We start from the raw sequence: 59,495 nt of genomic DNA on the forward strand, positions 1-59,495 counted from the left end.
CTATTGAGTGACACAATCAACACCACATTGAACAACATCAAAACTTGTATATGACTGTCACTACAAACACATTAACTAATACTCCATTAAATTTCATCCAAATAAGTCACTGTTTTCTGCCTATAACACCAACTTTTTGTTTCTTTTATAAGACACCTAAGTTCAAACCTTCGCCATTTCGATATACTTTTCAAATTCAAAAATCTGGTCGCAATTTCTCTTAGGCAACCCCTCAAGATCATTTTACCGCTGAAATGACGTGATTTCAATAAACTGTCTAGGAGAAGTGTTTCAAAATACATGACGTGCAAAAATCTGAAATTCTCACATAACTCAAATTCTTTTAATATTTACTACATAGTTTAAATGTAAACTTGTTCAGATTCATACACAACATATGCCCACCAAATCTGGGCCATTTCCGTAAATGTATGTGTCAACCACAACAGACAACGCGCTCGGTGGCGCTATAGAGTCCCTGAGCCACACCCTAGGCCAGAGCTTTGTCTCTGAGTAGTGTTACCAATTCCACACATAGCTGCCAAATTTCAAGAGTTATCTCATTGGCTGCCAGCCATTTTCATTGCAGAGCGCTCCATACTGCCAGACGTTTTATAGCATTTTGACTGTTTTTCCAAGATCCACCGAACGACTATGCAAACACTGAAGGTACCAAATGAAAGAGTAGACTCTGGTCTTTCACCAGGAAAAACGGTTTGTTTCTATCGTTTTCCGGTCTTTAGTAATCGTCAGTAGAACATGGGTCAGTTTTGCTAAAAACACCTGTTTTGTTTTTGTGAAAATCAACTTTTTAACGTTAGCGTTTCAGTAGTATGTCAACCACGATTGCACTGTTATCTCGTCAGTCTTGTCAAGGTTGCTAGGGACTCTGATGGTCGCTATAGGCTCTGAACAGGACGGTAGACTTAGCAAGCTAGCACTAGCAAAGTTGTTGTTAGTCTATATAGCAATATCCAATGTAAATGGATCATACCGTTCACGTGTTTTCCATCCTTGATGTAAGAAGTAAGCATATTTATTCCCTGCACCGCGTGCAAACTAGATCCACTGTGGTCGATCTTCAGTGTGTTAGCTTGTTGTATGTCTCTGCATGTGCACTCTGCAGGCAGATACTAATCATCCAAATGGCACTGCTGTCATCTAGCGGTTCGGATCGCTAGTACAGTCTGTTTACAAGCCTGAAACTCTGCCAGATCGTTCCCAAGCCCACCCATGAGCCCTCCCCATTGAAAAATGCAATTGACGTCTATAGACGGGGCGGGGGAGCAAAAACTATAGGGCCTTGCACTTACGGTACAGCCGCTGCTACAGCGGCCGCACCTCGGTGCTCGGGCCCTAATAATCTGAGCAGAAGCAATAGGGCCTTAGCCTGACGACGTCATACTCAATTCTTGTCAGAATATGAGTCTGAATCTGCTCCATTCAGCTGCGATTATGGGCCGTGATTCAACTGATACAGGGCGGGGGGGATAGCTCTGCACTCATTGGATAGCCCAAACCAAACAGAACAAGTTATTGGCTGTCAGTATCTGCGAAATCTAAGACAACGAAATATGTAGCAGGCTATATGGAAAACATCCTCCCTCGTTTTTTAAAAAAAATCCTTCAAACTGCATGCAATGAACAGCTGGGGAAGTGTGTCGTTAACCCAACGAGCAAACAGACATTTTTAAACAAACGGGAACAACATCACCCAAACATGCTGTTTTAACATGGTGAAAGTGAAACTGAAGTTTTCCCACATATCCACGTTGGTCTAAGTGTTCAGAAATAGTTGTGTGAATCCGTGATAAAACCTCCGTTTCAATAGCTAAGATAAACGAAAGGCCAAACTGCATGAACAAATTATGCATTCATAGCCATAGCGTTTCTGTTGCAATCAAAATCAACCTAAGTCAACACGGTCTCACACCCAACTCGTTGAACGAGGACGCATGCAGCCGTGAACCTCACTGCTGTTCATCTGTCAATCATCACGTAAAGCCTGCCCTGACAATGTGATTGGTCCGAACAGCTCTGTATCTCAAATAGTAGCAGCTGAACGGAGCAGTGCCAGACCGAAGTTCCCTGCAGAAAAAGAATGTAGGCGGGGCTAAACTTCGGTCTGGCATCCAGGCTAATAGGGCCTTGCACCTACGGTGCAGCCGCTGCTACAGCGGCCGCATCTCGGTGCTCGGGCCCTAATAACCCAATATCAATTCATGGTATTCATATAAATTGAGCACAATATGTTCAATTAAATTTTCCAGTTATCTCTCTTGGGTGCGTAAAAACTAGGGCTGGGCAACGATTAAAAATTTTAATTTTAATCACATGATTTCCCTGATTAATCATGATTAGTCGGATTATTATACGGAAAACTCAATAATGAATTCAAAAGTAATATATAGCACATTTTTATTTGAAATGTGCTGCCATATGAACAAAAGTGCCATAGCATTTTTTCTGCAAACATTTAACACCAGCATTTTGTTTATACAGTAGCAATTAAATGAATGATTTAGTGTAAATCTCAACTTACACAATGTAATCAAAACAAATACAAATTTAAAGCTTATTGTACACACACATTTTTGGTAAAACCTTTTACAGTGTGTGTAGTCAGATATTTCCATAATACTTGTTGTGATAAGCCTAGCCTGGTATAATGTCAAAATTATGTTTCATTTAGGCCTAGGGGTGGGTGATATGGGCAAAAAATAATATCTCAATATTTTTTTGTGATTTTGACTATAACGATAATTAGTCGATATCCTTTAAAAAATGTCTGAGTTACTTTACAGCTCATTACAGCTCATTATTAGCAACATTACTATTATAATCAATTACCAACCTGTGACTTTTTTTTAACCAAATCAACCAATGCAATGTCACTCTATGACACATTTGTAATTCTGCCCCCACTTGTGTGTGTGGTAATGATGAAGTCTAACCAGCCACATTAGAAGAGATGGATATAGGGCTAACCAATTTCCCAAGGTAAACTCTGATGCTGAAATTCTTTTAAAACTTTTACTGTAAAACTAAGCAGAACAACAGAGTACATTTCAGTTATTTCCTTCAATGTTTTGCTAGAGTGCAGTCACATACTGTAGGCTATCATTCCCAGTTACAAAATAGAAACTAATGCGTTAGCTTATGGCTAATGTCTATGCGAAATCCCATAGAAATGCATAGAAACGGTTAGCATAATTGATAAAATTAGATATTTAGAGCGAACTTCAGTTAATTTACAGCTTGGGCTACATAGGAAGATGTCTTTGTTTACAACTGAATATTAAAATACTCAAGGCTAATGTTTTCTTTCCATACAACAACGTTACTGTGTAGGAAAAAACGACTGTTTAATCAATGCCACTTGAACAAAGTAGCCGCAAAACCAACGCAAAACATTAACATTAGGCGTGCGTGTGACAACGTGCACCGTGAACATGTGACTTGCTCTTGCACTGCTGCAGCCAGTGGCTTCTCTCACTTCTGTTGCACATCTCCTGATTTCGTTAATGTAGGCTATGGAATTTCAATGCGTGATGAGACGTCTGTGACCAGCCTGTGAGCAACAGACTCTTATAGTAGGCTATAAAATAAATAATAAAAACTGCGTTAATACGCGATAAAATAATTATCGAAGTTAATTGATTGATGAGTTAACGTGATATTAACGCGTTAACGTGCCCAGCACTAGTAAAAACCTATAAAGTCAGACTTGTTATTTGAAGGGAAATTTTCAAAGACAGATCATTTGAAAACATGCTCAACCAATGAATAATTCATGAATTACAAAATGATAATCATGGAACGGTTGTTGGGTATGACACAATGCTCATCTCCATTTGTGTCTCCAAAACAGGTGCATTTTCAATTTATCTAGCACTGCTAACTACTATCAATTTGTTCTAACTCAGAGTTTAAGGTCAAAACACACTCACGTGTGACTGCAGAAATGGTAGCAGTGCTGCTTCTGTTCTCATTTGTAAGTACAGTGGCAATGTGAAAGGAGTATTTGGTTCCTGGCTTTAGATCTTTGAAGGTGATTGTGTTGAATTCTGTTGTCTTCTCACTCTTCTCCCCATTAGATCTCAATGTCACATGGTATTTCTTCATCGAATCAGTTGATTTATCCCAACTAAGTGTGATTGATTCACTACTGACATTTGCAACTTTGATATTTTCAGGTGGGACAGGTTCTGCAGTGACATAAACAATTAAAGTCAGACTTGTTATTTGAAGGGAAATTTGCAAAGACAGATAATTTGAAAACATTCTCAACCAATGAATAATTCATGAATTACAAAATGATAATCATGGAACGGTTGTTGGGTATGACACAATGCTCATCTCCATTTGTGTCTCCAAAACAGGTGCATTTTCAATTTATTTAGCACCAACTACTATCAATTTGTTCTAACTCAGAGTTTAAGGTCAAAAGACACTCACGTGTGACTGCAGAAATGGTAGCAGTGCTGCTTCTATTCTCATTTGTAAGTACAGTGGCAATGTGAAAGGAGTATTTGCTTCCTGGCTTTAGATCTTTGAAGGTGATTGTGTTGATCTCCGTCGTCTTTTCCTCACTCTTCTCCCCATTAGATCTCAATGTCACATGGTATTTCTTCATCGAATAAGTTGATTTATCCCAACTAAGTGTAATTGATTCACTACTGACATTTGCAACTTTGATATTTTCAGGTGGGACAGGTTCTGCAGTGACATAAACAATTGACCAACTATGTGTGAAAGAACACAAATAAGGCTGTAGGTTTGATGAAATATCATTTAGGAAAGTTACCTGTATACTCTAACACAGTTACTCCCTCACTGAGGGCTCCATTCTCACCAACAGAGAAGAGGCAGAATGTGTACTCTGTTCCAGGATGCAGGTCCTTCACCTCTACAGAGCTGGAGCCTGTGATATGCAGGCACACTGGTTGACTGCTGCTGGAGTAAGTCACTTTAAATGTGTTTATGTTTTCAGGAGGATCCCAACAAATCTTCACAGAAGTCACAGTAACGGACTTGACTGAAAAACTGACCGGTACAGGAACCGCTGTGGGGAAAATGTTCAGTTCCATGTGTTAGTTCACAAACACGAACATAGAATTCACTTGACATGTCCACAAATTAGACTTTTTTTGCACCAACATAGAATTAGATGGTATTGTTTTCAACATTTTCTCAGCTTGTTAATATGAGTGCCATTACTTTTAAAGCACAACCTGGTTGGTTGGTTAACCATCTGATGCAGCCCACATGCACTAGTAAAAGCATGCCGTTGTGCCGCGCGCCAGAGCCAGTGAGTGCACGCATTGAAACATGAGAGGTATGTATCAACTCGTCTAAGTTAAGGGAACAACATAGTTTAAAATGAAAACACGGTGAAGTGTTCCTTTAACAAATGATGAACAATGTATTTAGCAATGATTTGCAATTGGTTTATAATGGGAAACTTTCATGCTTTACTATTGAGAAATAATGTGTTAGGTCTTTAATTCTTTAGAAATGATGAAGAAACCTTTTATTAATAGCCTGCAAATGCTTAATAAATGATGAATTGTGTGTAGTTTTTCATAGAGGAGATTGCGTATCATCATTGCATGTAACATGCTGTTGCTGCATTTTCACATCGTAATCATCCGGAAGAATGAAATCAGTAAAGTAAATGTAAAGCTACTTACATTTAGCGTTGGTCTTTCGGCTCCTTAGTGACCTATGCACAGTGTCTGATGTGCATGGTGGGTGCGACTGCACTGCTGTGTGTACACATGATTTACAGATAAAATTAATGTAGGAATAATGCTCTACAAATGAACACAGCATTCAATAACAGTTTGAAAATGTTTAATAAACGCTGAACAGTGTGTAGTAGAAGAAAACAGAAACCCTTGCATGGTTGTAGGTGCTTTTAACTGGGCAGATGTAGCGTAGTGGATAAGGGGCTGGTCTAGCATGCAGTGGCCTGAAAATATGGGGGATCGATTCCTAGCTTCCACTGTTGTGTGTATGGCCTTTAATTCAATTGACCTGTGTGAGTCGATCTCAATGAAATGGTCTGCTAAATGAATGAATGTGAATGTAATTTTCAAAACTGATCTGCAAATGTGTAACAAGGCATATAAAGTCCTCACTTTACATGAGCTCACTAAATATCATTAACTAACCACTTGTAACTCCTGAGGTAATCATGAATTATAGTATTAGGAAGTGCTTTATAAAACATGTATCCACATCTTAACTAATCATTTGTGCCTATGAATGTAACACCTGTTAAATAATGGAAACATTACTTCATCAATTAAATCATATTGCATGATTTATTAGGTGTAAGCAATAATTTATGAACATATTTCAGATATAGGCCTATTCACTAAGAACAAACCATTCATAAGTGTGTGTAAATGCCTTATTGATGAAATTAACATAGGAGTAATAATTAACAAATGATGAACAATGTATTTAGCAATGCTCTGCAATTGGTTTATATTGTATTTATTTATATTTAAACTTTCATGCTTTACTATTGAGAAATAATGTGTTAACCCTTTAGGCGCCAGAGGTTTTTTCCAAAAACATTCAATTTTGACACATTAATTTCAAAAGGCTTTAACCCTATGAGCCCGACGGACGCAAAGTGCGTCAAAAAACGCACACATTTTCTTTGTTACATTGCTCCGCTATACATGGGCAACATACGGCCCGCGGGCTTTCCCTGACCGGCCCGCGTAAGGTCCATGAAAAAAACATCAGTCAAGCGCCTAGCATAGAGATAATGCACGCAAATCACCATCGCTGCTTTTATTTTGAAAGTGACTGCTATTTTTACACCCATACGTCTGTGCGTGCATGGATGCATACGACGTAAACACCCTCACCGATGTGCTGGTGAATAAAGTTTTGCGTCGATAAATGCAATTGCTTTTACATCGGCGCAATAACCCTCGGAGTTGTGTCTCCGGTGTCTGCGTCGCCGACCATCGCAGCAGTCAAAATGCTGCGGCTGATTGGTGGCGATAGGAAGTGTTGATTTCAAAACGGTAATGACAGATAGACAGTTTACAATCGGATAACAACGTCATTGTAACCAAAATATGTTTGAGTTTATCTGCAAAGCTTATGCCGGCGAATTAGTAGCCTAGTATATAGCCTAGGCTACTACCCACAGCTTGCTTGAAGCAGCCGGCTGAACACACAGGGGCGAGTTTGACCAATCAGTCTTTTGTATAAAGTTAAAGCAAACACATAGCCTTAATTCTCAAAATTCGTTTGTGAATGTTGATTAACTAGCCTACTATTTTCTGCTCCACATTTTCATAGTCTAATTCTGTAGAGTTCATTTAAATTATGGTCTTTGAAATATTGCTTGAAATAATGGTGGCACAGGGATAAGTTTGTAGGCTACTGACTCCATCACATTTTCATGGCCTAGCATAGAAGCTTTTTTACATTTGTATACTGAAAAACAACAACATGTCAATGTCAAACAATTACTTTATTTTAAATACTGGACATATAGGCTATGATTGCCGTTTTTACTTGGTCTCCCTCACATTTTCATCTCTACTCTTACTAGTAGGCCTAGTAACCAAAACCATACGATTTACTTAATGTTGTACAAGAACAGAATAGAATTGAACAGAACTGAGTTCAGACTTGAGTTTGGCGTTTTGAGTTTGGCGTTTAGGGTCCGGCCCTCCGCAACAGTTCCAGTGTCTCATGTGGCCCCTTGGGTAAATTAGTTGCCCACCCCTGTTCTAGCCTATCCTAGCCCCAAGCACATTGTCTGATGTGGTTGACACATACATTCAAGGAAATTGACCAAATTTGGTGGGCTTGTGTGTTATTGCTACTGCTAGTCAGAGACAGAGCTCTGGCATAGGGTGTGGCTTAGGGACTCTATATCGCCACCTAGCACATTGTCGGTTGTGGTTGACAAGTTCATTCACGAAAAAGGACCAAATTTGGTGGGCATGTGTTTTGCTATAGCTATTCAGAGACAGAGCTCTGGCGGAGGGTGTGGCTTAGGGACTCTATAGCGCCACTTAGTGTGTTACCTATTGTGATAGACAAATACATTCACGAAAATGAATCAAATTTGGTGAGCTTGTGTGTTATTACTGCCGCAAGTCAGAAACAGAGCTCTGGCCTAGGGTGTGGCTTAGGGAGTCTATAGCGCCACCTAACGCATTGTCTGTTGTGGTTGATACATTCACAAAAATGAGCCACATTAGGTGGGCATGTGTGTTATTGCTACTGCTAGTCAGGGATAGAGCTCTGGCCTAGGGTGTGGCTTAGGGACTCTATAGCGCCACCTAGCACTTTGTCTATTATGATTGACACATACATTCTCGACAATTAGGTACTCTTGTGTGTTATTGCTGCCACTAGTCAGAGACAGAGCTCTGGCCTTGGGTGTGGCTTAGGGACTCTATAGCACCACCTAGCTTGTTGTCTGCTGTGGTTGACACATACATTGATGAAAATTAACCAAATTTGGTGGGCATGTGTGTTGCTCATGCACATGCAAACCAACAAGTATGTGTTGCTTTGTTAGATGCCGAAATGTCACCGGTCCGCACCGCAGGTGCTCGGGCCTGCCATCGCCGCTTGCGGCTATATTTATTAATATTTTTGCTGACAGACATACACATCACCAGGACATGAAAACACAAAAAGAACAAACATTGTACCATACTGAATGGTCAGGGAAATAGTAAATCATCATAGGCTACTAATAGCAAGATGATGGGACTGATGATGATGCTGCGAATTTATGTAGCAGGCCTTTTGCCATAGAGATAATGAATCCCTGTTCACCCAGGTGACACTTCTTGTAGTGTTTCATGGTGTGGTACCTCTAATTGCAGGGCACAACACAAAGGCCCACCACACACTGCCTACTAGTGATGCGCGGTTCAGCCCATTACCCGCGGGTCGGGCGGATTTGGGTAGGCCTAGTAGTTTTTTCTAAATATTGCGGGTGGGTCGGGTCAAAAAAGTAAAAATGCACATTTCTCACTTGTTATGGAGTGGCTTTCGTTCTCTTTCTCATTGCGACTATACTGCTGCTACGTTGCCCCAAAGTTTTCCTATGGACACTTCGACCTCCATACTGACATACCCAATAGTGTTAGACAAATTCTCCTTCACAATACTTGTCCTCGCAATTATGGAGAGGCACAATGAAAACGAAAGGGCAAAATGGCTAGCGCGATAACATGGCAGTGCCCCGACCAATACTGTCGTTCTCTACACAAATAACACGTCTGATGAGGGTCTTCTAACTTCCCTATGAACACCTAGACCCATGAAATAATGTTCCTAACACTGACATTGGGCAAAGGATCCACGTTTGTGCTTGTGTAGGACTTATCTCTCACGTTATCCAGCTTCAGCATTGCTAGGCGGAGACGCGTGTGAATAAACAAATCCCCGTTTAGAGGGTTAAGTCTTTAATTCTTTAGAAATGATGAAGAAACCTTTTATTAATAGTTTGCAAATGCTTAATAAATGATGAATTGTGTGTAGTTTTTCATAGAGGAGATTGCGTATCAGCATTGCATGTAACATGCTGTTGCTGCATTTTCACATCGTAATCATCCGGAAGAATGAAATCAGTAAAGTAAATGTAAAGCTACTTACATTTAGCTTTGGTCTTTCGGCTCCTTGGTGACCTATGCACAGTGTCTGATGTGCATGGTGGGTGCGACTGCACTGCTGTGTGTACACATGATTTACAGGTAAAATTAATGTAGGAATAATGCTCTACAAATAAAGAACACAGCATTCAATAACAGTTTGAAAATGTTTAATAAACGCTGAACAGTGTGTAGTAGAAGAAAACAGAAACCCTTGCATGGTTGTAGGTGCTTTTAACTGGGCGGATGTAGCGTAGTGGATAAGGGGCTGGTCTAGCATGCAGTGGCCTGAAAATATGGGGGATCGATTCCTGGCTTCCACTGTTGTGTCTATGGCCTTTAATTCAATTGACCTGTGTGAGTCGATCTCAATGAAATGGTCTGCTAAATGAATGGATGTGAATGTAATTTTCAAAACTGATTTGCAAATGTGTAACAAGGCATATAAAGTCCTCACTTGACATGAGCTCACTAAATATCATTAACTAACCACTTGTAACTCCTGAGGTAATCATGAAGTATTCGGTTGTTAAGTCCGACGTCACGGACCCAGCAGCTATTTTGTGAAAAGACGTTTATTAGCGCAGCCAGACGGGTTTTGCTACTTGTAAACTTTGTCATTACCACCTTCGTTTTAGCGGTTTTAAAACAAAATCGCTAAACTTTAACAAAGTAATCACTGTAGCTATGCAGCCAGATGATACATGAATGGATAACGTCCAGGCTTCCGCGAAAAATATAGATTTGATTACATTGAGGCAACAAGTCCGTATAAGGTGAAAATGTTCTTAAAGGCTAGTCAGAATAGCGGAAAATAATAGTTTATTTGACTGTCTATGGAGAATAACATGTGAGTTTGAAAGCCGTTGGACCCGGAAAACTATTAATTATCCCATTATTACATCATCACTTAATAACCGAATAGTATTAGGAAGTGTTTTATAAAACATGTATCCACATCTTAACTAATCATTTGTGCCTATGAATGTAACAACTGTTAAATAATGGAAACATTACTTCATCAATTAAATCATATTGCATGATCTATTAAGTGTAAGCAATAATTTATTAACATATTTCAGATATAGGCCTATTTACTAAGAACAAACCATTCATAAGTGTGTGTAAATGCCTTATTGATGAAATTAACATAGGAGTAATAATTAACAAATGATGAACAATGTATTTAGCAATGCTCTGCAATTGGTTTATAATGGTAAACTTATTTCATGTATAAATGGTTGCTGCATTATTCATGAAGTATAAAACATGTATTTACAAACACTATATATACTGTTTTGATACCTTGAGGGAAATTCGGTCTCTGCATTTATCCCATTTTGTGAATTGGTGAACACACACAGCACACAGTGAATACACAGTGAGGTGAAGCATACACTAACCCAGAGCAGTGAGCTGCCTGCCCAACAGCGGGACTTGATGAGCGGGAGGGGTTAAGTGCCTTGGACTTCAGCCATGGAGAGGTCGGGGATCCAACCAGCAACCCTCCGGTTACAAGCTGGAAGCCCTAACCAGTAGGCCACGGCTGCCCAAGTAGATAGGCTCATTCACTATAAACTAACTATGTGTACACGTGCTTTACCGTTGAGAAATAATGTGTTATGTCTCTAATTCTTTAGTAATGATGAAGAAACCTTTTATTAATAGTTTGCAAATGCTTAATAAATGATGAATTGTGTGTAGTTTTTCATAGAGGAGATTGCGTATCATCATTGCATGTAACATGCTGTTGCTGCATTTTCACATCGTAATCATCCGGAAGAATGAAATCAGTAAAGTAAATGTAAAGCTACTTACATTTAGCGTTGGTCTTTCGGCTCCTTGGTGACCTATGCACAGTGTCTGATGTGCATGGTGGGTGCGACTGCACTGCTGTGTGTACACATGATTTACAGATAAAATTAATGTAGGAATAATGCTCTACAAATGAAGAACACAGCATTCAATAACAGTTTGAAAATGTTCAATAAACGCTGAACAGTGTGTAGTAGAAGAAAACAGAAACCCTTGCATGGTTGTAGGTGCTTTTAACTGGGCGGATGTAGCATAGTGGATAAGGGGCTGGTCTAGCATGCAGTGGCCTGAAAATATGGGGGATCGATTCCTGGCTTCCACTGTTGTGTCTATGGCCTTTAATTCAATTGACCTGTGTGAGTCGATCTCGATAGAATTGTCTGCTAAATGACTGAATGCGAATGTAATTTTCAAAACTGATTTGCAAATGTGTAACAAGGCATATTAAGTCCTCACTTTACATGAGCTCACTAAATATCATTAACTAACCACTTGTAACTCCTGAGGTAATCATGAAGTATAGTATTAGGAAGTGTTTTATAAAACATGTATCCACATCTTAACTAATCATTTGTGCCTATGAATGTAACAACTGTTAAATAATGGAAACATTACTTCATCAATTAAATCATATTGCATGATTTATTAAGTGTAAGCAATAATTTATTAACATATTTCAGATATAGGCCTATTCACTAAGAACAAACCATTAATAAGTGTGTGTAAATGCCTTATTGATGAAATTAACATAGGAGTAATAATTAACAAATGATGAACAATGTATTTAGCAATACTCTGCAATTGGTTTATAATGGGAAACTTTCATGCTTTACTATTGAGAAATAATGTGTTAAGTCTTTAATTCTTTAGAAATGATGAAAAAACCTTTTATTAATACTTTGCAAATGTTTAATAAATTATGAATTGTGTTTAGTTTTTCATAGAGGAGATTGTATATCATCATTGCATGTAACATGCTGTTGCTGCATTTTCACATCGTAATCATCCGGAAGAATGAAATCAGTAAAGTAAATGTAAGGCTACTTACATTTAGCTTTGGTCTTTCGGCTCCTTGGTGACCTATGCACGGTGTCTGATGTGCATGGTGGGTGCGACTGCACTGCTGTGTGTACACATGATTTACAGATAAAATTAATGTAGGAATAATGCTCTACAAATGAAGAACACAGCATTCAATAACAGTTTGAAAATGTTTAATAAACGCTGAACAGTGTGTAGTAGATGAAAACAGAAACCCTTGCATGGTTGTAGGTGCTTTTAACTGGGCGGATGTAGCGTAGTGGATAAGGGGCTGGTCTAGCATGCAGTGGCCTGAAAATATGGGGGATCGATTCCTGGCTTACACTGTTGTGTCTATGGCCTTTAATTCAATTGACCTGTGTGAGTCGATCTCGATAGAATTGTCTGCTAAATGAATGAATGTGAATGTAATTTTCAAAACTGATTTGCAAATGTGTAACAAGGCATATTAAGTCCTCACTTTACATGAGCTCACTAAATATCATTAACTAACCACTTGTAACTCCTGAGGTAATCATTGAGTATAGTATTAGGAAGTGTTTTATAAAACATGTATCCACATCTTAACTAATCATTTGTGCCTATGAATGTAACAACTGTTAAATAATGGAAACATTACTTCATCAATTAAATCATGTTGCATGATTTATTAAGTGTAAGCAATAATGTATGAACATATTTCAGATATAGGCCTATTTACTAAGAACAAACCATTCATAAGTGTGTGTAAATGCCTTATTGATGAAATTAACATAGGAGTAATAATTAACAAATGATGAACAATGTATCAATGCTCTGCAATTGGTTTATAATGGGAAACTTTCATAACCTGACTTTCGCCAGATCCTGTAGGTCGCTGTCTGCTTAACACAAGGATCTGGGACTTCTCGATAGGGTGTGTATTTCTGAAGGCGGGTCCTTGTAAAACATCCTCGCATGTGATTTGATAAACCACTTGCCTGTTATCTTGAATGACGTGCTCGGCTTCTTCAAGCTCTTGCCAAACCCGGTCGGAAGAAGAGTAAAAACATCCTTGCCACCAATAAATGTCTTCAAAACTATTCTCTGTTAATCTTTTAAAGAATGAATACTCGATAGATCCGACAAAACGGTTGAAATAGCAGAATCAATGTCAGCACAAGACTCCTCGCTGCGTGCCGCCATTGTTATTTGAATCAAACACTCGCTTCGGCGCTCCTGATTGGTTGCTCATTTTTTGAGCAACCGCCAGGGGTTTGGATTGCCCTCGCGTCCAGACCCTTGTGTGGAGCTCAGCGAAACGCCTCTGGTGGAGCATGGCGGAACTACAAGGGTCTGGCGAGAGTCAGGCTAAAACTTTCATGCTTTACTATTGAGAAATAATGTGTTAAAGGTTGGGTACGGAATTAGCAAAACGGACGGCAGAGTTTGAACATATACAACCTCAAGTCCCGCCCTCCATGCACGAGCGACAATTCAAATGCGCAGCGCGAGAGCGAGCCAGGCTAAATGAAATGCCAGCCTGGCGTCTACAGCACTATGAGCTCTAGTCTCCATACAATCACTCACATCAACTTCCCCAATTACATTCTTTATTCACCTCCAAAGGGTTGTAGTACATATGGTTCAGTAGCCATAGGTGTGTATATTTGAACAGAATCTGGTTTGTTCTTACCAGGGCGAATATCTCCTGAAATATCCAAGTTTAGTGCTGCTGGCCCGTTGGTTCGCCTATTCCACCGTAGCTCCAAGTTGTTAAGTTTCGATTTCATGTTTACAGCACTCTTCGTGTCACGGTAAAATGTAATTTTTGCTACATAGCTTATTTATTGCGTGGGTGATTGAGTTTCCGTAGATATCCGCTGCCTTAGTTAGTTTGTATAGAAATGAAGTGACACATACAACAAGAGGGGAACATGGACGTGCAGCAGCAGGCAGTTGGTTTCGTTTCAGCACTGACTCGCGGTCACCAGCTTTCGAAAGGGTCGCGCGCGGTGGGGAGGAGGAAGAGGAGTAAGACGTTAGATTGACGAACGAGCTGTGAAATGATGCTATGGGGTGAGGAATTCTATTGGCTGGAGTTTTTCGAGCCCTGCCCGTTCCGCAGATGATTGACGTGTTTAATTTACATTTCAGTGCTTCCAACTTAGTGGCTATAAGTGGGTTAGGAATAGGATTTCAAGTGATTTTGCAAAAATGGCCAACAAAGCTCATTCCATACCCTACCTTTAAGTCTTTAATTATTTAGAAATGATGAAGAAACCTTTTATTAATAGTTTGCAAATGTTTAATAAATGATGAATTGTGTGTAGTTTTTCATAGAGGAGATTGCGTATCATCATTGCATGTAACATGCTGTTGCTGCATTTTCTAATCGTAATCATCCGGAAGAATGAAATCAATAAAGTAAATGTAAAGCTACTTACATTTAGCTTTGGTCTTTCGGCTCCTTGGTGACCTATGCACAGTGTCTGATGTGCATGGTGGGTGCGACTGCACTGCTGTGTGTACACATGATTTACAGGTAAAATTAATGTAGGAATAATGCTCTACAAATAAAGAACACAGCATTCAATAACAGTTTGAAAATGTTTAATAAACGCTGAACAGTGTGTAGTAGAAGAAAACAGAAACCCTTGCATGGTTGTAGGTGCTTTTAACTGGGCGGATGTAGCGTAGTGGATAAGGGGCTGGTCTAGCATGCAGTGGCCTGAAAATATGGGGGATCGATTCCTGGCTTCCACTGTTGTGTCTATGGCCTTTAATTCAATTGACCTGTGTGAGTCGATCTCGATAGAATTGTCTGCTAAATGAATGAATGCGAATGTAATCTCAACTCATTTGCAAATGTGTAACAAGTGTTTTATAAAACATGTATCCACATCTTAACTAATCATTTGTGCCTATGAATGTAACAACTGTTAAATAATTGAAACATTACTTCATCAATTAAATCATATTGCATGATTTATTAAGTGTAAGCAATAATTTATGAACATATTTCAGATATAGGCCTATTTACTAAGAACAAACCATTCATAAGTGTGCGTAAATGCCTTAATGATGAAAATTAATATAGGAGTAATAATTAACAAATGATGAACAATGTATTTAGCAATGCTCTGCAATTGGTTTATAATGGTAAACTTATTTCATGTATAAATGGTAACTGCATTATTCATGAAGCATAAAACATGTATTTACAAACACATTTTTATATATATACAGTATATATACTGTTTTGATACCTTTAGGGAAATTCGGTCTCTGCATTTATCCCAATTCGTGAATTAGTGAACACACACAGCACACAGTGAATACACAGTGAGGTGAAGCATACACTAACCCAGAGCAGTGAGCTGCCTGCCCAACAGCGGGACAAGAGCAGTGAGGGGTTACAGATGGTACAGGTTGAGGGTGCAGCATTTGTAATTAAAACTTTAACCGCAAGGGGGCAACATAAGACCCCCCTAATAACATGCAGGTTCGGCTCATGCCGGAAAAACAGATAAAACCCGAAGACACCTAGCTGGTGACAAGCGGAGAAAAGAGAAAGGACGCTCAGCATCTCAGATCGCAGTTGCAGAGTTTTCAAATGTTTTACAACCCAGCTGGTATCCGCCGTTTATTCCGACATATACTCCGACATTGACGTCCAATTGTCGTAGTGGAGGCATGTCTCTTTATGGAAAAGGTTCCACCACTCTGACATTTTCTGTTTTCATGGTCGCAGTGGCGGTATTTAACTTTTTTTCAAACAACGTGCCATTCCGACATGAGGTCATTAATAGGCTATTAATGTCATAACGATTAGGCTATCATTAGGCTTACTAGGCATGGCTGTAGGCAGCTATGAGGCCACTGAGATCTGGACCTCATCGATTTTGAGAGCTGGAAATACATGTTTGCTAAATATCGGTATATTGTTGGGCATGTTGCGTTCGCGACTCGGGGAAGTGAAAGCAGTTCTGTAGACATTGCACGTTTTCATGGTGATCATCGGCGCAGCTGTAGCTGATTGTGAAAGCCGATTGGAAATACATAAGGTTAGAGCGAACGTTTCAACTATGTTTGCCATGGTAGACAAAAACACTCAAATAGAAACAATAGCCTAAAAAATAACTGTAGTGCGTAATGGACACGGCTCTATATCCTAAATAATTTTCGAGGTTCGCCATATGGTAATATGACCTATATCCTTACTGACAATAATTTAGATTGAGCACAACTGATGTTGCATGTAGGGATGTAACGATTACCGGTGTGACGGTAAACCATGATAAAAATGTTGACGATAACAATTACCGCGTTAATTTCTATTATCATTATTATCACGGTTGATACTACGGTGTGGTAACCGTGCGTTTAATTTCTCCCAGCTTCATCCGAGCCTGTTTTTGACACAAGCTGATAGGCTACTATGAAACAAAACTTTACCTTACTAATTCTATTGTCTAACTGATGGATTTAACCACATTCGGATAAGGCTACACCTGCTTTTAAAGGGCGCAACATTTTCACCCCAAAACGTGCGCTGTATCATGTAGCCACTCTGCGTCTTTTTATGTAGGCTAGGCCTACACGTACACATTAAATCTATTCCACTAACGTTATCAGGAGAATGCCGTGAAGTTTTATGTTGAACGCTGGGTGTCACTCATTGAATTATTGAATATAACAGATACCAAACTCCAAATCATAAGTTAAGCTATAAGCAGCCAATTTAACATTTCCAACCAAGGAAAAAGTGAGCACAATACACGGTAACCTGCCTACAGTAGGCTATGGAATTTAGTTCATTTAAGCCTACTGTTGTGTTTAATTCAATTTCCGAAAAAAGCCACACAGCCCATTGGCAAACTGTTACATCTTGAGAAAGTTCCATCTGTAACTATCCCGTTAGCTCACGCGTCTATCATTAATGCAGCCTACAGTAGCCTAGTGCTCACCAAAATCATAGAAGTTAACATTGCAAGACACTTATCTTTTCTATGATCCCAGCAATATTTTCTTTGACTTGTTAATTTTTTGAACATTCATTTTATTCAATGAAAACGGATATCCTTGAACTATGCGCGACTACTTTCCTAAACCCGAATGAAGCCGGTTAATATAATTACTTCACGTATCTCTTAAAGTGACAGGCACTCAATTAGACCTACACAACACCCCTGTAATGTCATTAAAGACAAGTGTAATAATTTAAAAATCAATATGAAGTATTCAAATTACTGAATATTTTTAGCTATGTAATTATGCAGATCCTAAAATATTATAGGCCTAAACTATTAGCAATATATATAAAGTTTATGAATTCAGAATATGCAATAGAAACAAGACAAGCCATTTTCTGTGTGTGTGGAGGGTTGAGCAGAGACGAGGATTGCCACTGCTGTAAATGATCGGTATCATGATGAAGGCAGTAAGGGTTTGCCTATATTTTTAATGTAATAAACACTGTCACACTTTTTTTAAACTATTTCAGCTTGTGTAGGCCTACACCTATCAGTGTTTTCTTATTGTACACACATTTTTTAAAATACCGCGATAACACCGAAAACCGTGATAATGTTGGTCACTATAACCGTGGTGTTAAATTTTCATACCGTTACATCCCTAGTTGCATGAAGGCAAAATACAGTCCTAAGCCTATTATATAAAGCCTGGCCAATTACCCTATATTGTAGATGTGCAAAACCAGCATTTGCGTGCGTGCTTGCCGGTGAGGTGTAGCCTACAAAAATGAGCATAACATCTGATTATTAAAATATGGCTATAGGATATAGGCTACTGGTAAGAGAAGAGCTGGTTCCTGACACAGCCAGGCGACGCTCCCAACCCATTCATTCGTTTTGGGCACTAATTAATGGGTTTGCCCTTAGTTTAAATGGAGGCCGGGGAGAGCACGCGGCAGCTATTGTTATGTATGGAGCTGGCTTAACAAAGTTTTGTGCGCTATATATATATATTCCTGCATGCTGCATTACCCTTAGCCTACCTTGTGGATGATTTTTTCTCATTGGAATACAGCAGGACAGGATGCCTTTTATCTAACAAACGCAAAAGCTGAGATTGTTGGAAGAACTAGGCTACTCAACAAACTTGTTTTTCGTTTCTGGGAGATCTCGTTATCGTTTTGGATTGTCGGATTTTTATACTTATTGTTTGGACTTATGGACAATGAACTTTGAGAGGTGGTTGTTAGTACTTTACAAAGCTTTGTGTTAATAAGTGTCGGTCCTCCTTCAGCTCACTGCACGATGCAGTTGTGCACTAGTGGCCACGAACTCATTAACTGTTTACGACACAATACAGTGTGATATTTGTGTTTTTCGTTTCTTAGATTTAATGCATGTTTGACACGTAAACAGGCCTTCTGACCGTTAACGTATGGCCTTCTTTTGCATGGGGTTGCTCGCATCCGCCCGTAAGCTTATAGGCTATTATGTGCGTAATGGCAGTATACTCTTGATTATAATAAGAGGCAAATTGTTACAGGACAACCTAAACTGACTTCCCCAATGCTTCCCCGCAGCACATTTCATTTTAAAAGCATATAATATAGGATGAACAAAGTCTATGGACTTGCTATATTAAATCCAGTAGCCTAATAATTAGGCTATGTGCCACGTCCGATTTGACAAGTGATGTAGTAGGCTACATTTAAAAATCGACAGCCGTCTGTGAGACTATCCATTTCATGAAGAGCAATTGTCTTGTGTGATCATTCCCCCTCCCCCACACTCGTCTAACCACTTCACTAGACATTATAGCCTACATGCGGCATTGAGGACGACTGCCTCCCTCCCCCCTCTCTCGAGCCTGACACTAATTATGTAAATGTAAAAATGTGTGTGTGTGTGTGTGCGCGCGCTGAACCACAAATTCACATATTAACTTTTCTTTTCAGCATACATCGCAAACATAAAAAAAATCGCAAAACTGAGAAAATCTTTCATTTTTTTAATAAAACAATGCCTTTTGTTTTAATGGGTTTCTGAGAGGTTCGTGGAGTGGGTTTTGAGCCCCGGTCGCTGGCGTGCGGTCCAGATACCTCAACCAATTGCGCCACAGCTTGAGTCTGATTATCTTCTCGCTTAGCCTACATTTTAACACTTGCCAACAAATATAAGGGATTCAGTAAGTCGAGTTTATTTATTCGCGGCATGCACTTGAAACGCCGATCAAAAGTTCTGACGTTAGTCATTAATTCACCACATGATAAAATGTTGTCATATAGCTTGACGCACAGTAGCCTACAGTAGTCTATGCCTACTGTATCTCTGAATCAACATGAACATCCATGCGAGATCTATATAAGTTGCTAGAAACTAATATTGCGGAGCTAGGCCTACTAGTCGATGGTTACAATGAATCACCCTCACGGCCCTATCGCATATCCATCTTGTCCATCTCTTTCGTCTCGCTTTGACAATAATAGCCTATTCACGGAAATGCGGTCTTGTAACCGTAATGAATTAATGAATTGATCTAAGGTTGCCTATCGAGTCTTTCAGGTTGAATTGAAGGCTATTTCCTTCTGATAGGCCTATAGGCGATTTTCTTAATCCATTTTCATTAATTTCAACAGTGCTTTATTGAAACGTCGTTTGATTAATTTCGCCAGTCATCACCTTCATTTTAATGATTAAATGAGACGGATTAAACGAGACGGATATGCGGAGCATTTCTCTCCCTCTCCATTGACCAAAACGTTGCTCTCTGCGGGACTGACTGAGTTATAGGCTACGTCGCGTGAGAGAGCTGTGAGGTAGGCTGTAAAACATTCGAAAACTCTGCAACTGCAATCTGACATGCCGAGCGTCATGTCTCTTTTCTCCACTTGTCACCAGCGCGGTGTCTTCGAGCTTTTCCTGTGTTTTCCGGCATGAGCCAAACCTTCATGTTATTAGGGCGGTCTTATGTTGCCCCCTTGCGGTTGCAGTTTTAATTAAAAAATCCCGAACCTTCGGGATTCCCCATGTGCGGCAAAGAAAGGAGCATTCTCAACCCGTACCATCTGTAAGTGTATCTGTGGTGTGCAAGGGGGAATACTGTGGAATTCAAGTCCTGGATTCCCCCTTTTTTCACAGTGTATGTCAAAGTGAAAGTTAAGTGCATTCAATCTCATAAATACTACTGAGAAATTAGATATCATGCATACCTTTTGAAATGTCTGAATCTTCAGTTGAATCTACTTTTTTTTTCTGTGCAGAATCCATCTTCCTTCTACGATTCCCAATGACACTACTGTTTGGGTCATTTGTCTACAAATAGAGATATTTTTTTTACCATTAGGCAAACCTAGGCAACCGCCTGGGGGCCCCAACTAGTAAGGGGCCCCCAATAAATCACTCCCCCTTCAAAAATATACAACAAATACAAAAATGAATAAGTTGAAACATGGTTAAGCGTACATAATCACTGAATGTTTTAATCGTACTTCTAATCCAACAAAAGAACATCAGAATGCCTAGTTCAGTACATGTCTCGGCACCTTCCCTCCCTTTTTTGTGCTACAATGGGTTATTCCATTGACTGGGAAAGAAGAAATATGCAGCTGATAATGTAAAAAAAGACGGAAGTTGTGCTAAAAAAGATTCAGTTATCCTAGCGGTTGCAATAACAGAAAAATGCGAGTGGAAATCAAAAAAATACATCGCCAGAAAAGTGAATAATAAAAATAAAAGTGCCTAAAGTGAATGACCATTTAGCCTACTTTACGGAGACACCACCAGTGGAGGTTTATAATAACGATAATGTAGATGGTGAAAATGAGATCTATCGCTACAGCCTGCTGCTGCCGCATCGATGCAGGCAACCTAGATGATCTTTCTTTCACTTTCACACACACACACACAGATGTCTTGTAGAATGACTCTACACGTATAATCTCTACCCCTCTCCAACACTTTCTTCTCTTTTCCTCCATTTTTGTATATGAAGAACGTATGTGTTGGGCCCCGATGGCTGTGTTCGCCTAGGGCCCCCAAAAAGCTAAATCCGCCCCTGCCCAAAGGAATTGTAGGCATCCAGTACCAGACTCGAGACACAGAACAAACAAAAATACAACAGTGAAGTCTATCCACCAGAATAACTACATTGTAAACCCAAACATTTCTATGAAATAATAAGTATTGATGGTGTTGTACTTAAAACCTGGTATTAACTCAGCAATACACTTTAGAGCTTTCTTAGTTAATCGTGAGCTTTTCATTTAATTAGGGCCCGAGCACCGAAAGTGGTGCGAAGCCCTATTGTTCTTGGATTCTTCTTCTTCTACAACTTAAAAAATAGAAGGAGAAACTTTTTTCCGACAATGTTGCAAGCATTGATTAAGGCTACCTATTCGCTAGATTCAAAGAATTTCTGAAAATTATGCAACTTGCATTGTTTGAACTTGATCTGTGTGTGGTCCAAGGAATCTTGCGGCTCTGCACAAAGTACATCTTTCGTGGTGTCATGCGCAGCGTGACAGGATATCAACCGAGGTATGTTTTGCGTGTTCTCGGGTTCGGTTCCCAAGCGATGAATTTACATAGGTTATGTTAACACATTAATATTGCCATGTTTAGTTATACTCTTTAATGAAAGGCATCACTATTGATAAAGGGTCATGTACAGTAGCCTAGCTTGTTCAGTGACAGTAGGCAGGCTGTCAGTGGGCTATACGATGCAAGGCAAGCCAGCCTATAGCCTAATTCTGTAAAGGCTATAATTAAAACCGCTTCATATAGTCTATTGATTAGGCCTATAGTTCGGATATCAAACCAACTGTATTACACAAATTAAATATGAAATGACATATTGAAAGCCAATATTGCATTTCAGATAATTATATTTCACAAACACTTTGGTAGAACTATATGCTTATGGGAGACAATAGGCTACTAATTTATTTTATGACCACCGAAAAAATATTTCAGAGTGAACCCTTTTAATCTACAAACGTAGGTTATCTTTATTGTTGAATAGCCTATGCCAAAGTTGTTTTGAGTTTAAATAGCCTGCTTATTCACTCGTTTTGTTCAGAGTGAAGACAATCAAAGTCACAATTCAAAGCATCATAATTAGGCTGTTTAGCAATTTACAGTAGCCTATGATTTCGTTATATCCTTTTCTGTAGGCAACTATCTATTTTTTTCACTCGGTGTTCAATTTGATTACTTCCGATGAAAATCCTGTAGATGGCGCTTGTAAATCGAACTGAAATCGTCCAGTTTGCCTTAATTTTTCGACATATATCCTCTTTTCGTCAATCTACGGTTTCGGTCTACTTTTCTACCTCGTGCACGAGCAGACACGAAGCTGATTTAAGCCTTGTTTGAATAAACGAGGCCAAGATGCAGCTAACATAAGTTAAAGGAGAATTCCGGTGTGATATTGACTTAAAGTGTGTTGAAATATGATACCGAGTGTGAGCGATTGTCTCAGAGCTGATCTCGACCTGTCAGCTGTTCTCCGAAACCCGGCGGTAGCTCAGCAATAGTAAACCAGGTTTTTAACGTTTGTGCCTCGGGCATCAAACTGCCGTGCAAATAAATCACTGTTTTACACCATTAATGAGGCTCAAAGTAGCTCCACACTTTATTGGTAGACTTCTGAGGGCCCTGACATTTAAAACGAGACATCGAGAACTTTGAAAAAGCACTGGTTGTTTACTTACATGACAGTTTATTCAGGCAGTCACTTTCGAAAGTTTACCGGTCGCAGCCATCTTGAATTTAGTCACGTGACTGATTCATGACTAGTGCACGCATAGACATAGCGATTACGTGAACCAGTCACGAATCAGTCACGTGACTAGATTCAAGATGGCTGCTACCGCTAAACTTTCGAAAGTGACTGCCTGAATAAACAGTCATGTAAGTAAACAACCAGTGCTTTTTCAAAGTTCTCGATGTCTCGTTTTAAATGTCAGGGCCCTCAGAAGTCTACCAATAAAGTGTGGAGCTACTTTGAGCCTCATTAATGGTGTAAAACAGTGATTTATTTGCACGGCAGTTCGATGCCCGAGGCACAAACGTTAAAAACCTGGTTTACTATTGCTGAGCTACCGCCGGGTTTCGGAGAACAGCTGACAGGTCGAGATCAGCTCTGAGACAATCGCTCACACTCGGTATCATATTTCAACACACTTTAAGTCAATATCACACCGGAATTCTCCTTTAATGGAACGGCTTCAGCCCCAAGTAAAAGTTGACGCTTGTTCAAGCCAGGTTATTTTTGTTAAGCGCCGCCTTTATTAGCGAGCTTGGTGGAATACCCCCCTGGTCTCACGATAAAACTTGTTATTGTTAATGAAGGTGTCTTCTGTTAGCCTATTGTATGAAGAGGCATCTGGCTGTTTCGTTTAGGTTTGTTTTGCTAATGGTTTCATGAGGTCACGGGGCCAGTTTCCACTAAAAGCATAAGCCTACAGTGGGCGTTGGTTGACATTGGCCGCTTTCACGTGAGATTCTCATGAGAATCACACGTGAATCACGTGTATTTTATTTATTTTTCCCAAGTGAAGCTGCAATGTCCCAAACAACCACCAGGTGGCACTTGTGAGCAGGGTTAGGAATGTCGGCATTTACCACTAGCCAAACAGTCCCAAATTGAATTCAATCCCGAAGCAAGCTAAACATCTTTTCTGCTTTTAATAGCCTAGTCTCACGACAAAACTTGTTATTGTTTATGAAGGTGTCTTCTGTTAGCCTATTTTATGAAGAGGCATCTGGCTGTTTCGTTTAGGTTTGTTTTGCTGTCACTAATGGTTTCATGAGGTAGGCCTAACCACTAAAAGCATAAGCCTATGTCCTAAGCACAACTGTGTTCTCGTTTTTGGGTCAATTCATACATTTTATTTCAAATGTGTGGATAGGCCGATGGTACGCTTGTTTTTATGCTGGCAACAAAACAAAATGGTTCACGAATGTTATTCTTGATTCAAAATGCGGGAAACAATTAAAAAATAAAATGTCCCATTTTTGATCGGACTTTCAGTTCACAGAAGAAAGTTTGAATGGCTAGCCAGAAAACATAGCAATGGGTCGCCTACTCCACGACATTGCCAAGAAATGTAAACAGAAGTTGTCCATTTTGATTTGATTCATGATCATTGTTTTGTCAACTTTCAAAAATGTTTTGGTGAAACTTCAAATAAACATTGTGTTCATAGATGGTTTGCATTCCAGTTATTGATGGCCATTTTTAGATCATTTACAAATTGTTTATTAACATGTAAAAGACTAAGATGCAACTTTATAATAGCCATCCAAATTCTTCTCCAAAAAAGATTTGATGCAAGTCATTTCCCATCAATGAATGATATTTACATTTTTAGATATAAAAGACTAAGACCCAACTTTATCATAGCCATCTGAAAAACAGATATTGTAATTGTTTTTCTAACTAGCTGTTAATCCATAGAACATCATTTATAGTTCAATAGTTAATCGACCTATGTAATATGCATAGGTGTTGTGTATATGGCTATGGAAAGGCCTACAATCGACATTATAATCATTAACAATAACTCAATATATCATTATTAATAATATGATATTTGCAATAATAATGTAGCTTACTAATATAAAATAAACTGAAATCAAGTTATCACTAAACAGATATCTTTTAGTATGTTGAATATAAATAAATTGCTTCTTTTTTCATAAGCTGATAATAAAGTATGTGTAAGTTATGTGTTTAGTAATCATTGATTGTTATCTACAAATGATTAATTTATGATTACTAAGTTATTAAATGTTGAATTATAGTTGCAAAATAAAGCATCAATTAACCATTTATAACGGATGGTTATTATAAAGTGCTACCGAAAGTCCCACCACTCCGACATTTTTTTTTTTCATGGTCGCAGTGGCGGTATTTAACTTTTTTTTCAAACAACGTGCCATTCCGACATGAGGTCATTAATAGGCTATTAATGTCATAACTATATCCAATTGTGTAAAATAATAAAGATTCACATTTAAAATGTCATTGTGAAGACTTCTTGATATGGTTACGTGTCTGTTGCGTGCACGACTCGGGGAAGTGAAAGCAGTTATAGACATGGCAAGTTTTCTTCTCTGTCTCATTATTCGCGGAATAAGTGAAGCTAAATTAAGTTATTATTTTGCTGTCACTTCGTCTGTTTTATGGCCTAGAAGGTTGTATTTAGTATCTGTGGATAGCTCTAGCTCTCCTCTTTTATCTGACATGCAAGCCGTATCTTTTTAACCACGGTTTCACGAGTAAATCAAACGAAAGTCGCGGTAGCCGAAGCTATATTATTCTCATTTGTTTGTCACTTCGTCTGTTTCTATAACACAAAAGGATCGATGTGTTTGGCATCAATGGAAAGCTCTGTTTCTCCTCTTTCATTTGATATGCGTGTTATGTCTGTGCGATGCCTGGTCCCGGAGTAATTCAAGCGAGAGCAGTGGCTGCGTGGGTGTACGCAGAGCAATATAGACTGTAAATATGATATAGCCTACTTTCATGTAAATCCATGATTTTATTTTTGTTTTCATACTTGATCGTACAGACACGTGTCTAGTCTCGCTGGAAAGCCCCAGTTCTGAGCTCTTTCATGCAATATAGGTATCATCTCGCTGTGACTAATAATCGCAGAGCAATGTAACAGAGAAGAATGGGTGTGTTTTTTGACGCACTTTGCGTCCGTCGGGCTCATAGCATTCTTTAACAGACCTCTCTGTCCAACTCCTTCACTCTCCGACTCCGACCTGCTCAAACAAACACACGCAAACACACGTACCTAAAACTCCACCCTAAGTTCCCCTTAAAGGGACACTATAACTATTTCAGGAACAGGTAACAGAGCACATCACACAACATAATATCGATGTTAGGTTATGAAATAAACTAAGCCTAGTTTGCCTTTGGACTGTTCAAGAGCTCCATGCTGGTGTGTTATCTATAGGCTATATGATCAGTTTGGAAATTGTCCTTCTGTTTATCAACACTCATGTCTGATTCAATTACCACCTAGGAACCTCCACCTAATTTAGCAACCTACATAGCAGAGTAACCACTATGAATACCTTATGATAAACCTAACAGCTATCTCAATTACCCTTGCAACAATAAATCATCGCAATCACCCTAGTAATGTTAACAAAGACCACTTTCCATTCAATTCAACTTTCCATTTCCACTTTCTCTCCATCCATTTACTTCCAACTATTTATTCCTTCATTAAACTGTCCTCCATCAACATCCATTAATCTACCTATACATCCATTCAACTATTTGTCTATCAACATTCATTAAACTATCTGTCTTATCAACATCCATTAAACTGTCTACCTCTACACAGCCCTTAAACTATGTCTATTAAACTATCTGCCTATCAACATTTATTAAACCATGTCAACCTAGCAACCACCATATATGTCTTAGCAGCACCTAACAATCTATTTATAGATCAGTGGTAAATCCTCATTCGCTCAGTTTTACCCCATCTCTCTTTTTTTATATTATTTGTGTTAACTACAAATTATATTGTACATTTCATTTTTGGCATTTTCATGCACTGGTAATTCCTTGGAATTGCATTTCTAGTTATTATTTCAATCTGATGCTTGTGTTAATGGCAATTTTGAACTATGACAAATAGTTTGTTAGTTCATGCTCGTCTTTTTCGAAGTGCAGAGCCTTGCGAACATTTTCAGAGTGCCAGACTGAATTTACAAACAACCGAAAAAACAAAACAATAAAAGAGTTGTAGTGTTGCAGTCTGTAGGTGACTAGGCTACTAGGGATTTCTGTTGGCATTTCCGAAAGCTCCGAAATATACTATATGGGCTGGGCCACTTAGAGGTTGCTTCCTGGCCGCCTATTGAATGAGTAGAACTGGGCAGTATCAATCACACCGCAGCAATGCTACAGCGGACTGTACTGCCACCTCGTGGCTGTAAGTTGTAATACAGCTGTAATACATTTCACGCAGAGCGTGAATCATGCAACGCGTGAGGGCAGTGGCGGCGCCAGAGATTTGTTTCTGCCGGTGCTATGCGGGAGCTATGCTTTTCACAGAGGGTGCTATGAATTGCTAGGTGGCACACGTATCGGTCAATTAGTTCATGTGTGTTATCTTGGATAACATTGTTTTGAAACTGCAAACATGTCACTTTATGTCAGATTTTGGTGTCTTATGCAGAGAACTGTGTTCAGTGCATGCAAAAAGTGCCATTTTGAATTGCAAAATGTGTGTAAAGCTGAAAATGTGTTTAGACATTTGGAGACTTGAGAGGATGCCTTGCTCTCTGTGTGTCAGTTCAAAGAATTGTGCTATGAATGTAATTTTAGTGTGTTAGCAATTAGAAAAAACTGTAAGGTCGAGCGCTAGTACTACAAGGTGAGACAGCATATTACTCAATGTTGGCAGTAAGCTATGAAAGGTCAAAGTAACAAAAACTAAATATAAAGTAAATTACAAAGTAAAATGTCATGTAAGTCATATCACCAAGTATCAAATTTATATCTATCAACGATTATTAACCCTATGAGCCCGACGGACGCAAAGTGCGTCAAAAAACGCACACATTTTCTTTGTTACATTGCTCCGCTATTATTAGTCACAGCGAGATGAAACTTATATTGCAGGAAAGAACAGAACCGGGACTTTCCAACGATACTAGACACTTGTCTGTACGATCAAGTATGAAAATAAAATAAAATGATGAAGTTAAGTCAAAGTATATCATATTTACAGTCTATATTGCTCTGCGTTCACCGGCGCATCCAGAACTCTCGCTTAAATTACTCGCGGACCACGCATCGTACAGACATGACACGCATATCAAATGAAAGAGGAGAAGCAGAGCTTTGCATTGATACCAAATACATCGATCATTTCGTATGATAAAATCAGACGAAGTTACAAACAAATAATAATGTCATATATCTTTGGCTACCTTTACTCTCGTTTGATTTCCTCGTGAAATCGCGATCAAAACGATTTGGCACGCATGTCAGATGAAAGAGGAGAGCTAGAGCTATCCACAGATACCAAATACAACCTTCTAGGCCATAAAACAGACGAAGTGACAGCAAAATAATAACTTCATTTAGCTCCACTTACCTCTTGTTTTTGTGTGGAATAGCCTATGTTCATAATCCAATGTTATCATGTGTTTCTCTATGACAAGTCACGTTCATAACACGGTTTTGAGATCCTAACACACTCCTGTATGGTATCCAATTCAAGACTCATATTGCATCCAAATTTGTTTGACAAATAAACACTTTTTGCCTTTACTTTGTTCATTGCAATGCAGTAAAACAAATATTATAGAGAATCATCATCTGTGCACGTCATGTGTGCTACCGCAAACAAGTCATGTAAGATCAGCTAGTGTCACAATATGGAGTGCAAAAAGTGCCAAAAAGTAATTTTTTCATCACTAAATAAAAATTGCCATTTATTTCTGGAAGGCACACACCACATATTTCTGTAAATTGCTCAGCCCCAAAGTATACCTCCACCATGGTTCTTATATTGCCGTGTTCAGGACAGTCAGGCCTACATAACCATGTACGTTTGGTCAAGATGTGAGCTTGCTGTGGTGAGATACACATCAAAATGTAAGAATTTGTATAGTACGCTTTTCAACTTTTTATTATTTAAAAATCTAAATCAAATCAATGCAAGTATTTATACATGATATTGTGGCAGATCTGGATAGCCTAGACTGTGCTGAAAAAAACAATATGTAGCATGTGTGAATGGCACTTACAATGACCAGGATAAATGCTTCTAACTAGAGGTAGTGAAAATGCCCTTAAAACAGCTTAGGGCTCATAGGGTTAAATGTAATCTCAAGTTTAAATCAATGTCATTTGAATTTTGAATTACGTTAAACTTTAAATCAATTGAATAAGAAGTTGAATGCGGTACTGTTTGTGTGTGTTTATTTCATTGTCTGTCATCGTGTAAAGATGTGGTGAGCAACCTTGGGTGGGCTGTGCCTGGATGGGCTTGTCATGTAAAAAAAAAAAAAAACACTGTAGTACAAAATGACAATATCTAAGCACAAACACGAAATAAAGCACAGCCTCGCCAGACTAATCTTAAAAGATTGAGCTTAGTGGTGAAAACCAGACTATGCATTGATACTAATAAGTCCAGTTTTTTAATGATGTTTGTCAGCATACTGACCTCAGTGATGGGTAGGTCATTTGTATCCATCGTAGGATCCTTTTTCCTCTTTCTGGATTTGGTTGTGCCTGTGTCCGAGTCCATGTTTATTTGCAAAATCTGATTCCTGAATTAAACTTGGTAAACTTTTCTTCAAAAAGTTGCTGCACCTGTGAACAGTAGGATGCCACCATGTTCAATCTCACCTCGTTTCAACTCTAGCGATACTCACTCATTCTACTTTAAATAAAAAATGCACACTTACATTGTCTTATGTAATCGTTACCAAAAAACGTTTGACTACACTGAACTTGTTCGGGTTTACAGTGTATTACATTGTAATCGCTCTTAACACACGCTCACACACAATTGGTCAAATGGATAATTCTCTTCTCAAAAACACATTTTGTTAAATATATAGCCTACCTACTCCTCATTTTTCTGCACACAATAACTTTACCAAAACACTGGAAATCTGACTCAAAATTAAATTATTCTGTCGAAGAGGGCGCATTCAGACTAGGTCCCCTTGACCGGACCCGGGTTCGCTTGGTCTAATAGTTTGGTTGTTTTTGATAATGTGAAAGCAACCGTACCGGACTTGGGTGCGATCCATGACATTTTGGAATCTAACAAAGCAACACGTGCGTTTGCCAAATTCACATATCTGATGTGTGTGCTACTTGTTTTTGCATGTTTTCTACATTGGAAGCACTTGCTCACCTCTTGTCGGGTATGATGTTTTACATTGATGGCAGCATGGCCGTAACTACCATTGAGGACACCGAGGTCATGTCCTTGGTATTTTTTTCTTCAAGTTTCGTTTTATAAGTGTTATACGTTAAAGTCTTCTTCGGTATTGAACTGATACGGAACGCTCTTGTTCCGTATTTTAAGAAACTGCTCAATGCACACACGCTACAATGAAAAATACACAAAAAAAACAGTAAACATAGGCTATACACCCTAGTAATGACACTTGTGCAGCGTTTCTCAAACTATGGGCCGCGCAACGTGGAGACTGCTGGTCAGCAAGGCATAGAGTGAAATTAGGCCCGGTGCTTCATAAAATAATCTGCTGCGCAAACAACCGCGGACCGACAGAAAAAGAAGCAAATGTTGCTGCAATCAGGAGGAAATGATTGCTAATTTGATGTGATTAAATATAGAGCCATACAATTAAGTGGTGGTATGAACGTTCATTGAATGCATGCGTGTAGGCCTACGCGTTTGCGTGACAGAAACTGAAACTATAACGTTGGTGGCAAAGCTCCGCGTCAACCTGTTGAATAAGACAGAAACTGAAACTATAACGTTGGTGGCAAAGCTCCGCGTCAACCTGTTGAATAAGACGTTCATACCACCACTTAATTGTATGGCCATAGGCGTATCTAGGTCCATTTTGGGGGGGCTTCAGCCCCCCAAAAATATTCCCAAACCCCCCTGTAATTTGGGGTCGGGTTAAAAAAAAAAAAAAAAGTGCAGATATGTGTCATGATATGTATAAACTTAACATGAGCCAGCAAGAAAGCGAGTCAAATTATAAATACAAGTCCGTTTATTGAATGAAAGTATCGTTATAATTCCCATGACTCAGAACCAGATAGCGCTCTGGCTAGCGCGGTAGGCAGGCGAGCATGGTTAACGTTCCTGTGCTGTGGGCGGAAGAGAGGACAAAAGTCGCAGTGAACGACATAGTGAGATTGTAAGTTGATATCAGTAATTGTTAATTGCTTAACGTTGCCAATGCCTACATTTAGCTATGGGGAAGAAAAGGTGATATTGCAGCCTGACGATAGGCTATTTGTCTATTTCATTTGATTTTGGCAGCTAAATGGAACGTTATGGAAAATGGCAACATCGAACAACCTAACTGCGAGTGAAAACTAAATGGCATCAGCATTAGTTTTTGGCATGGGAACATTTAAACTGTCTTCAATTCATTGGCTAGATGATACGAAGATGTTTCAAGAAGTTAGTGAGGAGCAGGAGAGAGACAAGGGAGCTGATGCTGAGGTGGTCTGCGTGATTGAGGTAAAGGTCTATGAACGAAAGATGATTAAACGTTGCAAATGTCACATAAGCCGAATGGGAACCAGAGGAAAAGTTTCAAAACGTTGTGGCCGCTGAACCTGGCTTTTGCAACAGGCTTTTGACTGAGTTCGTTTTATTTTGTATGATGGGTGTGTCAGAATCAGAAATGTCACCCTATCGGCAATATGTGTGTAGCCTAATTAGACAACAGTGCGGCTATAGGCTGTGTAGACAACATGCACAGCAATATGTGTAGCCTGTGTAGAGACAACATGCACAGCATTCAACTCAGTTGATTGGCATAATAACAATGAAAAGGCGAAAAGAGAGAAATCTCCACATTTATATGCATGTTATCAAAGTTGGATAAAACCACAAAACAAATAGTGATGATCCATGTGTAGGCTAGGCCTAATGCATCTCAAACTCAACCCAGGCATTCCCAACCTAACGAGTTGTCTTATTCAAACATCATCTAAAAACGCTGAACATTTTTCGGCGCGCACTTTGCGCGCGCATTATAAAAAACACTCCTGGGGCTAAGCACCCCTAACCTCTCAATCCTGGATACGCCTCTGTGTATGGCTCTATGTTAAATCACATAAAATTAGCAAGCATTTCCTCCTGATTGCAGCAACGTTTGCTTTCTTTTTCTGTCGGTCCGCGGTTGTTTGCGCAGCAGATTATTTTATGAAGCCAGAGGTGGGCACAAATACATCAAAAACTATTTTGTTACAAAATACAAATACTGGTGCAGAAAATGTAACAAAATAAAATACAAAATACGGATGTGAAAAATGTATTTAATTAAAATACAAGTAATTAGTAATTAGAAAATACAAAAATACCCCCACAATAATCATGGTATACCAACTTTTAAAATAAACTACAAGAAATACTAGTTTTTTATTGGCTGACAGATGTCTAAATTCTTTACTTTGGGCTGAAGTAGCCTGGTCCTACCATACTCTTGTACATTCATAATGTACAGAGAGTCTGGACACTTTCCATTGCCAAGCATGAATTTCCTTGAATGCGGATACTCTGCCCAGAGCCTCTCAGATCTGCCATAACCAATCGATAAACGTTTGGTCATGAGGTGACATGCTCAAACTAGCGACCTCAACGTCATCGTTCTCAGCTACTCCCTCTGTTCCCTGATTGGACCTGCACATTTTTGTCTTGAGAAAACCTGGGAATATACCGCAGACCCAGACTATGTAGTGGAGTGAAATGAAAACTGAACGGAAGTACGTAGGAAGGCGGAGCCAGGCTACCCATGACGTAGATCTAGTAAAATAATGTAATCAGCATTCTATATCAATATAAACGATGATTGAACTGACAACAAGCAGGCTTTGCAACAGTGGAATCAACTCTGACGAAGCAAACTACCCACCATCATTTTCCGTATTCAATGAAAGTAGTACAACAGATTGAACAGGTTAGCCTTTTTAAAGGCATTTCCCTTTTTGTGCTATAAATGCATGCCTTTTGCCTTCATACATGACTGGCAACACGGGGGACAAATAAAGTAACATCCTGTAAGGTGTCTCAATATACAGAATTAATTAACTGGGAGGTGAAAACTCGAGACTGTTTCGCATTGGGGAGGTTTTTGCCTCAGTCTCTTCCATTATTTCTGCAGATCAGGACACCTTGGTTGATACCTTACAATGTAATATTGTCTGGTTGATACCTTACAATGTCATAGTCTGGGAGCCAAAGGTCAGAATCTTTAGGACATGAACCCCATGACATGAGGATTTATGTAAGGCTCATAAATGACCTTTGGCTCCCAGACTATGATAAGCATAGCATATTGTCATGGTTATACTAGGTAAGAGGCTATATTTAACTGTGTGATGAATGTTTGGCTAATTTGAGGGGGGAAATGATGAGATTTTGTTAAGTATTTAAGTATTTTAAATACAACCCCTCAAAGTATTTTGTTACAAAGTACATTTGATTTTTTCCAATCCTGCAAAATACAAATTACAAAATACACTGAAGTAATTAAATACGTATTTAAAATACATATAATTGAAATACTGCCCATGTCTGTATGAAGCACCGGGCCTAATTTCACTCTATGCCTCGCTGACTAGCAGTCTCCACGTTGCGCGGCCCATAGTTTGAGAAACGCTGCTGTGTCATTACTAGGGTGTATAGCCTATGCTTACTGTTTTTTTTTGTGTATTTTTCATTGTAGCGTGTGTGCATTGAGCAGTTTCTTAAAATACGGAACAAAGTAGAGCGTTCCGTGGTATTAGTTCAATACCGAAGAAGACTTTAACGTAGGCTATAACACTAAAACGAAACTTGAAGAAAAAAATACAGAGGACATGACCTCGGTGTCCTCAATGGTAGTTACGGCCATGGCTGTGATCGTAAGTATGATCACTTCTAAAGTGTTGTTAAATGTTAAGAGTTCCTTACCTCAGGTGTATGCGTCCTTCCTTCTGCTGACCTGAAAGAGCAAAGGGCTGCTTGAAAGATTGTTAAGGCGGAGAAAGATACTCCATCAGAAGCCAATTCTAGGAAGCAAGAGGGAGGGGGTATACGGTCTCTGCTCTGCATATAGACAGGGGAAAACCCAGAACGGTCAAATAAATACGGAGCCCTTAAAGGCTCAAGGCAATATTTTTTGGGGGAAGGATGAAAACGTGCGCTCACTTTGCAAAATCGAGCTCTCATTTTATTAAATCGTGCACTTGTTTAAGTAGAGCGTGCTCTCGTTTTATTACATCATGCGCCCGTTTTCCTTAAACGTGCGCTCACAGTACTACACGCTCTACTTAAACGAGTGCACGATTTAATAAAATGAGAGCTCGATTTTGCGAAGTGCACGTTTTCTTCCTTCCCCAAAATATATTGCCGTGAGCCCTCTTGGGCTCCGTAAATAAAGGTCACTACCAAACTTTTCTCAAATGATTCTATAGTACTTTTCCGCGTAGAATCCATTTCTGCTTGGGACATTTTTATATCACGCATAGTTAATGAGATAATTTGCATATTTGAATACATTAGGGCAATTCCATATCAGTTGGAACAGGTCCGACACCATGGTCCTCAGTTTTTCCTGATTTTTGGTCCAAATGTTCCTCCATGTCTCATTAGAAGAAAACCAACATTTTAGCTGGGTATCTTGTTTAGTTTCTGAGATATATATAGTTCATGAGTAAGAGAACATGTTGACAAAAAAATGAAATGTTTCTTTTTCTTATTTCGAGGCTATGAGCCTTCAAAGTTGGCCAAAATGGCGTTTTTTTCCTAAACATGGCACTTTTATTGCCTTTTTCCAAGGACAAGATGAAATGCAAATCCAACATTTCTTTTTTTCTGCAATAGTGTGGCACTTCGTAGACCATGTGAATGTGGTAGATCCGACCTGTCCATTCTAGTATCCCCACAGCACATGTCTGAAGTTAGAAAAAATAAAAAATAGTCTTGGCTGAAGGAGGTGTTGTATGAACCTCTTAGAAGGACAATATGGGGTGTAAACCCATTTTTTCTGTTTGAGGGATCAGAATGCCATCTTGTAAATAGGATAAAAATGTTGTATCCCATTTCTACTCTTTAGTGATCCCTGTCAAAAATGAAAAAGGCAACTAAATTGAGGTGCTTAAATGGCCAAGTGGATCAAGTCACACAAGGTTAAAAATGTAATATAAGACAGATGAGATACTGAGGGAGAACACTGTGAAATGTTTAACCCTGTTACGATGGCCTTTGAACCCACTGTGTCCCTAATATCCTGTGATAACCGGAAGTTGGTTTAAAACAGGAAATAAACTTTATCTAGAGAACGGAAAGTCATAGAAATAAACATTCACTTCTTGCTTGATCCTCATGGTCGAATTATGTCTGATGAAGCAAATCAGATTGAGTCTACGACCTTCCGTTCAATAGTTGTTCGCAAAAACCTATTTCCCATTGAAACGAATGGGGAAAAAAACAAAAAACTGAAAGTGTTGAGGCCAAAATCATGGTTTGAGATATTGTGTAGGAGTATGTTTCAGACCATTTGGAGTTGAGCGGTACCCACTTTGTGTGACATAAAAAAAAATTCCCCCTTAGGGTTTAACTTATGGATGGATATGGATGACCAAAAAGTGTAGGATTTTCACTGGTCCTAGGGTTATGTTTATCTAAGTGGATCTCGGGTTAACTGTCCAGGGTCAGGGATACCATTAGAACAAATCACAATGCATGCTGCATCCAACGGTAACTCCAACAGCAACCAGGAGACAATATGCTTCATGCCGAAGAAATTTGTTTAATGAGAATGAACCTCAGTTAGGGACACAGTGGGTTCAAAGGCCATCATAGCAGGGATTATACATTTAACAGTGTTCTCCCTCAGCATCTCTGTCTTATATTTCATTTTTAGCCTTGTGACTTGATCCACTTGGCCATTTTAGTCGCCTTTTTTTCCATTTATGACAACTTTTGGACATATTTTAAGGGATCACTAAAGAGTAAAAATGGGATATAAAATTTTTATCCTGTTTACAGGATGGCATTCTGATCCCTCAAAAAGATAAAATGGGTTTACATCCCATATTGTCCTTCTAAGAGGTTCATACAAATCAAACCAACACCTCCTTCAGCCGACATTTTTTTCATTTTTTCTAGCTTCAGACATGTGCTGTGGGGATATTAAAATGGACAGGTCGGATCTACCACATTCACATGATCTACACAGTGCCACACTATTGCAGAAAAAAATAAATGTTGGATTTGCATTTCATCTTGTCCTTGGAAAAAGGCAATAAAAGTGGCATGTTTAGGAAAAAACGCCATTTTGGCCAACTTTGAAGGCTCATAGCCTCGAAATAAGAAAAAGAAACATCTCAATTTTTTGTCAACATGCTCTCTTACTCATGGACTATATATATGTAGAGTTTTAAAAATGTGAGTGCTAGGCATTCATGACCATAAGAGAACAAAAACAGGTTTTTTTTTCATTGCTTTCAAAAAAAATATGGGTTTGTTTCGATGAATAAGTCTCCAATGGTGGGAAGGACTGTAATTCCTTTGTGATTTTGGACAACAACACAGAGGTACTGCCCCAGTGTTCAAATTTTTAGAAAATAATATGGTAGCCTTAAGATAGAAGAGGGGGTTAAAAAAAAGTGGTGCTCATTAAATACAGGAATTTTCAGCCTTTTTTTAGGACACGTCTAACCACATTTGAAGAGCCATATCTCAGAAACTAAACAAGATACCCAGCTAAAATTTTGGTTTTCTTCTAATGAGACATGGAGGAACATTTGGACCAAAAATCAGGAAAAACTGAGGACCATGGTGTCGGACCTGTTCCAACTGATATGGAATTGCCCTAATGTATTCAAATATGCAAATTATCCCATTAACTATGCGTGATATAAAAATGTCCCAAGCAGAAATGGATTCTATGCGGAAAAGTACTGTATAATCAATTGAGAAAAGTTTGGTAGTGACCTTTATTAGATCGTTCTGGGTTTTTCCCTGTCTAATAAAGGTGTAAGATCAATGTTATCTGTAAGTGGCACTCCTTCTGTTTTCTGTATACTGTACCACTAACAGAGCAGGTGTCTTACAACTATGACTCGACCAAAAAAAAAAAACCTTTTCAAATGTTCACTAAAATAAAATGCATCAATGTACAGTGTATTGGAAAATAAGTCCCTACAGGGCAATCACATTAACCCTGACGCACAGGAAAACAAACTAATAACACTGTAACACTGCAATAATTAACTCAAATTGGCTCTTACATTATCTTGATCTTACATTATCTTTATTGGATACTGAGAAAATTATAGCCTACATGCCTTTGTTACATCTAGATTAGATTGATGCAATTCCTTATTTGTCTAGCTTGGTGCACTATATCAGCTATCTGTTGTATGGGATTTTTGATCATTTTCTTTGTAATCAGGAGACTCAGTTGGCTTCAAAAGTACCCACCACTTATCAGCTCTCCGTTTTATTGCATTTTGACCTGTTAAACAACTTACAGGAAATCAGACCACAGGAATGCACTGTGACTTGCATAAGTGTTCAACCCTCCTGCTTTCTGTTTTTACAGGAAATGCTTACACATCTGTTCCCTGTGCCTATGAATACTGATTTATAATAAAGTCAGTGTCATCTGTAAATTGTTGGGACTTACTCATCGTTATTCCTCGGAGTTAGATAATTAATACATATCCTTTTCATATCCGTGCATGTACTTATCGGTCTGACGCACCCACCGCTAGCCTAGCTTAGCACAGATGCTACTATGTAGGCTCCGCTCAGTTATTTCTTCAAAACCAATACAATACAAAACCAAGGAACAATACATTATCTAAAAGAAAACATATAGTTCCATGAATGCTTACAAAAGGACTCCCAGATAGCAATTTCCTTTGGGCCGGATCCGCATAAAAGCCTTTAGATCCGCATGTAGCGGACCTACGGTATCTGACTGTGGGCCAGATGTGGCCCACACACAATAAGCGGACCCGTATTGCAGATCCATACCACACACAAGAAGCGGACCCGTACCACACACAATAAGCGGACCCGTATTGAAGATCCGTACCACACACAAGAAGCGGACCCGTACCACACACAAGAGGCGGACCCGTATTGTAGATCCGTACCACACACAAGAAGCGGACCCGTACCACACGCAATAAGCAGACCCGTATTGCAGATCCGTACTGTATAGTAAGGTTTTCCTTATCCATGCCTAGGTTGTAGGATTTCACAGCTCTAATACATTTCTGCTACACTACATGCATCACCATATTGCTATGATTGTTCATTGGTTTATTTACCATGATTTCTTTTTTCAACTTTAGCTAAAGGACCGTTCAAAGACAGTGGCATACACCATTCTTTAGACATCTGGCATGGATCAAAGAACTTGAGCAAAAGACTTGTAGCGGTATGTTCTGGATCTCCTTTCCAATTGTATGCTTTGTACGTTACCTACATCAACCTTTTGATGTGAACTTTTGTTGACATCCTTTTAAAACCTTTGTTGTTCAATGTCCAGGCAGGGCAGCAAAAGGGATGCTGTGACTTACTGACATGGAGCAAAGATGTCTGCAACCATTTCTGGCATTGTTGCAAAGCTGCAAGCTGTTATGAAGAGTTCATGGTAAGTAACCTATCACAGATGATGTAATTTGTGTGTTTCTGAATGGAGTAGTAATATGAACTGTAACATGGGTTACACAGTCATACTAATAACCAACTGTCATTTTATGTCTTGAACAATCTCTACTTTGGCCAACAGCTTGGACCCCTTGTCAGACTTGTCATTGTGCACACTCTGTGTTTGTGAGATCCCTTATTTAAAGTCATTTTGTAACTATTTCTCCTCAGGACCTGTGGATGGGACTCCTGCACCACGTCACAGGAGAACATGAGTGGGCCCTTGGTGCCTGCCACCACGGCCCTTTGGAGGACAGCAGAGAGAAAGACTGGATACAACAGGGCAGTTTGGCACACCAGAGATTGGGAAATTGTTCTTGAGGCAGGCTGGCTGAAGAACATCGTCAAGTATCTGCGTTTCAGGTACACCTGCAAATATTCACAAGACTTCCTCTATAATAATGCCCCTTTGGTATTCTAAAAGTTGCAAATGTTATTACTCTCAGATATGTGGTTGTGACTGGTATTTTTTATACAGCACAGGCCTCTCCACCCACAGACTAGGCCCCACAGTGTTGCAGCATGTGCCTGACCTACCAGCCAGCACTGACCAGATGCATCAGCTATGAGGAAACAGTTTCCCTGAAATTGTACATAGTTGTATTTAAGATTTTGTATTTTTTTATTAGTATTATATGGTTGTTTTTGTTTGTTTGTTTCCCCCCAAATATCTCAATAAACAGTTGTTAACACAATTTTGGTTGTTTGGCTTTTTTGATCATTTCTAATGAATGAGCAGGGATGGCAAGGTAAAATGTATGTTCAGAAGAACACAATCAGATAGTTCTTTGAAATAAACAGAGATTTATTGCCTATGCATTGATGATTTAAGAACGATGACCAAACAAAGTCAAACAGGGTGCAGAACAAAACTGAGATGTGCATAAATGAAATAAATAAAGCTAACTATGTACATAGCTACCAGATTTACTAAACTCTACTCGGGACAAACCCTTTATATTGCCCAAGTGGATCTGGAAAACACTGCTGAATCCTCCAAACGCAGCAACTGGGTATGACGACACGCCGACCATGACCAAGTGCGCCATACTGCCACACAACATACTGTCTGTATGCTGCGTAACAGAACTGACGGTTGCTCTCGCCTGCTTCTGGAGCATCTGCCTCTGCCCGGACATCGTTCCAGATTCGTCTAGCAAGGCGAAGAACCCCCTCCGACAAAATAAATAGGTGTGGCAGCATTGAGATGCATGAATCTGGATGTTGTCCACAGCATTTTCTCTCTAGATCAGTGGGCATTTCCCAGCAGTTTGAGCAGACACACCAGGTGGGTTGGCCTGGAACTGGGAGGCCTGGTGGAGGGGTACCAAATGTTTGGTCTAGCAGATCAAACATCTGACTGGGGTCACGTCTCAGGCTGAGCCGTAGCAGCTGAAGGCTCTGTTCTAGACTTAGTGTTTCAATCCTGGCCTGTGAAGCAACAGATAAATACAATAGATTAATAAAGATCAGCTCTGTCTTCAAAATATTATACAGTGCATGGCAGGTGAGCACACACTAATCACTCTTCAAGATAAAGAAAATGGTTTGTACTTTTATCAGAGGCAAATATTATTTTTGATAATAAATGTGATAAACACCTCCTCTCTTGCCATCCTTTGGGCTTGTAGCTCTTCAACTCTTCAACTCTAGACTCTAGACTGTCAGATCTCCGCGTGCCTTGCCTCTGCCTCCTCCTCAGCCCCCCCGTGCTCCTCTCACCTGTCGCTGACGTTGCCCTCTGGATGTGGATGGCTCCGGCGGCGTGTAATCACAATCAGAGCCAGCGAGGCTCTCATCATGGGAGCTCTAAATAAATTATATAATACATACAGCTAAAACTCAAACGAATCACACTTTCGTTGGTAAGTTAGACTGTAAACTTGAATAAATCGTCAACACGGGCAAACATTCGTGTAAAGTTCGCTGGCAAGCAGTGTTGTTACTACATAAATCATTACGGAATGTAACGTTAGCCTGCTATGTATGAAATAGGACTGTTACGTCGAAACACATATGTACGAAATGCATGCATATGCATGAAATGCACATTACAGCGTCAAAAGTAAACTAACTAGCTAACTTTGGGTAGCTGCTAGCGGGTGGCTAGTCTTGCTAATGATTATTAGCCAGAGCTAGTTTTTAGGTTATAGCCTATGACACGTATCAAAATAACTAAGTGAATAGCCAAACTTCTAATCTAATATACTCATGTAACCGAGCGTTAGTACTTATTAATATATTGGTAATAATTCGCCAGCCAAGACTTGTTGAGAAGAACAGTTTACTTCACAAACTCATCAGATTCATCAGTAACCAGAATAGCGCTCTCTACCGCGAGAGCAGGAATATATCTTTTCACTACGGAAAGCCCCGAGGGGATATAATACATTCACTATAACATTCTGTTACATACGTCCCCCCCTCCAAGAGTAAACGTCCTCGTTTGCAAAAAGAACAACCGCTAACAGTGTAGGTATAAAGACATTAAGCAACTCCACACAGCGATGTAGAAAACCACACACATAATCCCTGAAAATTCAAACAGCATTCCAAACACATACAGTAGGTCAGATAAGCAGTATACATCATACATGGCCCTGTATTGCACATACACACAACCCTAACAACATACAGTGTTTGAGCGAATATTGGTCCTCTTTTTTTTTTTTTTTTTTTTTTTTTACACAATCTCAAAAAAACAACCGTTGACCAGAACTACAGGTCACACAAATTCAGTAGATAACAAAACCACTGAAATGTCCAGGGGCCTTCAGTGCTCTCCCGTGCCGACTCATGGTAGGGCCAGGTGGCGCAGCGTTCTCCGTCGAACACGGCACTTCAGCTGCATCAGACAGTCCATCCTGATCCAGGCCCGAAAACACAATCCCAGAAGAACAAGGGACTGGGGACAAAGGAGGACTGGGCATTTGTGGCTGTGTAGGCAGGTGAACTGGCAGTGTATACGGCCTCAATCTGTCATAATGCACCACCTGCTGCCGCTCATCACAGTCGAAGGGGTTGGTAATACGGTAGGTGAGGCCCGGCACATCGCCTGAGTTCAACACCTGCAAGACCTGATAAGGCCCTTTCCAGTGTGGGGCTAACTTCATGCGGCTTTCCACAGGGTTGTTGAGCCACACCATCGCACCCACCTTGTAGGGTTTGTGTCGAGATCGCTCGTCATGATACAGTTTCTGCCGCTCATGAGCATCCTCGCTACTCATTCTGGCTCTGCTGAAGGCAGACTCCAGTTTGTCTCGCAATGAGGAGACAAACTCACTGTGAGATCCAGGCACCTGTGACGCCAAGGCACGGGAAGGCATCAGAACGTCGACAGGAACTCTCGCTTCACGTCCGTGGGCAAGGTAGTAAGGAGTGAAATGTGTGCTGGCATGTACTGAGGTATTGTAAGCGAAGGACACCTGCTTCACATATTCATCCCATTCACCCCCACACTCCAGCAGAGTTTTAGCGAGCTGATCAATTAAAGTCCTGTTAAAACGCTCTACCATTCCATCTGATTTCGGATTGTAGGGAGTGGTGCGTGTTTTTGTGATTCCCAGCAGCTGACAGAGGCTTTGTATCACCTCTGCTTCAAACTGACGCCCTTGATCACTGTGCAAGCGCTCCGGTACACCGTGCACTAACACATAATCCTCAAAGAGGCATCGCGCTACTGTTTGTGCCGTCTGGTTTTTCAGAGGATATAAATTAACAAATTTTGTAAAATAATCCTTGACCACCAGCACATACCGGTTCCCTTTTGTTGTCAATGGCAACTCCACAATGTCAGTGGCCACTCTCTCAAATGGGCGGGTCGCACAAGAGCCCCCCATTGGTGCACGATGTGGTGGCACTGGGGAACGGCGTGTCTGACATGCTTTACACTGTTCACACCAGTTCTTGATGTCTCTGAACATGGAGGGCCAGAAGCAGATTTGGCGTGCTTGCTCCCACACGCGCTCAGCTGAGAAGTGGGCAGAGGCCGGGCCACCATGTAGTTGCTGCAGGAGATCCGGTATGAGAGCAGAGGGGACAACAATTTGATTTATTTTGTCACCAGTGAGGGAGGAGGCAACAGACCGACATAATAGTCCATCTTGCATAATCAGCCGATCAAATTCTGTCCACAGCTTCCTCAAACTGTAAGAGGCCCCCCTCAGTCGTGCTCGAGACGGCCTCCGGGACATCTCCATCCAGCTGAGAACAACTCCAATGTCCACATCTGCCTCCTGTTGCGCTTTAATGTCCGCCACATCATGTCCCAGGGTGGACAGCGATGGTAGGATGCCTGTTCCTACCTCCCTTGGTGCATCCGCCGTGAGTGCTGGTGATGACGGGCAGACCCCTGCGTCAGGTTGTGGATTAGTTGGGTCTGATGGCATTGAGTGTATGGCGTTAACCCTCATGATGGTGTCTGAGTGGCTTGTTATGCTGTCAGCCAGGCTGTCTCTCTCCGGCCGCCGGGAGAGAGCGTCTGCGTTCATATGACGTTGACCATCTTTGTACACAATGTCCCAATTGAGGGGGTCTAGCTCCAAAATCCATCTACCTCGCCTGCCTGTTGGGTCATTATCGAGAGCCATGCGTCTGAGTCCCAACAGAGGGCGGTGGTCTGTAACAATGGTAAAGGATGTAAGGCCAATGTAATGCCTGAACTCACGCACAGCCCAAACGACTGCCCACAGTTCACGGTCAAACGTGGACCAGCGACGCTGCGTCTGATTTAATGTTTGGCTAGCGTATGCCACCACATGCTCCACCCCTTCCTTAACCTGGGCTAAAACGGCACCAACAGCCTCCTTTGAGGCATCTGTGAACACTTTAAAGGGCACATTAAAGTCCGGTAGGGCCACAATGGGAGCAGAGGACAGCACATTTTTCAGATAATTAAATGATGTTTCACAGTCTATAGTCCAGTCAAAAGGCACATTCTTACCCATCAGACGATTCAGAGGGGCGGCATGTTTGGCAAAATTGTGTACAAAGCGCCTGTAATATGAGCATAAGCCCACAAAGGCTCTGATTTCAGATGGAGACTGAGGAGTAGGCCATTTCCGGACCTTATCAGTGTTCTTTGGATCAGGCTGCAGACCATGTTGAGAAATGATGTGGCCCAAAAACAGCACATGATTCCTGGCAAGGTGACACTTTGAGGGATTTAATTTTAATCCGGCCGTCTGGATTCTTGAAAACACCTCGCCAAGGCTGGAAAGATGTTCCTCAAAAGTGGCACTGTAAAGTAGGACATCATCCAGGTACACCATACAGATGTTCCAAGGCAGACCCCTGAGGACAAGCTCCATCATTCTTTGGAATGTGGCAGGCGAGTTCGAAAGGCCCATGGGCATAGATCGCCACTGGTAAAGGCCCCGCCCAGTGGTAAACGCTGTTTTGTCGCGATCTTCCTCTGCAACTTCAACTTGCCAAAATCCATTCGAAAAATCTAATGTGCTGAACCATACAGCACCTGCCAGTGCATCCAGTGTGTCATCTACCCGCGGCAGAGGATGACAGTCCTTCACGGTCACACTGTTGAGGCGTCTGTAGTCAACGCAAAATCTCCATTGACCATTCTTTTTCTTAACTAAAACAACTGGAGAGGCCCAGGGGCTGCAGCTCTCTTCAATGACACCATCTGCGAGCAGCTCTGCTACCTGTTTCTCAATCTCAGCTCTTTTCTCAGGGGACGTTCGGTATGCACGTTGTTTGAGTGGGGGATGGCTTCCTGTGTGAATGCGGTGTTTGACTTGTGTGCATTTGCCGGTGTTCCTATTAGTGGCGCTGAAAACGTCCCCATGCTGCCTCAGCAATGCAGATAGTGCTGCCTTCTGTGTTTCTGAGATGGGGGAATCCTCTAATGACACAGGCGGCAAAACACAGAGGGAAGACAGGGGGGGTGTAGTATCAGCCGTCACTGCAGCCACCTCGTGTGGTAATGAATTCAAGTCAGCCTCACTCACAGAGTAGAATTCCCCTAAATGAGTGCCCTGCTGTAAAACAACATCATTTTTAGTAGGGTTTAGAACCCGAGCACATGTCAGTCCATTCTTTACTGAGGTGACTGTGTGAGCCACCACTAGATTTGAAGTGTCAGGGATATTAGGCTCTAGATAGCCAACAAAGTCACATGAATAGGCTCCAGATAAGTTAGGTGGATGGACATTGACAGGCACAATAATCTCACTGAGAGGGGGGAAGGCCATCGTGTTGGCAATAGACACATTACAGCACACAGGGGTTAGGTCTCTCCCCTTGAGTAGAGGAATTGTGGTGCCCCACAGTTGTAATCTGGCATTAGCAATGTCCAAAAGGGCATGATTCTTCAACAAAAAGTCCCAGCCCAATAACACTGCTTGTGTAGTTTCCCTCAACACGTGGAAAGTGTGCTGCCATGAGTGTGTGCCTAGGCATAAAACAACAGAGATTGTGCCCAACGTGTCTAACATTTGTCCATTCACTGCACGAGCAGTCACATAGTTTTTCTTCAAGGGGCGGATGCGGAGTGCAGGGACAGACATGCGGAAATCAGCACTAATAAGAGATACGCTTGATCCTGAATCTAGTAACACAGGAACCACTGTGCCCTCAATCACACCTTTGACATAAGAAACAGGCATCTCACATTCAGTGTTGTTCCCAGACACATTCATAACTGAGTCATTGTCCCCTGTGTCAGTCTGTGGGCCCAAACAGAATGCAGCTGGCGTTTGGGCCGCAACATCAGCTACATACCGTTTCCCTGTCGGCTGAGCTGGCGCTCATCGTGTGGCGAGTAAAAGCGTACTCCCCGTCTCCTGGGTGTCTCCTCCTCGTAGTGGGTGCGATGGCCTGGGCTGGGGCTGCGTCTCCCCGGTGACGAGGCAGGACCAGGACTCCCATGGCTGCGGGATGGCATGAACGACCTCCGGTCTCCCCCAGGTGACGGGAATCTCCTATCCGGTGAACGGCCTCGCTGTGGCTCACGGGAGGTCCGCGATTGACATCCAGAACCCCCACAGGTGCAATAACATGGGCTCCTCCCTGATGGAGGAGAGCTGCGCCATCCACCTGCACTTGTCCGCAGTCGAAGATTGTCCTCGGCCATCATTTTCATCTCTACTCTCATATTCCTCAGCTCCTCTGCAAGGCTGTGTACTGTTTTGTGTAAACTCCCATAATCAGTCACTGAGTGAACAGAGGCTACAGGACCCCCAACAGCGGCGGCCAAGCCAGTCGTGCCTCCTTTCATTGCATAGTCCAGTTTAACAGCCTCTCTAGCATTCTCACACCGTTCAGCAATCACCAATGCCTCCTCCATGTCTGTCGCCCCTTGTTCATGACACTTTACTCTCAACTCAGGATCCAGACCAGCGAGGAAACGGCGAAACTTCTCCTCTTTAGTAGCATTTTCCCCATAGTCAGGGAATGCCTCTTGCACAAGCCTGGTGATATCAGCAGCATAGACTACTAGGCTCTCATGTGGAGCGCGAGGGCGGGTAGAGAGATTGGCTTTGAAACGGTCCAAAAACTGTTTGCGGCCAAAGGCTTCTTTAAGTCTCTCTTTAACAGTCTTATAATCAGCTTGAACTGTAGCAGGAAGGCTATCCCACAACAAGAATGCTGCTTTGCTCAAACGAGTTGGTAGAATTCTCACCAGTTCATAATGATAGTCTCTTCCTTCGTTTCCCTCCAAAAGAGCGCGGACTGCTACTTCAAATTGACGTGCCCAGCAGAGAAAACTTTGTTTGTCATCCTCCCCAGAAAACGGAGGTGGCAAGTCAATCTTCACTCTGGCAGTTTGATAATCTTTCTCCCGTCGAGCATTAAACAGCAACGAATCCTCTTCTTGTTTGCACCACATGTTGAATCTGAGTTTTTATCCTGTCCTTTATGCTGTTAGCCGTGGAACCGGCTACGCGAAGCTAGACAAACGATGGCCACACTAACTAGCCTAAGTTAACACGTTCACTAAACTACACACTATCAAAAGAAAACGACTACAATAAACAAAACTCGAATGACACAAAGATCCCACCACTGTCACCAATGTAACCGAGCGTTAGTACTTATTAATATATTGGTAATAATTCGCCAGCCAAGACTTGTTGAGAAGAACAGTTTACTTCACGAACTCATCAGATTCATCAGTAACCAGAATAGCGCTCTCTACCGCGAGAGCAGGAATATATCTTTTCACTACGGAAAGCCCCGAGGGGATATAATACATTCACTATAACATTCTGTTACACTCATAAATATAACTTGAAATGATAATCATAGTCGTTAGTTAGGTTCATTATGATGTTGAAAGGTATTTTCTTACCTGTGAATTCGCCATGAGAAAAAGTTAGCAAAAGCAGAGCCCGTCTACGGAGAGCCTTGCCACTCGCTATTAAGTCCCATTGTAACGACTTTTGGTTGCAGTTCCACCAAAATTCCACTGGGGGCGGTCGCCTGAGTGCAGAATGAATGGGAGCCTATGGAGCTAGACGGCTAAAGTTGGCTCTTTCACCCAATTGTCGTTGAGAGATCTCAGATTTGATTGTAGTTTTTGCAAGTTCAACATAGGTTATAGGTCAAAAGTTGAATGAACGAGTACTTATTGTGATGTATGTACCATTGGGTATGTGGATCCAGTCCACTAGTTGGCGCTGCGCCGCCACTGTCATTGTGTCAATATGAATGTACTGAGTTACAAGAAGTACTTTAGTAAACGAGTGACTGAACTGAAGACGTGTCTCGGTGTTATCTCTAACATAAAGTTACGGTATCTAAAGTGAACCCATATACATAACATTATTGGCGACGAGGACAACTTTAGATTGCCTGTTAGTTTAAAAGTTTCCGCCACGGTATTGACTGTGAGTGGAGAAGACGAAGACGTTTTTGGCGCAATGTGGCTAATGGAGGCTAGTGAGCCCAACTAAAAAGAAGAAAAATAAAAGGAGAACGAAGAGATGGCTGGATACGGATACATTGGACATATCTCTGCTTTCGACGAGTCAGTGGAACAGTGGTCGACCTACGTGGAAAGGTTTGAGCATTTTGTAGCCGCAAACGAGATTGAGGGAGACAAAAAGTTAGCTGTTCTGCTCAGTGTAATGGGTGCGTCTACCTATGGACTCTTGCGTAGCCTCGTAGCTCCTGACAAGCCAGGGCAAAAGACATACGATGATATTGTTGGTGTTTTGCAGTTACATTTTTCCCCAAAACCGATTGTCATTGCCGAAAGGTTTCGCTTTCATAAACGCAATCAGCAAGAGGGAGAATCAGTGACGCAATACATCGCGGTAATTAAAAAGTTAGCAGAATACTGTGATTTTGGCACGCATTTGCTGGATGCACTGCGAGACAGGCTCGTATGTGGACTCAACACGGAGGCGATACAGAAAAGATTGCTAACCGAGTCTGCATTGACTTTCCAAAAGGCTGTGGAAGTAGCCGTAGCAATGGAGACGGTAGCAAGAGAAACACACCAGCTAAGTAATGCATTAAAAGTAAATGCTCTGTCACTTAATAGTCAGCAACGTTACAAATGTGTACGCTGTGGAAAAACAAATCATAAAGAGACTGAATGCTATTACAAGGAACAAACATGCCACAACTGTGGTAAGAAAGGCCACATTTCAAGAGTGTGCCGAAACAAAGAGCTTGCAAATAGCGAAAAGACAGGAAAACAGAAAGTGTTTATTAAAAAGAAGAGCAAAGTGCACCACATGGATGCAAAAGAAATATCCAGTAGTGAGGGTAGCACGACAGATACAGAGCTAACGCTAAACATGGTGGCTCAGAAGGGAAATTTGTCACACATGTGTGTTAAGCCAAAGATTGAAGGGAAAACAATGCAAATGGAATTAGACACAGGCGCTGCAGTTTCATTAATATCCAAAGAATTATATGACATGCAGTTGTGCCACATACCTTTACGGCAAACAAATATAATATTGAAGACATACACTGGCGAGCTGATTTCACCAGAGGGGGTCATCAAAGTCACAGTGAAAATGAACAAGCAGAAGGCTAAGCTACCACTGTACGTGGTCAAAGGGGCTTCACCCCCACTCTTTGGTCGGGAATGGCTGCGCAAAATACAGATTGACTGGCGGGAGATTAAGACGGTTCGGGAGGAGACACTAGAAGTAGTGCTACAGAGGCATAATGAAGTCTTTAAAAAGGAGCTGGGCACACTGAAAGGTATCAAAGTCTCCATAGCTCTGAAACCGCAACATCAACCACGGTTTTGCCAGGCAAGAGTCGTTCCCTATGCTCTTAGACCAAAAGTTGAAGCTGAGATTGACCGACTGAGCGAACAGGGCATCATATCGCCTGTCAAGTTCAGCGACTGGGCAACACCCATTGTCCCGGTTGTAAAGAAAAATGGAGATGTTAGGATTTGCGGTGATTTTAAAGTGACAATCAACCCCGCTCTGCAGGTAGAGAAATATCCAATTCCACGAATTGAAGATTTATTCGCATCACTGTCAGGGGGACAGCATTTCAGTAAGCTGGACTTGTCTCACGCGTATCTACAAATGCCTGTTGAAGAAAAATCTCGCAAATATCTCACCATAACAACGTCAAAGGGACTGTTCTGTTACAACAGACTTGCTTTTGGAATCACGTCAGCCCCCGCCATTTTTCAACGGGCCATGGACCAGGTCCTCCAGGGTCTTCCGAACGTCCACTGCTATTTGGACGACATTTTGGCCAAGACCGCCTGCAGCACCTGAAGAACTTGGACGCTGTCCTGGGACGCCTTGAAGAATTCGGCTTGCGTGTACAAAAAGACAAATGTGAATTTTTCAAGGATTCACTGGAATATTTGGGCCATGTTATCGATGCCCATGGCCTGCACAAGTCACCGGAGAAAGTTAGGGCGATTGTGGAAGCTCCTGCACCAACAAATGTGAGTCAGCTTCGATCATTTTTAGGGCTTATTAATTACTACAGCAGGTTCATTCCTAACCTGTCATCCATCCTTAGCCCACTCAATGCACTCTTGTGCAAAGGCAAACAGTGGCAATGGACATCACAATGCGAAATGGCATTTCAGGAGGCCAAAGAACAGTTGTTGTCGCAAAGTGTGCTAACTCATTACAACCCAGAACTTCCCATCCGGCTGGCATGTGACGCTTCACCTTATGGGGTAGGTGGGGTGATATCACACATCCTTCCAGATGGGCAAGAGAGGCCCATAGCCTTTGCATCAAGAACTTTGAACAAAGCGGAACAGAATTATGCACAGATTGAGCGTGAAGCTCTTGGCATTATATTTGGTGTTCGAAAATTCCATCACTATTTATATGGTAGGAAGTTTACGCTCCTCACAGACCATCGCCCTCTGACCACAATTCTGAGTCCCAGCAAAGCTATACCATCTATGGCAGCCGCCAGAATGCAGCGGTGGGCTCTCCTGCTGGCTGCTCATGATTATGTCATCCAATACAGAGAAGCAGCACGTCACGGCAATGCTGATGGGCTGTCCCGCCTGCCACTTGCCACATCAGCTAAGGAGAGAATCAACACTGTGGACAGTTTTCACATTAAACACCTGGAAACCTTACCTGTGAGCTGCAAAGAGATCTGCAAGGAAACCAGGACTGATCCGGTTCTCGCTCAGGTACTGGAAATGGTCTCTACAGGTCGCTTCCCGAGAGTCCAGCATGTGGACAGCACACTGGCACCATTCATCAGCAGGAAGGATGAACTAACTGTTCAGCAACAGTGCCTCATGTGGGGTATCCGTGTAGTCATCCCTCCTAAGCTGAGACCCAGAGTACTGTCCGAACTACACACTGGACACCCTGGTGTTGTTAAAATGAAATCTGTCGCCCGAAGTTACATGTGGTGGCCAGGAATTGACGCCCAGATCGAACAAGTGTCGAAGACCTGCCAATCCTGTCAACTCACACAGAAAGCACCTGGACCATCACCTCTCCATCCTTGGGCATGGCCGGGAGCTCCATGGCAGAGGATCCATGTCGATTTTGCCGGTCCTTTCCAAGGCCATATGTTCATGGTGGTCGTGGATGCCCATTCCAAGTGGCCTGAAGTGCACCTGATGAGTTCCACCACGGCTTCCAAGACCATACAGGTACTGAGAAGGCTATTCAGTCGTTACGGCCTTCCTGAGGTCTTAGTGAGCGATAATGGTCCCCAGTTCACTTCAAGCGAATTCGACACATTCATGAAGAGCAACGGAGTTAAGCACATTCGCTCTGCACCATTCCACCCAGCCACAAATGGCCTTGCGGAACGTTTTGTGCAAACATTCAAGCATTCACTGAAGCGCTCCTCAGGAACAGTCTCAATCCAACACCGACTGGATGCATTCTTGCTAATGTATCGCAACACTCCGCACTCCACCACAAAGGAATCGCCATCCATGCTTTTCATGCATCGCAAGCTGCGATCTCGACTCGACCTGCTGAAGCCTAGCGTTGCAGCTGAAGTGGAGAAAGCACAAGAGGAGCAGTGTGCTCGTCGACAGACGCATGCTAAAGCCAGATCATTCAAAGTGGGTGACACAGTCCTAGTTCGCGATTATGGGAGAGGAGAGAAGTGGACACCGGGCGTAGTTTCAGCCGAAACTGGTCCTGTGTCATACAAAGTCAACGTCGGATCATCGGAACACTGGAGAAGACATGCTGACCAGATCCTGACTCGACATGCAGAGCTGGACGTTCCAGAGTCTTCAGAGTCTTCTCATGCTCCAGCAGATCTGCCTGTGTTGGAGAACACAGTTCCTGAACCAGCTGTTCCGGCTCCTGATCCAGTGAGTGTGCCGTCATCCCCGGTAACATCAGAGGTAGTCAACGCACCACATCAAGAGACTGGTAAGCGATACCCATCCCGTGTTATTACGAAACCAGTTCGTTTTAGCCCTTAAGGAATTCAATACAGTTGGACAGTTGTTGGACACATGTCTGGATAAGAGACTGTTACATTTGTGTTCATTTAGACTAGAGAGTCATGTCTCAAGAATAAGGGCATAATAACCCCTTGACTGACTCGGGGTTTGGGACAGTCTACTCCCTGCCTCAAGGTTAGGTGATGTGACTTCACATGTTTATGTTTACGTGTATATGTGTTTACGTTCATGTTCATGTAAGCACAACATTTAGTGGGGAGGAGATGTAATGTATGTACCATTGGGTATGTGGATCCAGTCCACTAGTTGGCGCTGCGCCGCCACTGTCATTGTGTCAATATGAATGTACTGAGTTACAAGAAGTACTTTAGTAAACGAGTGACTGAACTGAAGACGTGTCTCGGTGTTATCTCTAACATAAAGTTACGGTATCTAAAGTGAACCCATATACATAACACTTATGTCCTTCCGATTTCTTACAGGTTGAGTTGTTGTTGCCTATACCACGCTAGCATTCTGCTAATGAAGCTTGAGTGTATGACGTCATTTACATTTTAAAAGACGTTTTAAAGCAATCAAGTGACTCAAAAAAATCAAACACCACGCAATACGTAATTTCTTTGCATCCCCTTTCGAAAACAACATTCAAATTCATTGACAAAAAATTATATTTTGAGAAAAGCGGATTTTGAGGGGTATTGCTCCATTGACCGCCATGCATTCTGCACTCCAAATGTAGCGCCTCTAATGGAACCAGCGTGGAACTGCAACCATTTCAAAACCGGAAGTATAACGACAGTGGCAGTTCTCCCCTTATTAGACATTCTCTGGCAAAAGTTAGCCAAAGCCAATCGATGCTTGCTTTCAGAACCATGGACAGGTCAGAACAGCGCTCGTGCACCTTCGTGCTCGTGAACCAGAACAGAGCTCGTGCACTTTCCTGCTCGTGAACAAGCATTGCGCGTTCCTGTACTCTGGAGGCGTGGCTTCGGGGGGAAGTCTGAAGAAAGGGGCTGGTACTTTTGACCTGTGTATTTTCAAAATGCAGCTTTGCTGGAATCGTTTTCCAGGATCTCCAACCCTACCTTTAAGGAATAAGGCTCTGGTAGTAGCCTAGCCAATAAGGCAGAGGCTACCAGAGTTTGTTTATTCAATTTATTGATAGTTTGACTCGTTTTCTTTCTGCCTCGTGTTAAGTACATATCTGCACTATTTAAAAACAATAAAGAAAAAAATACGACCCAAAATTGTAGGGGGGGTTTAGGAATTTAACAGGATGGAAATAATGGACCTGAATGGAATGGACCTAACGACGCCCATGGCTTTATTTATGACAAAGGGGAGCGCCGGGTCGATTGATACCATAGACAGTAAAAAATATGGACAGAGCTATCATGTAGACGTCAGAATATTCAACATTATATTCACAATAATGTTGAATGCTGGGCTAAAACATCATACACCAGAAGAGTAAACATGTGCAGACATAGAAATGATGTGAAAATGTGTTGACCATAGGAGCTGCTTCCCTCTGGTGGTTGATGCAGGGTATGCCAGCATGAAAACTGAAAGGTAGCATGCAACATCTTAAAGGCACTCTAAGTGATGTTGGGTGACATTACAACTTTTGACGTTCAAGCAAAACAGAGCTAGCTTGCTACTCCCTCCCGTACCGTGCAATTGAAACTCTGCTAAATGTGCATCTTGTCAGTGATTGGCTGGAACAGTTTGCTATGTTTTTATGGTCCAGGTGTGGCCAGGTGGTTTTTGGTGCCGTTTTTGGAGCCTGGGCTTACAGAGTATTCAGGGCACATGCAGCTAGCAGAGGTGAGGTGATGTTTGCTACAGTATATGTGACAAAAAATGTTTTAGCCTTTAACTGTTGCCTTTCTTTGTTTTCATTAGCTATTCATGTTTGCTTGTGTTTGTAAAGTACATTGAATGACCTCTGTGAGTGAAATGCATTGTTATAAAATAAAGTAGTTGACTTGACTGGACTTGATTAATGAGGAGTTAATTTATGTAATACACACATGCATCCATGCACAAACACACACACACACACACACACACACACACACACACACACACATAAATACACACATAGCTGATGAGGTCTTGCTAAAAGCAGGACACATGTTTTGTCTCAGAGAGAAAATAAATTGTGACTAGCCTCATATGCAAAAAAACTGAGACCACACTGACTTGAGAATACATCGACAGGCTACAGTACATGAGAATACATCGACAGGCTGTACATGAGAATACCTCGACAGGCTACAGTACATGCGTAATTCAGAGCAGCCTGCTCCTCATTTAGTCTGACACGACTGCTGTTTTGCTGTCCAGAGCCTTGGCTCTCACACGCTGTGAGATGTTTATTCTAATAGCTATTCTTGGTAAGTATATGCTCTTTAAGTATTATTCCCAATTGTTGAAAACAGATAAGATGAAACTATTTATTGTATATATATTTGCATTAATGTGCTAATTTAATCTTGCTGTTGCACTTAGTGTGACAGAGGAAATCCCCACAGTGCCTCAGGGCTCAGGTATGTTTAATCGAGAAATAAAAGAAAATTTAGAATCTAGATCTAAATCTAGAAGACTATTTAAATTCACTTTGTATTTCATATTTTATAGCCACTGCAGATAAAGATCCTGTTCTCCCTGCTCACATGTATGGATTGTCTTCAAGTGTTAAAGTCGGGGGGGATTTTGAGCTCAAATGCAGCACTTTTGGATTAAAGAAAGCTGAGGAAATGGTCTTTGTTTACCTCTGCAAGGACGGAGTTGGCATGAAGAAGGCCTCGGCCATCAGTTATGACTCACAAGAGGGCACAGAGGAAGTTACAGCTGTGTGTTCTCCAGAGCCAAATACCCCCCCGGAGACGTGAGAGGGGTGGGGGGAAACTCCATCTCCATCCAGATAATCGGTAAGAGCTCTCATCACATCATGGCCATATAATGATCCCTCATACTTGAATACTATGTACCCAAATGTTTTTGTAGGGTAGCAGCAGTAAGAATACTTCCTCGCGCACGTGCGTGTGTGTGTGTGTGTAGATGGAGAATATCCAGCAGTCATAGCCACTGATGAGTCCTGTACTGACTCATTATCCTTGTGTGTGTGTGTATATGTGTGTGTGCGTGCGTGCGTTTGTGCGTGTGTGCGTGCGTGCGTGCGTGCGTGCGTGCGTGCGTGCGTGTGTGTGTGCGTGTGTGTGCGTGTGTAGATGGAGAATATCCAGCAGTCATAGCCACTGATGAGTCCTGTACTGACTCATTATCCTTGTGTGTGTGTGTATATGTGTGTGTGCGTGCGTGCGTTTGTGCGTGTGTGCGTGCGTGCGTGCGTGCGTGCGTGCGTGCGTGCGTGTGTGTGTGCGTGTGTGTGCGTGTGTAGATGGAGTATATCCAGCACTCATAGCCACTGCTGAGTCCAGAGTACCAGCAGGAGCTCATGTGGATTTCAGATGCTCCTCTACTGATGCTCCAGACGCCGTGGTCCTTCTTGCATACCTCTGCAGGAGCCACACCATCATCCACATTGCCATGTGGGATTCTCAGAAGAAGCAGGCTGGTTTCCATCTCAGAGGAGTCCAGCGGGGCGATGCAGGCAGCTATAGCTGTGTGGTGTCAGATACACCACTGTCTGCAGCAGAGCCGGGTGTGTGTGGAGGACATGTCGTTTTCCTGGAAGTTTATTGTGAGTATTTACACGTTTTTCCACAATGCAAGTTAAACTCAACTTTAACGAGTCTGTGAAAATGTGCTGTGTTTCTCATTTTCTTTTGTTGTATTTTGCTCTGCTATTCAAAACCCTATTGTATATGCCGACAGCACAAGATATGTCCACACCTGCTGAGTTAGAACCTGAACAGGTTTCACATTGCAATGACAACTTCTTTCGGATACTGTGCTGCATTGGAGTGATCATGATTGCTGTGGCTGTTATAACCAGTGGCCATTTTTGTCAACAAAGAGGTAAATAATGAGTAAACAATACTTTTTACCCCAGGCCCTATAGGCTACGATATACCAAATATACTGTACAATGTTATGGTCAGCTCAGAACTGCATCATACAAGAGAGAGGCGGAACCAACATATAGTAAACCCAAATATATTATACATATATTATACATATGACCAAAATACAGTATATGTATGTATATGGCTATAGCGCTCGCGCTACATTTGGGTGCAAGTGCCCACAGGGACCCACCGCCCGGGTCATTTCCTGATCTTACCCCATCTCTCACCTACTCACTTCCTGTCAGTCTCTAACTGACCTATCACAATAGGCAAAAATGTGCTAAAAACACTTTTAAAAAAAAGTTGTCTATGGAAGAAAATAGAATGTATGTAAGTGTGAGGATGTAATGCAAGCATCAGTATGATGTTGAGATTAAAAGTTAAAGAGAGAGAGAAGGTGCCTGTGGGAGAGCAATTAGCCAAAGTGCCTTTCAATAATCCATATTGAGCTTGCAGAAACTAAACTCTGATCGTTGATTTTTCAATGACAATCAGGTGAAACAATTTAGCTAGGCTGGGTGAACCCTGCCTGAACTTCCGGGGGGATTTGAATTTCGCCCGGTAGCTCAGGCTGGACAGGAGCAGATCTATTTTAGCTGTTTACTGCCAGAACTTCTGGCTCCAATCAGAAACGGCCATACTGCACGCTATTGGCCGGTGACGCGCCGAAAACGAAACTTAAGCGATGCGAAGTGCAGTAGAAACAAAGCGCAGCCTCGCCAGACTAATGTTCAATCTTAAAAGATTGAGTTTAGTATGGTGAAAACCATACTTGCACTTACTTGTTTTCGCGATTGCCCCTATTTTCATCCGGTCCCTCTCCACAGGTGAATAAAATCAACACCTTGATTATCAGTGCAGACTGCATGGTGCTTGATTGCTACACCTGTGGAAAGGGACCTGATGAAACCCATGAATAGCGGAACTGCAACAGATTGCAGGTAAAATGCCGGTACAATAGACCTCTGAAGTACGCCTACAAAAAAGCTACCATCTTTGCCCAAATAAGGAGATCCGGTATCTTGAGATTTTTTCTATGGGAAAATAACATGGGGATTTCCAATTATCTCACCTGTTAAACTCTCGCGGGGACGATGACATTGGAAATGCAGACGTTTTTCGCCACACAGTTTTGTCCACTGCCGTCTAGTGGATACTGTGATCTTCGGTAGGTGAAGACGGCACACTTTGATATTTGCTACCCCAGAGCTAACTTACAATGCAACTTGCCATAGGCAGTTAGCTTCAATGAACTCCCGGATCTCCTTATATGGGCAAAGATGGCAGCTTTGGATCCTTTTTGTAGGCGAACTTCAGAGGTCTATGGAGTTAATAGGGAGTGAACCAGCTCTCCCTAAATGGGCTCTGACCTCACTGTCTATGGGCAACACTTGATCAGACACACCTGCCTGATCTCGTATCAGAGACACCTGCCTGATCTCGTATCAGAGACACCTGCCTGATCTCGTATCAGAGACACCTGCCTGATCTCGTATCAGAGACACCTGTCTGATCTCGTATCAGAGACACCTGTTTCTCCATTGGCCTCCAGTGATGACCAATATGGCGGTGAGTTACATACGTTCTGGAGCCCAATGCAGCATCTAGATTTTTAATATCTATGGTCCAACTAAACCCTTTGTCTCTCCTATATAGTCTGTTCCCAGCCCTCATCATATGAGAGGTGCTATTTATTTCTTGTTGAGGCATTTAAACCTGCTGTGTACCCTGTGAGCATTATTACACTATGTGCAGGGTTCCATAAGGGTCTGTTGGACTGCCCTGCACATTGGACAATATTGTGATGAAAATATGCCAAAGGTGCATATGCAATACCAGCCATTGCAGGCATGCAGTGATACAGATACAGAAGACTTTATTGATCCCCGCAGGGCAATTCAGTTCCTACAGTCCACCCTACACATATACACACAGTCAGTCTATCACACACAGCTTAACACACATAACAGAGAGGTAGCATGATGGAACGTAGTGGAACATAGGATGTACAAATACAACTCATATAGACTATCTAAGAATATAAATAAATAAAATAAATAAATACCGGTAAATAAAAAAAATCCTCCTGAGTCAGTGTTTGTACTGTATATATCATGCTAAAGTCATTATGCTATGGTAACATTGTTACGATAGATAGATAGAGATAGATAGATAGATAGATACTGTAGATAGATATATAGATACAGTAGATAGATAGATAGATTGATTGATTGATTGATTGATTGATTGATTGATTGATTGATTGATTGATTGATTGATTGATTGATTGATTGATTGATTGATTGATTGATTGATTGATTGATTGATGTATTCATCCCCAATGGGAAATGATGGTGTTATACATACTTTATTGTTGCCTTAAAATCGCAGGTGTTTTTCAAGTACCAACTAAGACCCACCCTGGTGTGCCCCAGTCAGCTTCAGTGAAGGATGAGCTGTGCAATGCTACAGTACACAAGACATTTCACTGGAGTGATGTGATGCTTATGGAGACTGTCTGTGTTCACCTGCTCATTTGAACAACAATGTCTAAACATTTATTTCACATTTTCTCATACTGCATTTAAACAGCGCTGTCCTTTGCTGTGATATTTGCACACTGCCAATCATGTCTTTAAGAGTCACAAATGTATATATATATATATATATATATAAATGTATTTCAGAAATGCATCTCAATATAGCTCTGATGCTGATGTGCTGAATGTAATCATAGCATGGGCACTAAGCAGTGTGGCAGGAAGTCCTCTAAATGTATCTAGCCTGACTGCAGCATCTCAGGGCTGTAACATCTTCTCACACACAACAAGACTCTTCTCTTATACACCCCAACTTTAGAGCCTCTTTTTTAGTGTCCCATGTCCTGTTATATATTAGCCAGTGTGCCTCACCTTGCCTTTTCTTGTCTATATGTTTATGTAACAGGTGCCTTTGTGTGGGTTGGGATGTACACTGCGTGCATTGTTTTTGTCGGAAAAATTAAATATATTTATTACCGTGTAGGCTATTTGTGTGTTCTGAGTATAAAAACAATATTCTCAAATATTTCACAACATTGACTAACGTTTCGACGTTAGAAACGTCTTCATCAGACGAGATGATAGAGAGATACACTATCTGTCCTGGCCTGGTTGCACCAGATTGTCGCACAACTGCAGAAGCGCGGAAAACTTTCCTTTGTTTGCTGACATAAACTGCAGTTGGCCGTCTCCTTGTGTCAGTTAAGGTCAGTCAGTTCAAATTGTCTCAATGTACCTGTGACAAAATATGCTGCTGTAACACTTTTTGTCCACCAGAGGGCGGTCGAGGGGTCATTGGGGGGACCAGCTGGGATGAAAACTCCACAGCACCTGCCTGAAGTGTGGAAAAACACTCATGTGGGACTCGGCCCTGTGCTGTCCTCATTACAAGGGCCTGCTGGAGCCTGTTTTGTCCATCAGCGTGTCTGACGGGACTTCAGGTCTCTGTGACCGTGTCGCTTCTGTTCCTGCTGCTACATGTTCTCTGTGCACTGTTGACCAGGTGATGTGTATCTAGGAAGAATGAACAATGCTTGGGATATCCACTGATTCTGATCGTGTAAATAATGATCTCTCCATCTCCTCGATACACTCATGTTGCTGATTGCCATCACAGTCACTTTCGCTGATCGGCCAAACAAGCATGCTTGGTTAGTATGGAAATCAAATCACATCAAACTGCACTGTCCCCATGGACTTGTC

General features: G+C 41.3%; 1 long non-coding RNA gene and 1 pseudogene across 1 annotated transcript; both read left to right on the forward strand.

The window, feature by feature from the left end:
- Positions 1-38,504: 38,504 nt before the first annotated feature.
- LOC134068424 (uncharacterized) lies at positions 38,505-39,159 on the forward strand. Its single transcript, XR_009936704.1, has 3 exons — positions 38,505-38,587; positions 38,699-38,803; positions 39,031-39,159. It is a non-coding gene; the product is annotated as an uncharacterized LOC134068424 (long non-coding RNA).
- Positions 39,160-48,848: 9,689 nt separating this feature from the next.
- On the forward strand, positions 48,849-51,810 carry LOC134069463 (uncharacterized protein K02A2.6-like; annotated as a pseudogene).
- Positions 51,811-59,495: the final 7,685 nt, after the last annotated feature.

This window comes from Sardina pilchardus, chromosome 21 (genome assembly GCF_963854185.1).
Source record: "Sardina pilchardus chromosome 21, fSarPil1.1, whole genome shotgun sequence".
Lineage (NCBI taxonomy): Eukaryota > Metazoa > Chordata > Actinopteri > Clupeiformes > Clupeidae > Sardina > Sardina pilchardus.